The 50,688-nt window shown below is 39.5% G+C and overlaps 4 protein-coding genes across 5 annotated transcripts in view; 1 reads left to right on the top strand and 3 right to left on the bottom strand.

Annotated features, from left to right (window-relative positions):
- Window positions 1-1,295, bottom strand: part of LOC146448513 (uncharacterized) — a 9,460-nt gene extending 8,165 nt beyond the window's left edge. Inside the window, exon 1 of the mRNA XM_085102517.1 lies at window positions 1-1,295. This exon is cut by the window's left edge and continues 1,966 nt beyond it. Coding sequence (XP_084958643.1) covers window positions 1-1,218 — 1,218 coding nt within the window. The 5' untranslated portion in view covers window positions 1,219-1,295.
- Window positions 1,296-6,246: 4,951 nt separating this feature from the next.
- On the bottom strand, window positions 6,247-24,886 carry LOC146448514 (solute carrier family 35 member F5-like). 2 transcript variants are annotated; one of them, XM_085102505.1, is made up of 15 exons: window positions 24,800-24,884; window positions 24,442-24,695; window positions 22,326-22,475; window positions 20,759-20,857; window positions 19,038-19,128; window positions 18,341-18,391; window positions 17,460-17,569; window positions 16,528-16,609; window positions 15,260-15,347; window positions 14,413-14,508; window positions 13,610-13,683; window positions 12,081-12,243; window positions 11,178-11,268; window positions 8,985-9,133; window positions 6,247-8,571 (listed from the first exon to the last, which is right to left on the bottom strand). In XM_085102505.1, exons 2-15 carry the CDS (start codon window positions 24,622-24,624, stop codon window positions 8,478-8,480), a joined length of 1,521 nt encoding a protein of 506 aa, XP_084958631.1. In that variant the 5' UTR covers window positions 24,625-24,695; window positions 24,800-24,884; the 3' UTR covers window positions 6,247-8,477. The 2 variants fall into 2 exon arrangements, with proteins under 2 accessions (XP_084958631.1, XP_084958630.1); XM_085102504.1 differs by having other exon boundaries at window positions 24,442-24,886.
- Window positions 24,887-25,901: 1,015 nt separating this feature from the next.
- On the bottom strand, window positions 25,902-31,620 carry LOC146448515 (ectonucleotide pyrophosphatase/phosphodiesterase family member 5-like). Its single transcript, XM_085102512.1, has 2 exons — window positions 30,821-31,620; window positions 25,902-28,968 (listed from the first exon to the last, which is right to left on the bottom strand). The coding sequence occupies exons 1-2, from the start codon at window positions 31,529-31,531 to the stop codon at window positions 28,261-28,263; spliced, it is 1,419 nt and encodes a 472-aa protein (XP_084958638.1). The 5' UTR covers window positions 31,532-31,620; the 3' UTR covers window positions 25,902-28,260.
- A 2,658-nt stretch (window positions 31,621-34,278) lies between these two features.
- LOC146448516 (uncharacterized) lies at window positions 34,279-46,254 on the top strand. The gene is made up of 3 exons (XM_085102500.1): window positions 34,279-34,470; window positions 42,078-45,108; window positions 45,750-46,254. Exon 2 carries the CDS (start codon window positions 42,089-42,091, stop codon window positions 45,104-45,106), a length of 3,018 nt encoding a protein of 1,005 aa, XP_084958626.1. The 5' UTR covers window positions 34,279-34,470; window positions 42,078-42,088; the 3' UTR covers window positions 45,107-45,108; window positions 45,750-46,254.
- Window positions 46,255-50,688: the final 4,434 nt, after the last annotated feature.

The following is a 50,688-nucleotide window of genomic DNA, read 5'->3' on the forward strand; positions in this document are numbered from 1 at the left end:
AGTAAACGACACGGGAGGCAATACAGTAGATTTCGTTTCATCTTTTGCGCTGACACCGCTTGAAGTTTGAAGCGTTCCATTTCCGCTTGTTGATATGTCGTCAAGTACATGTATAGGCTTCGTTGTTCCTAAGTTACCGGAATCGCTTCCAGTAACTAAATCATCCGATTTGTGTTGACCCACATTCGAATTCCCTTCGTCGCCAAAACTGACCCAGTTCTTTGCTAGTTTGGCTTTTTCCTGATCAAAAGTTTCACGAGATTGTTCCCCCTCCCGTTGCGTAGCGATCGGAGTCGAATTTGGCAGGGCGCTGTTGTTTGCAACAATAGGAACAGCTGATTTCATAGAGTTCGAGCTTTCTGCGTTCGCGTTCGCAATATTAGATGCGCTCGTCGTCTGCTTGAAAGACACTGAGTTCGTTTTAACCGATTGAGGTTCGGTTAGAGCGGACAAATTGGAGATAATGTTTGTGGTCGCTGCGGCTTGTCGCGAATCAAAAGCCGCCATCTTCGAGGACACTGTTTTCAGTGGCAATGATGTGTGATTTTTGATATTTTCGTCGTTCGTTTTTGTCAAATGTTCAATTTCAACGCTTGTCGTCGCCTCGTTGTTTATCTTTGGTGAATCTTTCTCCTGGCTATCTTCAAAACTAGTCCATTTTGATGTTCGCAATGTAATCGAATTGTCGGCAATCTCCTTGCTCGTGTGACCGGCAGCTGCTAAGGTGCTTGAATGTACATGTGACTCATCCCTTGTCTCTCCGTTCACTTCGCGTTCGGTGCCATCTGCCTGCGTTGCGGATAAATTGCCTGATTGACCGTGGTCTGTGGGCCCACTTCCATTTGATTGCAAAACGGATCGGTGGACTCCCAACGCTTTATCACTGCTATTCAACGCAGCATCAGCACGATCAAAGTGCGCTTCAGAACTTACGCTCTCTTCGCTCTGTGGAAGTTCCAAATCTTTGTGTTTCTGTTCCAAATTCTCCCAAGGTCCAGTTCCTGTAACTCCACTCTCCTTGTTAAATGAAGAATTACCCTGTTGTGCGAAGGCTTTTTGTTCGCTAATTGATTCGTGTTCAGAAAATTTGTCGTTCGGAGCTTGGTGACCTTCAGAAATCTCGGCATAATGGTCGCTAATTTCACCATTTTCCTCCTCAAAATCCTCCCATTTGTCACGATTTAAGGAATCAGGTGTTACCACACCGCCGTCAGCCATTATTGACGGTGGATAGGAATTTTATATCAACATAATTTTAACTCGACCAAAGAGGACACAAGACGGGGAAAAACTTCTCGCGTCCTAACAAACAATTCGTGATATCGAGGCGGCTAAAAATGCTTCCGCCCCCTCCCCGCTGGGTAGTAATTTTTCTTACTTTCTTTCTCTTTTTCTTTCCCTTTCATTTTCGTTTGATTTATAAACAGTGATGCCATCTACAAATTTTAACATCGACTAGCCTGCAAAAGCACATCCAAGCAGACTCCTTTCTCGGAACTTGGCCGCGAAAAGAGGCTAAAAGTGTTTCTAGGTTTCTGGGCGGAGACAAAATTCGAGCTCAGAGGATGGGGGGGGGGGGGGGGGAGGGGGCTCGCGGATTTTTCTTTTCGCCCTATACCCCACTTGGGATCCTGTTCACAGGCTACTTTCGACTCGCAGGCTAAACAAACGTCCACCTGTCTCTGTCAAAAATCAGTACGACAATATTGATATAAATTAACCTTTTTTGGTGGGGGAGGGGAGGAGAGGTGTTGGTTCTAGGGAAGTTCAAAATGGGAGATTTTTTACCGAAGTTCACTCACTCATTCACTCACTCTCATACTGTTTTTATATCAATTATTCTCAGTTGTAATCTCGTTGTTTTAGTTAATTCACTCACTCACTCACTCGCTCACTCATTCCCTAATTCATTCACTCACTCACTCATTCACTCACTCACTCATCTGTTCATTCATTCATTCATTCATTCATTCATTCATTCATTCATTCATTCATTCATTCATTCATTCACTCACTCACTCATTCACTCACTCACTCATCTGTTCATTCATTCATTCATTCATTCATTCATTCATTCATTCATTCATTCTTTAATTCATTCATTCATTCATTCATTCATTCTTTAATTCATTCATTCATTCATTCATTCATTTTCCTTTCTTTCTTTCTTTCTTTCTTTCCTTCCTTCCTTCCTTCCTTTTTTCTTTCTTTCTTTCTTTCTTTCTTTCTTTCTTTTTTTCATCCCTTTTCCCCTTTATTTCGTCTTACCAACTTACTTATTTTTGATGAATTTAACTTTTCACGCGCCCGTTTAATCCACAACAATGACCTGAGCTTAATCGAAATTGCTAATAACTGGTAGACCTCGTGAAATTGAAAACTTTAATACTTCAAAATTTAAAATGCCATTTTAACGGTATAAGACCCCCCTCGCACCATAGGCGACTGGAAACAATTTTAACGACAATTATTGTACAAAAGATACTTGAAATATTGGCTGATCGAAAATGAAAAGAGACAGGCTAGCACGATAATCGCCGTCTTGCTGTCATCGCTAACGAGAATTTACAGAAGATCACTTATTCCAAACTGCCAAAAATATTAAGCTCTAACATAATTTATGCAACCGGGAGACCTGTGTGCTCTCACCTGTTTTTGTCAGTGTTTGTCAGTGATAAGGCTGAAGTTTCCCTTGAAAATTTCAATGTATTGAATGTACAACTGGTTTTAAAATTCCCTGTATTGAAAAGAAAAATGTCGAGAATTCATTACAATGTATACGTCGTTGATGTTCACATAAAACATTTTGATTTGAAATGGTTCAGTATGAGACTGGAATATTGTGGTATGGCCTTGCATGGATTTAGACCCAAATAACTTCATCTAAACTCCATTTATTTATTTTTTCTTTGATACAAACAACAAAAACCCCGGACGGGAAAATACGACTTTTTAACTTGAATGATCCTGTGTACCTGCTTGGTTCACGAGAGCCCATAAAATACAAACAGCAGATGTTCTTTCAGTTTAACTTGCTATCGGATGTCAAAGCGAGAAAACGCGCTCGCGGATGACTCGAAATAAAGTTACAGTTGTCCGGCGTTTAGTTCTTTTCAAATAACTTTTCCTTTAGCTGAGGATAAGAATTTTAAAAATCGTAGAAAACTCGGCGGCGACCGAATTTTTGCGGCAGTGAAATTGTTGCGATAATTGAACATACGCTGCTCAAACAAAGTAATATGTAACGGTACAAGAGAGGATCATCCTCTCCTGGTAAGTACGATAAAAGCCTCTAGGGCCTAAAGAGAGTCGAGTGTTATTGAGCTACTAATCCTGAATGCCCGCAGTAAGGTACATCAAAGCTTTTAAAATATCTCCGTCCGACGCGAATAGCAAAAGGCGAATGCATACGAGCTAAGGTGGAGTAGGCCTTAGATTTGTTTTATGTCAATCAAATGAGAAAAATTTCAATATTTTCTTTCCAATTATTAATTTTTGCGCATTTCATTTTTGCGAACCTTATATTCACAACTGTGTCGCATGAAAAACGAATCAAATAAAATTTAAGTTCAATGTGAAAATGGTTCTGGACTCCAAAAAATTAGAAGGTTTAAGTAAAACAAGAGTCGATGATCCGATGGCGATGCTAACATATGATAACCGAGATGGTTGAAAGGGGAAGTGCCGTGGTTTTGTCTTTTACCTCTTTTGCTATTAAAATAAGACCCTCACTTAGCTACGATATAACTCTAGAACAATGAAAGAAAAGAAATTATCTCAATTCTTGACAGGAACAACTCTTGATATGTTATAGTATTTTGGCAACAAAAGTGCACAAACTCAGTGAAAAACGTTGGCCTAACATTTTTCAAGTTTCAATCCATTCCAACCTACTCTGTCTCTGGCCAGAGGCACTAATCGAAAGTTTTATTGCACTGGGGTGATAATTTATAACAAAACTAGAAAAATATTTTTTTTGTTTCAGTTGACAGACAATATTTTTAGGTTTTGAAATGACATCAAATTGATTTCGCGTGATATTTCCCTTCAGTTAACTGATAATTAAAAAAACTGACGAAGCAACTAATATTATGCCTTTGAGGATACTTGTTATACATCATCACCTAATACATTTGGGCTAAACCGTCCTACGCAAAATAAAAGCATCATATTATAATTTAAAAACTTGAAAATCAGCTAGCTCTAACTTGATAATTCTGGGTCTTACGTTGGGGAAAAACAAATCATTTCTGATCATGTCACATGGACCGGCAGTTGGCGCGCATGTTACGAAAAGAAATTGAAAGTTTTTCATTTTGAACAAGTCGTGAAGTGGCAACCGATCGTTTCGCCTACGAGTTGCTTCTCTAACGGCCAGTTTGCTAACGTCTCATATTGATATAATACAACTGAACTGAGTTATCGCTCTCTCTTAAAAAAATTTTTTTTTATCTTGAGACTTGGGTGTCAAGTGGGACTATTCCCTTAGAATTCTCCTTACGCTTTCTTCCGAAATAATTAAACTTCAGTAAATTTCATAATGTATATTGATCGTTAAAGTCTCGAATGCCTCTTACAATAACTGGAGAAGGCTCAAATATACTTTTTAAAAGGACTTACCATACCTGACGCCAACGCACCAACCCTAGAACTAAAGTTTAAAATTTCCATGTATTGCACTTTGCGTAAAGTAATTATGATTGATTGAAGCTCCTGGCCGGTGGCTCGATTGCGTCGAGTCGCCGCCAGCGCATATAGGCACATATTAATCGCACAGGAAATCGACATGTATTTGAACTGTTTCACCGTTTTACTCTTAAGTTCCAAAAATACTTTTTCAATCCTAAAGTGAAAAAAAAAAGACAAGTTTCTGTTCATTTGATCCTAACTTAAGCCCAAGGACATGTGATAGTAATGTGATATTCCAAAATGAAGGCTTGTGGGAGGAACGCAAATATGCTATGGACATGCATACTACAGCTAGCCCAAGGCAAAGACTTCAAATAGGCTTTTAAGGATTGTAGCTAGAAAAACCAAGCGCGAGCAAAAATCACCGCCCGCGATCAAATGCGTCCACTAAAACATACGCCATCAGTACATACTATCGTATCTGTACGGAAACGACTAATTTCTTTTCTTTCGCGTGCTAAAATTAACGGCAATCTTGTTTGCAATGGCAGAACAATACAAATCAGCAGTGCTGTTTATCACAGCTCGCCTGGTCTTCAAACCGTTACTAACTATTTTAAAATGTAACTGAACTGAAATTGTTGATATGGGATCCGTTTCTCAAAGGTCGCGGTAACTTACCGAGCCCTAAAAGTGTCTTTGACATGGTGATAACTGTTTCTCTACAAAATTCAATTTTTATTAGCTTTGAATGCTAAATTTTAAAATCTTTATAATCTGTGAAAACTTTGGCCAAGTACCATGCCTGAAATCGGCGAAAAAGCATTTAAAAAATATACTAACGGGCCCGGTAAGGTAATGTTCACACTTGGTGCCCGAGCAGCGGTGCCTGGTCACCGGGCACAAAATATAAACGCGTACACACAGGGAACTGTCTACTTCAGCGCCTGAATACAAGGTCTCAACCTTGTATTCGGATACAGACACCGTGCCCGAATTCTGGCGTGGGCACTCGATAAAAGGGTGCGTTCACATTAGTGACCAGGGAAAATCTTACTCGGGTACCGTGCTCGGGAACGAAGTGTAAACATAGCCTAAGTTATCGGGAAAGTGTGAGTTTTCTGCAGTCGTTCCCTGCATTCCAAAGGAACTCAATTGATCTCGCGCTCTTTTATAAAAGCATGAAAATGCTCCCTATCCTCAATAAATTTCCTTTCAGCCGTGTGTTCCGAGAAAAGCGCTCCAGAAAAACCTTCGAAAGACAGGGAACAACTTCAGAAAAATCCCAATTTATCTTCAGATGCTTAGCTTTATGTAAGCGGCCCCTGGCCAAACATCTTTCTACGAATTTTGCGTATTTCAGTGCTACCCCGTTTACACGCTAACAGGTTAGAGGGCGACAGAAGGTTTGAAAATTCTCGATTGGATTTTTTGCAGTGAGTGTAAGTGTGCCGCCAAGTTCTCCAAGTCCGGACCCTATCTAAGACCAAATATAATTTTCCAATAGCCATTTCAAGACTTGACTGTACTATTGTAAAATCTACACTGGCTACACTAGTCAAGGTGTGGGGTACCTTTGCTATAAGAACCAGTTAAGGCTAAAATTCACAAAGCTGAGACTGCAAGATTAAGCATTTTTATTCAGTTCTGCACTTAAATCCTGGCTAGCCAGGCACGTATGTCAAAGGCATTTAATGATACTGCCCACATTGGTCTTTTTTAGGTTTCCTGGTCGGTTTTCGGAAATTCAATACCACGTCAATTAAAAGGGAAGTATCAGGGGGATTTTGAACTTTCATACTGAAAATGGAGAGATAACACCTTCACTTAGTTACAAAATAATTCTAGAACATCAAGAAAAAGAAATCAAGCGAATTCTTGAAAGGAAGAACTCATGACCTGTTCTAGGTCATTTTGGAGACGAAAACGCGAGAACTTGAAAACAGTTAACCTAACTTTTCTCAAGTTGCAGTCCATTCTAACCCAGTCCATGTGTGGCCAGAGACACTCATTGATAGTCTTAATACACTGGAGTAATTTACAATAAATTTGAGCAATACTTTTAGGTGTCTGTCGATAGACAAACGTTTTTAAATTTTCAATATAACACAAAAATTCCCGTGATACCTCCCCTTCAAGAACATGCTAAGAACGTTTCAGACTCAAAATATATTAAACTAAAATAAGAAGATTCGATTTCGGTTCAGCCTCGACCACAAACGTAACCCCCCACCACCCCCCCCCCCCCACCATATTTAAAAAAAATGTATCGCAAGATTTTCGTATCGACATACAAACGTTCCGAACGGACAAAGATACAGATTTTAAACCCAATTCTCTTTGAACTCCCCTCCTGCTTGTAATAAGCAAACAGAACGTAATTCTGAATCACTTTCAGAGAATTAAAAATTTGTTTTAAATTAATTAAATAACGATACCATAAATTGTAGTTCTTTTCAAAGAGGAGCTTTTGGCTTCATTTTAAAAGTATTTCTCATTTTCTTATATATCTATTCTGCTATTGTTCATGAAACTTGCCAACTGCTAGATGCTGATGTAGACAGGGGCACACAACAGGTCATACATTTCGGTGTATATTTTTTTGCGAAGGCTTCAATTGCCTCAGAAATTCGCAAATATTTCACATCGAACCTTTTTTCTAATATGAAATGTTCAGTGCTTTAGCTGAGGAAATATACAATCTAATCAATTTTTTTAGCGAGTTCTCCAAAAAACACGGGAAGAACTTGAAAAAAAAAAAATAATTGAGGGACGTTTTCAAGTTGCAATCCATTTACCATCTGCAGCCAACGATAATTATTGCAAGTTTCTGTGCGTTAGTAGAGTTCTTGTCAACAAAACTGAACAATTATTTTAAAGGTTTTCATCGATACAAATATATTTTTTGGCCATTTAAAGTGCCACTCCAAAGGCATGTGAGCGCACACAATTCAATTCATAATTTATACATAGTTTATACAGAATTTAATCTAAAAATGCTATACCGTTACTTAGAGCAACGGCAGCATTGCCAAAATGTTTAAATTATTGAAAGGCGCCGTCTTCGCCCAAGTTATCTAATAAACTAAACTTGCGAGTTTACGCAACAGGACGGCTGATGTGGGGGGACGGCAAATTGTGCTTGTGTGACCAACGTGACGGCCAAGTATTCATGACTCTAGATTGTAACATTCCTACCGTTCGTGGTTTGCAGGTTGTCACAGATAAGAGAACACCAGTTTAAGTCGAAAATCGCCTAAAAATGTGAAGGTACTAAGATGTCATGTTGGTCACACAACGATATTTCACCGTCCTGTTGCGTAAGCTCACAGTCCTCATCCAACAGTGACAGCATGTTGTTGTTCATTTAGAGGCAAAACCCAAGTGCCTACTGGGGTTTTTTCCCGCGTTTAGCATCCCTTGGCCATTGCATGTTTTCCCGCGCTCGCCACCAAATCAATGTTTTCCTGCGCTTGGAACCGATTGCATGTTGCTGCGTCGAGTTTTGATTGGTTCTTTGCGTTAGCTGTGATTAGGTGAAAGTGATGTCACTCTGGGTTTGTTTCGGTCACTGTAACTCAGAATCCATTACGATAAAAATAAGAATTCTTGGCTTTGTATTTCGTAAGATGCAGCCAGCTAAAACAAGTGAGTGATTATCTCTCCCAGAATTGAGCTTTAACGTTTCAGGATGCGGTACTGTTTAATACAATCTGTGTAACGTCGCTCTAGTTTTTCAAACCGTTTCAGAGTATGAACATTCAAATGAAAGCTACTGAGCAATATCTACTACGTTGCTTTATCGTGTTTAAGATTTTACGTGAGGATTCTTTATCGAGAGTAGCATATCACGCGTCTATTTTATCCCTGCTGCTTTCCTGGTCACTTTCTTCCTCTGGAACTTGATTTATCAGACTTTCCGTTTGCTCAGCGTCTAGCCTCCTGAAAATTGAAACAAAGAAATAAAATGCTACACAGTCCTCCCTCCCTCCCTCCCTCCCTCCCTCCCTCCCTCCCTCCCTCCCTCCCTCCTTCCTTCCTTCCTTCCTTCCTTCCTTCCTTCCTTCCTTCCTTCCTTCCTTCCTTCCTTCCTTCCTTCCTCCCTCCCTCCCTCCCTCCCTCCCTCCCTCCCTCCCTCCCTCCCTCCCTTCCTTCCTGACTGACTGATTGACTGCCTTCCTGACCGACCGACCAACCGACTGATTGAAGTCTGGTTTGGCATAAGCAACAAGGTGACATTTTAACCCAGTTGTTGCATCTGGTCTCCCAACGGCCCATATCCCTCTAATTTACGCTACTGTGTAACAATAAGGATATTCACTCAGAGAAACTGGAAAACCTGTGGTTTTACGTACCCGACAATCAGCTGCCGTTTGCTGTTCACAAGTTTCTTTAGTCCAATCAAGATTGGGTCCCAGTTTCCATAATGTGTTAGCAGGCTCACGGCAAAAAATGACGCAAACGCTGGAATGGTACCGACCAAAAACATCCATGAAAAATGAACCTGCAATATAAGATACAAAAAAAAAAAAAAAAAAAAATTGGTATCTAGCACCTCACTGTGTGGCTACTACAAAGCTTGTTCTTCAAAATCCTCCCTGTAGAGGTTAGCTATGACAGCGCATACTGGGCTACCCATGGCTGCTCCCTCTTGTTGCTCATAAATTAATCCATTATACTGGAAGTATGTGGATCTTAGAACAAAATCCAAGAGGTCCGCAATCTGTGCAGGTGTTAAAGTCGTGCGGTTAGCAACACACGGGTCAGCCTCTAGTTTCCGTAACGCGGCTTGTACGGCGCCTTCGATAGGTACGTTTGTGAACAGTGATTCTACGTCAAAAGACACCATGATCTCGCTCTCTAGTACCCTCTCACCGTTGATAGTGTACACGAAATGAGCTGAGTTGTTAACTGTATACTCTGATTTCCCTGTTAAGGGAGATAACACATCGGCTAGGTAGGAAGACAGATCATAAGCAAAAGTGTTCACACAAGAAACTATAGGTCCCAGTGGTGTATTTACCTTGTGTATCTTAGGAAGGCCATAGATTCTAGGTGGTTGCTTTGACTTCTACGCCTTGTATGCCTAAGATTTGGAAACGCTATGTGGATGACACCTTTACCATCTTGAGTCGAGACAAAGTTGACATTTTCTTGCAACACCTCAATAGTCAACAACCAACGATCCGCTTCACTATGGAAACTGAGACCAACAACACGATACCCTTTCTTGACACGTTGGTAACTAGAGATTCGGATGGCTACCTCTCTACCAGTGTTTACAGAAAGCCTACACACACTGACCAATACCTAGCGTATGATTCACACCACCCGCAATCTGTAAAACGCGGTATTGTCAAGTGACTGTACGATAGATGGAAACACCTCATAACTAAACCATCAGTTATCTCGCAAGAAAAGAAACATCTCTCATCAGTTCTTGTTTCTAACGGTTATCCGTCTTCGTTTGTGAAAAGCATTACGAAAACAAAGAAACAAACAGCCACAAAAGAACCTGCGCCTGAAATTAAATTTACTGCGGTGCTACCATACGTCAAAGGGTTATCAGAGGCTCTTCGCCGTTGCCTACAACAGCAAGGCATACGGACAGTTTTCAGATCTGACACAACACTTAGATCACACCTAGTGCGACCTAAGGACACTGTCGACCTGCAAAACAAGACGGAGTAGTCTACAAGATTCCCTGTGAGTGTGGCAAGGTCTACATTGGAGAGACGGGAAGATCTATGCATGAAAGGATTAAGGAACACGATAGAGACATACGGCTTGCCCGAACCCAATCCTCCACCGTTTCAGAACACAGCAATGCGACGGGCCACTATCCACTCTGGGATGAGGTTAAGTTTATTGACCGAGACCCACATTGGTACACCCGTAGGGTTAAAGAGGCTATTCACATTAGACTTCACCCTGACAACATCAATAGGGATAATGGAATTGAAATTCCGGAAGCGTGGATGCCCAAGATCAAACAACACAGCAGCCGATCGGTACCAAGGCGGAAGGCCGAGGGAACAATTTCTAGTCTGAACGACGAGGATCGAAATCCTCCAATCAACAACAGCCTAAGAGAGGATCGAAACGCACCAATCAACACAAACCAAGGTGCTTCTTATACTGTCACGCAATCAGTCGACACCATCGCCTGATGAAGACCAGCAGTATAGCGGTCGAAACGTCGCGATCCACATCTTTGTGACTCAATCGTGAGACAAACGATTAACTCATCTATCATTTTAAACCACGATGACAAACACCTTTCATTATATAAGAGTGTACATGTTTCTAATAAGACGTCTAAAAACTGAAAAATTGGAAATGTTCCTAATGCCGTCTGGGAGAGCGTTCCAGTCATCTACCGTATGACTAAGTCACAAAAGTCACAATTTCAAAGTCACAAAAATGAAAATGTGGGAGATAAGGAATCCAAATTGCTAAAATATTAAACCAAATTCAAAACTGACGCTATTCCTGGGTTAGTTTAACCCTGCTGGCTTTCAAGAACCAAGAACTGAGCGCTCACTTACTCTTTTCATGAACACATCAACTACCATGGTCAGCGGTATAACCAGGCTCAGAGAAAGTGTGGCAGTTAATGATGACGTCAAATAGCAACCCCTGCAAAAAATAAAACAAGAAAAGCCTGTTACCGCGAGTGTTAAGAAACTCTCAAACCACAGACCTACTAACTAGAAATCTAACCTAGCTCAGTAGCTAATCTAACTCAGTACCCTCTTTTCGCCCTTGCTGCACCAAATCGCAAAGTTCTCAAGGATCCTTTACACTGAAATTCTCAACACCCCGTAAGAGATCAGTTTGAATATCAAGAAAATCAGAGTAGTCCAGAATCCTCGCAGTCATGCTAAAAGTTTGATAGCTTAACTAGCAGCCGTTTAGACTATAAGACGCTAATTTAGGATTAGGATTTAATAATGTCTCTGTTTACTTGCAAATTACGAACAGCACTTCCTCCCGCAAAATGCACGTTCGAGCGAGAAGAACACGCTAACACTCGCGAAAACCGCCCGCGAGTGTAAACACGACACGCGCGTTGGGAGATGTCATCGCACCAGGGCGTCGCGTTTCAACGCAGGAGGTACCTTCAGATCGGAGTACGGGTACAACTTTCAAATTTCAAATCAGTCACGTTCCCAAAACTCTCGCTCTTTCCCGTTGTTTATCAGCAGATAAGGAGACCCAAGAAACAAGATTGATTTGACAGGCGGTTATCTAAACCATGCACATACGCAAACTAGATTTGAAAAGTTGTATTCGAACTCAATCTCGTTCTCGTAGTCAAATCTTAAGGTCACAATTCGCTAACTCACTCTGAACGAGAGAAGAGAGTCCTCTAATGATCAATAGGCTGACGACTATATTGTGTTTCAAATAAAACTACGTCCATTAAACAAAACAACGACAAAACTCACCAAAGCCATAAAAACTCTGACAGAACTGTTCCGAGGAGAGCATTGAGGACAATATAGGCCCAAACTGTCCAGTCTGGAGGAAGCTTAAACACTTCCCATCCGAAGTAATTAAGAAATAAAAATCCTGGCCAAAGCAGAACCAAATTGAAAGCTCCAACGAGACCTGAAAATATGAGGAAACGGAGCACAGGAAATGAAACACTCGCAAAAATCAACCTAATCACTTAATACTTTGTCAGTCAGCGAAAGAAATGTGATTTTTGAAGGAATAAATCTTCGTAAAGTGTAAAAACAACAGCAAAAAGAAAACAAAACGAAAAAGTAAAACAAAAAGAAGAAAAAATGTACATGCATTGTTTATTGTGGATGCGAACTAACTCAATCTACTTCACTTGCACTCTAGCTCTACACAAATCAGAAACAAGTAATCCGAATTAAACATAGCACGTTTGACATCCTTAATAGCAGGACTAGGCAGGCAACTGCCTATTCAAAAGAGCGCTTGGGGTATAGGCCATTTCTGAGTTGTGAACTTCATTATGAAAGCGAGGCTATGTGCAAAGCTTTTCATATGGAAATTAGTTTTGCTTACATACGAAACTTACTAACTTTCATAATAAAAACTTTGCACTTAGCTTCGCTTCCATAATGAGGTTCAAAGCAACTCGGAAATGGCCTATTGAACTCGGATCAATTGTGTGAAACTCCAGCTAAGTGTTCACATGGGGATCTGAGCCCAGGCCCTCTGGATTTGAAGTCCAACCATCCTGTTTCCCTCAGTGTCGTAGCCAGAGTCCTCAGGCTCTTTGGTCAGCGGTTGGTATCCAGGAGAGACTCTGAAACTCCAGTTCCCCAGAGTCTCTCCTGGTGACCAACTGCTGGCCAAAGTGCCTGAGGACTCTGGCTACGAGACTGGTTCCCCCTTAAAAATTGAACAAACGCAAGTACAAGAGAAACCCTTTTCAATGGACCATATCACGGACCATTCATCCGTTCCATAGAGGCCACAATTCATATGAGCTCAGTATCTAAGGGTAGTACAGCGGAGTATACAGCGGTTTCCTTTGGTTTTGCTTCACTACGCTCTCTGATTGTTTAGCAAACTCGCCTCACTCTTTCAACCAATAAGAAACAAACCCAAAACCAGTCGTGACTCATGGCGCATTTTTTGGGGGGGACAAATTCCGGATATTCCAAAATCAGAACACCTCGAAAAATTTAATACATTCTTCTTCTAAAACATTAATAAAAATTTGATTCTTTTACTTTGGCCAATTGGACATTTTTCGTTACTGGGCAACAGAAACAACATTAATTTTTCAGTGTATTCCTTTTTCAGAAGACACAGAATATGTCCCAAAAAACGCGCCCTAAGTTACACGCGTTTTCCCGCGCTTAGCGACGGTTACATGGATATATTTCGAGTTCTGATTGGTTCATTGCGTTATCTACGTCTGTTTTGATTAATGACAGTAATTACTAGGATTGAAAACCACTCTAAAAGATAGAATAAATTTTAGTTTACTCACCGAAAAACATCGGAATGTCCATCTGTTTCTCGTCGGGAACTTTGTGTCTTAGCATGATTAAGTAACAAGAATATCTAAAAAACAAAATGAGAATTAATTACTACGTCCCCTACCCTTTTCAAACAGTGTGTGGGTTCTTTAACGTTCCACAGATTGTTAGGAACAAGTGTTGTAAGACGGGACCTACGGTTTATCGTCCTTATCCGAGAAGACTAGAAAGTCTAACCGTTTGTAGATGACATTACCAAGGCAGCACTTTCTCCTCAGTTATTTAAAGACGCTGAGTGTTGGTCCGGCCGGGGTTTGAACCCACGACCTCCCGCCCAGTAGTCCGATACTCTACCAACTGAGCTAGCAGGTGGGCACTTGGGGCGAGGTGGAGCCAACGAGGCCGAAAAACAAAAAATTTAGACGGCCCAGAACGTAACCCCAGAAAGATAATTCATCTCTGCATAAGATGCTAAAAAAAGGTCCTTGTCAAAATCCTTCCACCCACAAAAAGTCCAACACAAAATTTCTAATCTCTCAAAAGTCCATGGGCACTTATTTAAAGCCCCCAAAAGGTCTTCGCACCTTCCCGAAACTAATACACTGAGTAACTCCCTCCCCCCGCCGCTGGTTGTGCAAGGATGGCTATATGTGCGATTTTCACCGCGCACTGGCGAAGCCACATTCGAAAATAGCGTCGTCTGAGAAAGCAAAAAATCACTAGTGTAGCCAATGCTTTGACAATGTGTACCTGTGTGAACAGGAACTAAATTCGTTTTCCTAAACTACAATTAGTTTAGTTGTATCAAACTCACAGAAACGCACTGGCCAGCGCCCACAATGCTCCGACACTAATGCCACCAGCTTTGTTCTTTGAGTCAGAGAGAGTCACTAGCACTATTCCAGTGATGCTGCAATGGTGAAAATAAAATGTTTCCAAAAAGGATTTGAGGTTTCTTCGTGCGCGCGTTATGTTTCAACACGCGCGGGCGTCCGCGCGAGCCAATCTCGTTCCCAGAGAGGTCACACGTCTTGCTTCCTTGGCGCTGACCAAAAGGAACGCAGCCTCAGGGAACGAGATTGCGCGCGAGCTGTTTCTGATGGTGACCTGACTTGTCCTCACTGAGGAATCGGTTGCTCCACACCCTGGGTAGCTGAGACTTGTTAAGATAGCCTGCCAGAAGACTTACCTTATAGCACCTTATCAATATATATCTTTTGGGTGGCGGGGAGGGGAATAGCGCCTCATGAATATTTTTAACCCTTTCAATCCCAGGAGTGATCAATATGTAACTTCTCTTTACATTATCAATACATTCACAACCGGACAGGTGATGAGAATAAAGAAAATAATCAACTAGGTGATATTGTTTGATGTAATGTTTAGCGGTGATCACATCGTCGATACAACCACCTGTCGTGCGCTTCTCAAATTTCTACGACCCAGTGTTGACCATATTTTATTTAATAGAGTCCCTCTGTACCATGGGAAGGCGACCGGGAAGGAAGGAAATACGAGGGAGGGGAGGGTAGGGAATTTTTAAGAAAGGGTTATTCTAGGAACGATTATTTATTAAAGTGTAATTTTCACGTACTGGAATAATAAAGCGGCATCTCCTTTTTATATGACTATGAAAATGTACACAAAGCGCGCCAACTCACTTTATGAGAACTGCAAAGAGCTTCGTGATGGAAAATTTGTCAGCTGTTGAACTCTGGAAAACAGACGCTAATATAAGCGTAAACAGCCCTGTAGACAAGGAGAGATAGAAATACTTCATTAGAGAGCTTTCCATTTGTCAGTACTGGCCAGCCAGATCACTCAGTTCGTAAACGACGTAAACGGAATGTAAAAATTTTGAGGATAAGTTTTCTCCTAGTCCTTCAAATTTCTTCAACATAGCGTGTACCATTTTCGGAGTGATTATTTTTCAAGATTTTCCAGCACCATTCGTTCAAAATGACGCATTCGATTTACAGACTGGCCAGTTCAGGAAAATGGAAAGATTTGACGTTTTACACATACAGCCACATACATACTTTTATGATCGTAAACAAATGTTTATATTTGTTTACTAGGCCTTCTCTCCACACAATTTTGATGAAACCAGTCATCGTCAGCGCATATTTATGAAATTTTTAGAAAACGCTTTCTCTAAAGCGTATATTTTTCAAACATGCCGTTCACTCGTTTGAGCGTACAGGGGTAACATTTTCGTAAACGCATCCTGCGTCGCAGGGGGGGGGGGGGGGTACTCCCCTATATAAGCTATATAGGTATGTGCTGTGCCAAAGGGTGTGGTTTTAGAGCCGCTTTGGTCTGAAATAGGGTATAGATTATAAACATTATTTTGTTTCCCAATGTTCTCAATTTAATCATATTTTAACATACCTCTATACCTTAGAGGATTTTCTGATAGTTAATTTTTTCCTTCTTCTTTTTGTTTTTTTAGATTTTGGAGAGCTTAACTTCTTTGGCTATTCTGTAAATTCGAAGTAGAGTAAGCTTTAAATGTAGGTACACAGTATATAAAAGATTTAGTTGAACCCGGTCATTAGAAGAAAACCGTTGTCAGTTTGCATCCTGTATGACAGCTTTGACTTGAAAGTAAATCATTGTCGAAACATGAAAAAATTACAAATTTGAAAAAAAAAAGTAGTGGCAAAGTATTTCTCTTTTGATAAATAACATTATTTACTTTATTGCTTTTTTCATTATCTTTATAAGATTCAAAAGAACGAACAACAGAACACAGTGAGAACAATGCTCCCAACCCTAAAAAACAATACAGCTGCAGGTTAGCAGGGTCCAGTGAAAATAGAGATTTTGAAAGGTGCAGGTCTACTGATCAATAAATAAATAAATAAATAAATAAATAAATAAATAAATAAAATAAGAAATAGGAAATAAGAAATAAAACGAACGTTACCTGACGAAGATGACAAGATATTAACTGCCGCTGGTGATGTGTTCGCAATGGCTTCCTGATAGCTGCAGCTTGCACAAAACCACTGCGTGTTGGAAATAAAACACACTTATTAAGTAATGTGGGGCTCTTGTTGGGGCAGTTTGGCTGAAGTCATTGTGAATCGATTTAAGCCTGCATTGGTGCTTAAATTACTGGTGTACTAACTTTTTTCTTTAATCCAATCTTATCGCAAAGCAAACTTTATTGTGAATCGTTTTTCAATACTTCCTTAGCGAAAGCGTAAGTTTTTCAATCTTGTCACAGGGTAGCGGACAGTGATGTTTTCCAGATTTTCCTTCAAATCCAGCAACCAAAAACCATTCCCCAAGGTTGATACCTTGCGGCTAGCAAAGCGTTTCTTTCTGGTAAGTCTTAGCATGTACGAAGTCGTTTACGTCTCTGATATTTCGCGTAGTTGGCTTGTTTAGCGTTCCCGAAATACCAGAGATGCAAACGTAAGAAACGCTCTGCTAGTAAGGTGCAAGGTTAACCTTTTGGGCACAATTCTAAGTCCCGTAATAATACAGATTTGACGAAATTTACTGCAGCATTCACTATCCTTTAGATATATTAGTAAACTAGATGTTAATGACATACAAAGAGTTTTGTTTACAAGTGAGCAATTGGCTTCTCTTTCTTTCAAAAAGCTATATGTATAGACTGAGCAGTCTCTCTTTTGCTCGAAAATCCGAAGGGAAAAACTAAAAAAAAAGTTTAGTCGCCCGCGCAAGAAGTGAAGCCGCGGGTTTCCCGCGCGTGCTACTTGCGACTCGAACTCGGTGTTTTTTTCGTTTTTCCCCGCGGATCTTCGAGCTAAAGAGAGACTACCTCGCAGTCTACTGTATGTACAGGCAGCATTGATACTCACTCAATTCTTGTGTAATTAAACTCACCAGCACACAAAATATCAAAGCCACTTTGGCCACTTGCCGGAGAGGTAGTTTTTGTCCGTCACCAGCCTCATATGGAAGCCTGGCTATCCTTGCTTGCTCAGCATCATGCTCTGAAAAGGTGTATGCAAGGCATTTATGAATCACATTAGAGCAAGGAGTAAGGACCTGTCTGGTGGAGGGGAGAGAGAGAGAGAGAGAGGGGATAGGGGAGGGGTTGGGTACTCCGCTATTTAAGTTATTTATCTGCATCAAAGGCTATGATTCCTGAGCCAATGGTTTTGGTTGGAGATTGTGAATGGCTGGAGATGCCTCGATGTAATCTTACATTGCTTTGGCTGGCTTAGCATGAAACAAGTTTCTCATAATAAAAAAACTTACTCTGATACAGCTGAAGAGAAGAAGACCTAGAGTCTGCCATATTGAAATGTCACTACTTAGTCAGGTGACAAGTATGCAGACCTCTTAGCCTCAGTGACCAGAGAGCCCCAGTCCTCCAAACATGGCAGTCTCCTCACTACTATTCAAGTGTAATGCCGTATTCTTCTGCTTCACAATTGAAGGGGTGCACGGAATAAGGCCCTAAGTGACTTTTGATGTAAGGTCATATTCTCCTTTTGTTTCACAAACAAATACAAGGCAATTTATCAGAAGTTAGGGCTTTTTTCTAGGCAGCGTCCTCCAGTTATGCTCAAAATGATGGTGACATAATGTGTAAAACCCTACTCTGCACTGTCAGTTGAAGTCCTGTAACATTTGTGAAATTGCATTCAGTTTACCATCTTTGTTGTCTTCCAGTTCAGCCTCTCCACACTCCACTAATTAAAAGTACTGAACATTGCCCACACATGATCATCCAAACAGTTTTAGCAAGAGATGCTCACCTGATAATTGCCGCACTTCTTTAACACTGCTAAATGTCACTCGCCTTGGTTCTAATGATGAGAAAATTCAGTTCAATTTTTTTTGCTTAACTTATACTAAATGTACGTACATAGTTGTAAGTAAACAATGTGACCCATTCACCCTTTAACCCCCAATATAAAAAAAAAAAAAACCAAATTCTCCTATCTTGTCCCCATCCTTTTTCTTAAAAAACTAGTGAAGAGAAGTTATTAAAATATCAAGAAAATACACCTTGGGTGATCATATCCTTAATTCTCATGACCTCAGGGTTTGAATAAGGACTGATATTTGCATTCAATGTAGAAGAACGCACTCCTAATACAGATTGGAGTCAAGATTATATGAGAGATCATACAATGTTGATTGAATGAAAAGATTTTGGGATGCGTATCTGGCATCCTCCACAGATTTTGCAAGTGCGGATGACATCATCATCAACTTGGCAAAGGAGAGACCCTGGGATTGAGATAATCAAACGCAACTCCCTAACCTTTGATTATTACTAGTACAAGGAGAAATTTGATACTGATCACTGTTAGGGCTTAAAGGGTTAACAGTGAAAAGACTGACTTCCTAGATACACTTTAGAACAAGACATTACATCATTGGCTGTTACTTAATAAACAGCTTAATAATTAAGGACAGAAACTTGATTTAACTCTGCTGTTAACATACTTGGAATTATTTCAAAGGAGCTGGTTACATCATGAACTGGTCGGTTACTTGTTGTCTCATCATCTGTAATTTCCTCAAAAGTGGACTCATTCTGAAAAGTAAATACAAGTATTTTCAAAGATTGACCACCAAGAAAGACCACCATCAACAGTTACATGCACATGTACATACAAGCTGTCATGAATCATATTAGACTTTCAAAAAAGTCCTTTATCCGATTTATATGGTGTGGGACCTATCGCCAAACTTGTGAGGTCGACTTGTAGCAAGTCTACAATCATATCTGCATGTAAAAATTCGGAATTGATTGGCTGATCACCAGTAGATATTTTGTCACTGAAGGACTTGGTGGGGAAACAGCATATATGTAAGCATGGATTAGCCAGGTTGAAATCCAAATTTATCCAAATTAGCCCTGGCTAGTTTAACTGCATAGAGATTTGAAATGGTACATTTACAGTGTACCATGCATAACCTTAGTTCCACATTTATTTTGTTTACAACATTAATTAAGGCTTGAATTTCACAAACTCATATTAATACCTTTTGGCTCAAAACTGAATCCCATTCAACTCATAATTATTTAAGAAAAGTACAAATAGATAATATCTTCTGTTCGTTGTTCAAACTGAAAATTAACAAGAGGAATTCTACCATAACATCAGTCCAAGTCACTACAGAGTAACTTGAGAAGAATCAGTCATGGTGAGTAGTCAATTTGCAGCAAAATTTGATTGTCAGATTTGACTGGAACAAAACTTGAATGGCAGTCTTGCTTAGCATCACATTCTGACTACAGTACAGATGTGAACACTAAATTTTTGCATGCTGCTACTCACGTAATGGATCAGTAAATTCCAGCTGTGCCCATTCCCTCCCCCCCTGGGCAATAGTAGGGCATTTTCCCACACTGTATATCCCAGGGCTCGGGCAAATAGCCTTCCACCCAATTTTGCTTTTTAAGCATATTTGCCACTTCTTTTAACGACCAATTTTTCATAGGCAAATTGCAGTAAGTTTCTTATTGAATACGTCTATAGTAGGTATTAGGCATGAATGGGATACAAGAGCTGCAGAATGGCCTAATTTTACAATACTACAAGAAATAAGGCCAAGATAGGACTAAATTTGGCCTGAATTAGGTTAATAGGTTTTATTGAAAGTAAGACGAGAAACACAGAAAATAAAACATTTTTGAGCCACTACCCTGGGGCATTTGACATTCCAATCCTAGCAGTGTGCAGGATGTTTGTCCCATGAACCTAGTTTAATGGCCTTAGCTCCCACGAGTCTCCTGTAGCTCAGTGGTAGAGCATCCAAACTTGTAATTGGAAGGTCTTAGGTTCGACTCCTGATATGAGCACTCGGAACTTCTTTTTCTGAGTTTGCCTGTGTCATTACCGAATAATACATTATTCTCATTTGTTCACCAGGCTAAAAAATATTACATCACATTTCCTTTCATTGTGCAATCAACACTGTCTCACACTATTTTTCCCAGCCTACAACTTCAATTTGATTATTTTTAATTAATCTTTAAATTGAAATTTTCACAAGGGAGGTTTCCGCTATAAATAACAGAGGTAGCTGAAGTTACTGATCAACTCCATTTTGAATAAAGAATTTTAAAATTATTTTCAATTAATCCTCAATAGTGATTAGTCAGTGTAAAAGACTCACTGAGGTTGAATAGATCGCTATAGGTACAAACGAAAGCCTACCATGAGCGCTCTATGAGTTGGCGATGTTTGTCTTGATGAAGGAGGGGAGTGCAAAAGAGACGAGTCTTCCCCAGCTTGATTTTCCACCAACACAGATACCTACAATGTACATACATGAATTTGTCGCCAATTATATTCAACCATACTGTACTACATTAGTGGATATGTTATTTTTTTTCCAGCAAAATATTTCAACTTATTTTAAATTACAGCGGTCAACAATCACACACGACCTATCGCCTTCAAAATACTCCGATAAAGTTGCGTTTTGGTGGATGTCAATCAAAGAAAAGCCATTGAAATTGTTTTGAATTCCGAGAACATTTCAAGACAACAGAATGAAGAAATTGACAGTTTTATCCGTTGACAGATGGTAAACTTTATGAAAGTTGATTTCCAAGACAGGCTATCTAAAAAATGCGCATTGTTTAGATAAAGTCGTATTTTTTTTATTAAACATTTGAAATTGCTACACCTGACAATTAAATCAGCGATGCGTGCAAGTGATCATGAGCAAATTATCATGTGCAGTGGAAAATCGAAATTTTTAATTCAAAAAATACCTTTTATTTATGCTTGATCTGGCTGGAGAATCAATTTAAATAAAGTTTACCTTCTCTTAGCGAGGTAAAATTCTTAGTTTCTTGAAGGGTTACCTTGGAATCTTGTCAGAATTCAAAATTATTTCCACGGCTTTTCTTTGATTGATGTCCACCAAAATGCAACTTTATCCAAATCTTTTGAATGCTGAAGGTTGCGTGCTATTGGTAACCGCTGTAATGTTACTACGTACTAGCATGTACCAGTTCATCGATACCATCGGATCTAGCCTGGGAGAAACCTAGGCAGAGGTCTGTCCCACCCTTTTCTATTAATGAAAACTAAGGCCATTGAAGGGTCAAAGTGCCCTGATATTTCATTACACAAAAAGAAACAGGTCAAGCGTTCGAAAGCACCCACCCCCCCCCCCCCCTCTAACTGATTTTCTAGATCCATCACTGTATACCTAAATGATTGTTGTATTTCTACTAACAGTGTTTGAAACTAGACCATGGGCCTGAATATATGGCCTGAGCACCTAGTTTTGATTTCCTATTTCCACAGCATCATTTCTAGCATACAGAAGGTAGTTACAGGATTTGGTAGGCCTGTGCAACAAAATCTGGGCTGCCTTTTGTAGTCTGTCAAGAGCCAATTGAAGGTTCTGGTTTCCCATTGATGGGACTGCATGAAAATACAATCATGTGACGGAGAACTAAAAGGTGATTCCAATGAATTGTACTGGGGATCCCTACTGCATGTAATTTCTTGCATCCCACAAGTATGTTCCAAGCATGGACACATATCGTAATATTAGCTGAATCGCTGCTTTACTGCAAGGCTATAAAATGTAAGCTCAGTGGAGAAATCATTGGTCATTTTGCCTCAAAATGAGCAATTGGTGACCCCAATATTTATTTCATGTATTGTATCTTTATTTAAAAAAATAAAACTTCCTAGAATATTTGTACAAGTAAATTGTAATATTACTAATACCCTTCCATTGAAAACCCCAATGGCAGTTTACCTTTGAAGATGTATCTTTGTTTAAACAAAACATGCACTGAATTCTCCAAGGTTCATAGAAGAGAAATCCAGTCAAATAAATCATGAATGATGAGGTCTTGAAGTATGTGGTGAAAAAAGGTTTGTCAAATCCTTTATCTTTGAAGATAAACTGGAATTTAAAAAAAAGAAAAAATATTTATTTATAATTTATCACGGCATAATCTTGATCAGGAAAAACCTCATTTGCATTAATTTTACTTTCAACACACAACTAACACATGCAACCACAAAACGAGTTTTGTCAGAAGACCTCGTCAGTTGGTTGCCATGTTCATATTTTTGAATTAATTTTTTGGGGTTTCAAAATTTGGCCTCATTCGCACCTCCCCGTAACTAATATACCCGAGTACCCCCCCCAGCTGGGCACTGAATCAATGTTGACTCATACAATCTCGACTCCAGTCTGTATTAGGAGTGCGTTCTTCCTAAGTCGAACACAACAAGATGCCTGCTACACTGGCATTACGCGTGATGCTGGGGCTGATTCATTTATTCCAACTGTATGCTTTGCCGATTGATAAGACTATCCTTGCTAGTGGAATAGTTTAAGTCACGACGATCGCGTTACGTTGTTTCCTTTGTGTTACGTGACTCAGAGTATCACCGGAAATTTTAGCCTCCCACGCAGACGTTCTTAGGGCAGGAACGCGTGACGAACCCCCAAGAACGTCTGCGTGGGAGGCTACGGAAAATTTGTGAAATTCCATTACGATAACGTAAGCTTCTCAATGACCTCTTTTCAGTCTCGCGTCGTGGTCTAAGACTGTCAAACAAAGCACGATTCCTTCGCCAGGAACTCACCAATTTCCACCGTTTTACGTGTCGGGTGCTTCTTAGAAGTTATTCTTTCGATTTACCGCTTCAAAATGGTGAAATTTCAGTTTGAAAACGGCACACTTGAGTCCAGAACATGTTAAAACAATATGGCGCAACTATTTAATCCGTCATTAATAAATATATCAAATGATGCATTGACGTCACACAGGTAGGGGTGAGTGGGTCCCCTCCCTCACGATATAAGCGACAAGAATTGATTTTGATTGGCCTGCTGTCGTTGAAGACAATCAGAACAATACATCCCGAGTAGGAGAGGGGAGAGTTTAATGAACAAGATGCCTGCTATACTGGCATTACGCGAGATGCTGGGGCTGATTCATTTATTCCAACTGTATGCTTCGCCGATTGATAAAACTATCCTTGCTAATGGAATAGTTTGAGTCACGACGATCGCGTTACGTTGTTTTCCGTGTGTTACGCGACTCAGACTATCAGCGGAAATTTGTCAAATTCCATTACGATAACGTAAGCTTCTCAATGACCTCTTTTCAGTCTCGCGTCGTGGTCTAAGACTGTCAAACAAAGCACGATTCCTTCACTAAGAACTCACCAATTTCCACCGTTTTACGTGTCGGGTGCTTCTTAGAAGTTATTCTTTCGATTTGCCGCTTCAAAATGGTGAAATTTCCCTTTGAAAACGGCACACTTGAGTCCAGAACATGTTAAAACAATATGGCGCGACTTAATCCGTCTTTAATAAATATATCAAATGATGCATTGACGTCACACAGGTAGGGGTGAGTGGGTCCCCTCCCTCACGATATAAGCGACAAGAATGGATTTTGATTGGCCTGCTTTTGTTGAAGACAATCAGAACAATACATCCCGAGTAGGAGAGGGGAGAGTTTAATGAATAAATTAATGTACCGATTTGTGTATACGACGAAGAAAAAAAAAAAGAAATCGACCCGTTTTAAGACACGGTATGCCCCCTCAGGGCATCCCGCGTAATAAATTAATGTACCGATTTGTAGCTACTACGAAGAAAAAAAAAAAGAAATCGACCCGTTTTAAGACACGGTATGCCCCCTCGGGGCATCCCGCGTAATAAGTTTATGCACAAATGTATCTATATTTTGTAGAGGTTTCTTGTGGTGTTTCTTTTTAAGTTTGTAAGTGGAATTTGCGAATTAAAACAATCAAAAGTAGGTAAATCGTGATCATCATCAAGATTTAACTCCATCAAATACTTAAATTATATAACACTTAGGGTTAATTAAGCTTAAAACTCTACTTACATCTGTCAGTTCAGATGAGCCAACCCAGAGCACATCGACCAACAGTAAAACAACGATCCCGAGCACCAAGCGACGCTTTTGTTTGATTCTTTCCTCCCGTGACACGATAAAACGCACTGCTGCTGCCCAAAGTGAGCGAAGACAACTACAAACGCGGCAGTTATTTGTCGAGCTCGAATCCATCAGCTTTGGTTATAGCTGGTCTAGTGCGTTAATGTCTTGCCTGAAGAGAAGAAATCTCTTCTGTGGTGACACTATCAAGGCAAACGTAGGTTGCTTTAACTTGTTATCTCACTAACAGGTCCTCAAAGTTCCTCACATTTGCGGTAAACATCAAAAAATTGAATCATTCGCGAACCAGATCACTGTTGTTATCGTGTCGTGACTTCTCCTGCTTCATCTCCTGTTCTCCTCCATTTTGGATTTTAGGTACGTACCGCTGACCAGGTACCATCATGTGATGCTCGCGGGATCATATCTGCTCGCGGGTAAATGACCATAAATGGGCCGGGAGCATATTTCATGGTTAAAAATAAAGGAACACTTACCTTCATCGAAGGAAGAAGATTAAATTCTATTTAGCAAGAAAACAAACACATCCGGAGATTGGTTTGAGGGAAAAAGTACTTTTGATGCAGTAACGTTGCCAGCACCGTTTTCGAAACTGATCAAAATCCCGTGCTTCACAAGAAGTGACGTCACGATGGCCGGGATCATCCGCATAGCCAAGCCTGAGGAGTTGACCCTTCCCTCCTGATTTTTACATTGATTACTTCCTTCCTTGATGCTGATGAAAAGCAACGCAGCCGTTAGGAACGAGATCGTCCTGACACATGAAAACGAATTTGAACTGTTTGGACAAAGCCCTATGAGGCTGCTTTGGCAATATCTTTAATATAACAGGAAGAAAAGACGATAAAATATAGGAAGGGAAAGGGAAGGTGAATTTTCTGAACTCCCTGTCGAGTCCAATACATTAAGTACCATGCAGGGGCCATTTTATGACAGCAACAAACCATGAATCTTTATGCTAAAAGGTATGATTTGCATGTCAGGCATCATTATTGAATGGGTGCCAGCCAGGGCCAGAGAGGGGCTGTCGCACGTTTTGCTTTGGTACAGATGGGCACCAGGTTTTAAGCTTTTAAAAATCTGCTCTAAGGAAGTGATTCTTCACATGCACATGTGCACCCGCATTGGATCAAGAATGCCATCTTGCACATGTTAAAACGGCCGTTCCACTTTATTTTTTTGGCCTGGTAACTCTGAGATTTTTGCGTGGCCAAGACTGAACCTTCAATCTTTTCTCTACAGCAAAAATGAAAAAGCATTGTTTCAATACACATTTTCAGTCTTAAATATATGAAATATACTCATTCAAAGGAAGAAACCGACTTGATAGCTAGGTTATACTAGATGGTGCTCTTGCCAGCCTCAAATCAACATAAAGAACAACAAAATTAATATAATTTTGAAGTCTTTTTATTTAAATCTTCTAATTTTTTTAAAAAATCCCTAATGTAAAGAAACACAAGTTAGAAAAACAGAGAGGGCCACAGATCACCACTCAAATTAAACAGAGGATGGTAAGCCTGTGCTATCTCAATGGCAGCATGTGTTTGACACTATCCGTAGTCCTTTATCACACGGCAGCCATGTTGAGTCTCAGGGAAATAAAAACCTTTGTTTTTGCATGGCAAGCCTCGCACTGAGTTCGCGTCTGGCTGAGGCTTACCGTGCGAAAACAAAGCTTTTTATTCCCCCAAGACTCAACATGGCCACTGAGTGATAAGGGTCCAGTGCAGATGACAAAAAAAAAACTGCCCAAAAAACGTCCACTCCACAATAGCTCCAGTTTGCATCACAGCCATAATCTGGGTTGTAACTCAACACTTCTCAGTGGTTGATCTAAAAGAGAGGCCTGCCTGACCCAAATTTTGAGATTCTGAAGCATTTCCTATCCATGTCTAGCCTGATTCTCAGACAGTCCAGGTCGCTCACGGCCACACACTCTAAGGGGGAGAGTGTGTGGCTACAAGCGACCTGGACCATCTGAGAATCAGGCTAAACCATGTCTAGCCCCTTTTGATTGCCCTTAGGCACCTGCGGACTTTCTTTCATGAAAATCCTGGTTCCACCACTGCAAGGAGGATATCAATAACAACTCAGAAAACCATCTTACAAAAGCCAATTTACAGTAGGTGGTACAACGTCATTGTATGTGAAATGCTGAAGACAAGCCTATAATACAAATTGATTCACGAACCTATAACATATTTATCATTGCTTGTCATTGTCATGCATGATGCACTGTAAAATATTGTAGGATTTTGAGAGTTAACATTTTATAGACTTAGCCTGAATAATTATCATGTTGAAAGATGAGAGTTGTATCTAATACAATATTTTGCATGGCATAAATAATTTTATGATAATCCCTTGAGCAAAAGTCACACCACCGAAACATATGAGAGAGCTAATTTGGAGCAATTTGATTTAACAGCCAAAATTCCACAAGTGTGGGTTTTGATCAAGCGCCTTAATTTCCCATGCAAAACATTTTCTTAACTAATAAGCACAAATTTAAAAAAAATTCTTAAAAAAATATGCCAGAAGATATGCTGACTATGGATATGCTTCCATTCATTTTTGTTCAGGTAAGACCAAACAACAATAGTTAAACAAAAATATTAGCTTAGGACAAAAACGGATTCTCAAGTGATTTCTGAAATATCACAAGTCTTAATGATTAGTGCAGTCACACCATGACTGCCATGAAATCAGTGTAAAAATAAGAAAAGTGTTTTAAAGTCAAGCTTTTTACTTTTCAAGAAAGCTCAAAGAAGATAAGTTTTTTGAGAGTCTATGAGTTACAGTGCGACACACCTTACCATGGCCACCCAACAAACTTTTTTTACAAGTTAGCCAATCAGGATATCTTCCTCCTTATAATTTTATTCGTTGTTGCGACACTTGCCTGTTGGATTTTGCGAGGAGGCGTGACTGCTAATCAAATTCACGTATCCTGATTGGCTAACTTGTAGAAAAAGTTTGTTGGGTGGTCATGGTAAGGCGTGCCACACTGTAACTGAATCATTTCAAGATTACTAAAAAAACTTTCAGTCTTTTTCAAGGTGAAGACTATGTGGAGACTGGTTGGCACTAAATGTATTATTTTGTTTTCTGTTTGAATGTGAGACACTCCAAAAACCAGCTCACCTTTTGTTTCCTGAAACTTTCTTAGTTTATTGTACAATGATAAAATAATAATTTTTATTAATAAACTCACAGACTCGCAAAAAACGTATCAGCTTTGAGCTCTCCACGCAAAAACCAGGTATCTTTTACAGACTTCTCTTACTTTCTGTTCTTTCACTCCCAGGAGTGATCAATATATAATTTCTCCTTACATTATCAATACATTGTCAATCAGACAGGTGATGAGATTAAAGAAAATCACCAACAAAGTGATATTGTTTGATGTACATGTAACACCAAATTCTGTGAAGTAACTTTAAAAGAAAATGTATGGCAGTTGGTTAGGAGAACTAACATTCAGATCATGGAAATGAAAGGGTTGAGGTCACACTAAACTCCTTTAACTTTACCTTCATCAGCCCCCTACAAGTCAACCATTCCAATAAGCGAAAATTCTAAAACATTTAGTGAAAAGCATTATTGTACAAGTGTTCAATATAAAAAAATAATGTTAATGAAATTATTTTCCCTGTCTAATTTGAATATTAGATAATTATTTTTAAATAATTATTTTTAAATAATTATAGTTTGTTTAGTTAACAAATATTTGAATTTTAGTTTTTACAAGTCATACAAGTCTGATGTTCCTAGATCATAGATGTGACCATATTGTCTCATTCGACAACGATTCCTTACACAGAACGAGACAATACCATAACTCATTAACATAAAAGCTAAAAAGGATATGACGCAGAGCACTATTAACATTGTAAAATCCTGCTTTTGCTCTGGTGAAATTTTTAACAGCTGTTCAACAGCTTGTAATGAGCCATTGTTTGGTGCAGGCCCTATGCCGAGTATATGGCACATCAGGGGATAAATATTAACATTCTCAAATGGCTCAGAGAGGTAGTTCTCCTTGAAGGCAGGTCCGTGTGCAAGGAAAAAAGGATGCATATCAGGATATTTGTTACTGTAACCATGGTTACCAAGAAGATTCATCTGCGATGCATTTCTAGTGATAGACCACTGATCATCTGCCACGATAAAAATTGGCATGACACGCCGGTTACGCTTGTAATGAAATTCCTCTGGAATGTCATCTTTTAGATAAACATGAAGGTGTGGAATTCCTTTGAGCTTTTGGTAGGTCTTGTTTAGCATTCCTTCCTTGGGTAGGATATGAAAGAATGGCTGAGATTCATGGCCTGTGCTATGAGGATCCACAATAAGAGTGTACCAGGATGGAGGAACATAGTTATCCAAGATAATAATGCGAGAGTTGTTGACTGCTGCCATACCATGATCACTAGTGATGATCAAATTCACCTACAAGACAAAATTGATTAATTATTATTTTGTAACAGCTACACCTCCTTTAAGACTGCCCACCCAAAATGTCAAGTCTACAATCATGGACAAAACTTGTTAATTAAACTACAAATTTTGTGCATATCTTTCAATCTCCCTTAACGAAAGCACCACCTGGAGATTAACAAACCTTCACTTCCCCTCCCCCTAACTCAATGTTGCTTTGAAGACTGGATTTTACCAGCAGAAGACCAACATTGATGAGGGGAGGGGGCTGTGTTGTTGATGTATCACTGTAGCAGTCAAATTTGGAGATCAACTAAAAGTTTTTTTATAAACAGTTTTGTCCACAATATTATTGTAGCAAGTCTAGGGGGTCACTTATGGGAGGTGATTGCTTACAAGAGGTTTGAGCACAAGGGATACAATTTTTGAGTCATCAGGCCTTTGGAAGTTTCAGGGGCACAAATACATATATAACCAGGACGTCAAACTAAGAGCCTCCAAACTGGCCCACATGGCCATCTTGGTTACATGATACTAGTACTGCAGTGTTCCAGATAACTTTCAAAATCAGAGAGTCAATGAAGAATTTTGAGGGGTTAATAGCTCTGGTTCTCTCTAAATTTCCTTAAGTTTGCCATTTATTTTGTTGGGTCAGGAAGCCAGGCTTCTCAGGTTTTTGACCTGAGACCCCTCTCTTATCTGGAACACTGGTACTGGTGGGATTTTCATTCCAGTTCAAATTCACTCCAGTTCCCTCTCTTGGCTCTGTATTCGTTTGCATGATATCAGCACAAAATCTCTACCGGAGTGAGTCATGCCGGTGCGAAAACTTTCATCTCGGTCACTGTACTGGAGCAAGATTCTCATTCCAGTATGGAAACTCATTCCAATGTCACATAAACGCCGTATGTACAACTGTTAGTTCCAAAATTAAATCCCTCTCCCTGGAGTCGGGTATGGGTAGCGCAAGCGTACTCTTTAACATCCTAAAAAACCCCCTAACAATTACACAGCAGAGCTAAACAATTTCCAGTATAGCGTATCAGATTCAAATATGCATGAGATTTCTGAATGACTATTACCTTCTGTTAAAGGATAACTTGTTTGTGTGTATCACGTGATTTTATCACACTGTTTTAGGTTTCAAAATTCTATTTTCGGTAATAGCATTTCAATATATAGTTGTCGGTGTTCAACACTTAGTGTACAGTCGACTCCCGATAACTCGAACCTTCAAGGGAAATTGAAAAAGGTTCGAGTTATCGGGAGTTCGAGTTATCAAGGGTAAAATTATATAGAAAATGACCTGAAGGGAAAGGAAAATTGGTTCGAGTTAGCGCGGGGTTCGAGTTGGTGAGGGTTCGAGTTATCAGGAGTCGACCATACTTGTTTTATTATTCAAATTAAAAGGAGGAAATTAATGTAAGTTTTTTTTCACTTTTCTGAGTATTTTCTGGTTTGCCAATTTTCTTTAGAATTTATTCTTATACTTGAGTGTGTTTTAGTCAAATCATCACTATCATCAAGCATATTTGTCTTTAACTGTCATTCTGTGATTAGGTACTGCTCATAGTCCAGTTGACTTGTCATAGCATAATTCAGTTTTTTTTATAGTAGATTATATTGGAGCACGTTATTCAAGACTAAACCGTAAATGAAGGAGCTGTTCTTTCGACACTGAGTATCAGGTTTTGGTGTCGCCTGTTTAACACCTCTTGTTTACAGACGTAATTTAATAAGGCGCTCGCTAAACATAGAAAATAGCGGCTACGTGTACAGCGGATCGCGCTATTGTGTAGGTTAACATTGAACACAAAAGTGTTCAGAAATAACATTTACTGTAAAAACCACAGCTAACTTATACCTGATTCAGCAGTCCCCGACTTCGTAAATTTCCCAGCAGATAACTAGTTACGTTGTCCATTCTCCGAATAACACTGCTTACTTCTGGAGAATCCGGACCAAACTTATGTCCGCTGTGATCAGGCTCATTAAAATAGGCGGCAAGGAAGCTAGGAGGATCATCTTCTTCCAACATAGTGATGAGATAATCGATTCTTTTCTCAAAAGACAGCGAGCCATCGTAGTTAAGATAATGTGTGGGATAATGCCCATTTATTTTCACTTCAGAACCGGGCCAGAAAACGACGGCGCTCTTTTTCCAAGCTCTTTGATTCGTTATCCAAATTGGCTCCCCGTTCCACCACTTTGATTCAAGATAACGTTTCGAAGCTACATCGATGTAGAACGTTTCGTTGAAAACGGGATCAAAAAAAGTATTTGCAACAATTCCATGGTTTTCTTCGTAAAGCCCCGTCACCAGTGTGAAATGATTCGGGAATGTCTTGGTCACAAAAGTGTTTATGAGATGCTTAGCTTTCACTCCATTTCGTGCGATGAAATCCAAATTTGGTGTAGGAACTTTATCCATATAGTCCCACCGGAAACCATCATAGGAAATCAGTATTACGGTCGGCTGTGCTAGCGTGATTTTCTCGTTCACGGACGCGAAGGTACCACTATTAGGCAGAAATAAGAATAAAATAGTCAAAACATGAAATCTTTCAATTTTCATGGTGGAAGAAAAGCGAAAAACTTTCGGAATAGAACCATTTGATCGCCTGGAGCAAGTTTCTTCCGGAGTTTGGATACCAGCTGCGCGACAGCTCGCTTAGAACCCTGGGTAAATAACGGCGAGAGACCGCTGACTAGCAACTGTTCAGCTTTCCAACAACTGCGAGTGAGAAAATCGTTTCATTAAAGACAGTAAAAACAACCACAAAATATTGTTAGGTTTTGTTGATCTCATTTTGCAAGGAAGGTGGTCGCTTTCCATTAAGCCGAGATTTTCAGTTTAAATAAATGTAAATGTATGAAACATATATTTTGAACTGCGGATGAAAGATCAAATAGAAGAAAGATCCTCGCAGTTACTACGCAACTTAAGTAGTTGCGAAAAGAAGGCCTGAAAAAAATTCAGGCTTGAACGGGATTCGAACCCATGACCTCTGCGATGCCGCTGCAGTGCTCTACCAACAGAGCTATCAAGCCAACTGGGAACAGGCCATATTGTGAGTTCGTAATATATATACCCGTGAAGGATGAATCAGTTCAACCAGTCATGCAAATTAATTAAATGGTACGCACGGTTCAATGCAAACGGTCGGAACTGATTTTTCGGAACAAACGGACACGGAAAATCAGTTTCCGGAATTTCCAACTGAAAACTTTTGGCTAAATAGAAAGTGCCCCACCCACCCCCTCCCCCACCCTCCCCCTGCCAAAACAGGACAATTGCAAAACTTCTCCAGTCTCAGGATTTTGCCGTGACGCTCACGGTTTTCAGTTCAGTCTCACGGTCTCACGACGAGACACAAAAATCTCACGATAAGCAGAGTCACAAGCTGAAAGGATACAATTTCCTTCTATAATTTCATTTTTGGCTTGCTTACTTGACTTTCAATAAGTGTAAATATATGAAACATATATTTTAAACTGCGGATAAAAGATCAAACAGAACAAAGATCCTCGCAGTTACTACGCAACTTAAGCAGTTGCGAAAAGAAAGTCTAAATAAAAAAGTTGCGTAGCAACTGCAAGGATCTTACTTCTGTTTGATTTTTCATCCGCAGTTCAAAATATATGTTTCATATATTTACACTTATTTATTCATCCTTCACGGGTATATTGCGAACTCACAATATAATCAGCTCCCAGTTGGCTTCATTGCTTAGCTGGTAGAGCACTGCACCGGCTTCGCAGAGGTCATGGGTTCGAATCCTGTTCAAGCCTGAATGTTTTTTTTTTTTTTTTTCAGGCTTTCTTTTCATAACTGCTTAAGTTGCGTAACTTTAGGTCTAGTGTTTTGGGATTGATAAAAATGTCGTTTCGAGTGCGGAAAAAAGGTCAGTTAAGATTTTCGGAAAGGAAATAAGGCCTAAGGTTTTCGGGAAATGGACAAAGAAGCCCTAGCAATTTCGAAAAGACTGAATTTGCCCTAGAATGACCGAACAGATAAAAATATTATAGCGCGGCCTGAAATGAACCTACAAAGCTTTAAAGGCACTCCAGATAGCCTAAAATAGCGTTTCAAAGGATCTGAGAGAAAACTGTCTTTGGATGCCCCTGAGCACTGCATCGGCATCGCAGAGGTCATGGGTTCGAATCCTGTTCAAGCCTAAATGTGTTATTATTTTTTTTTTTCAGGCTTTCTTTTCGCGACTGTTTAAGTTGCGTAGCAACTGCGAGGATCCTTCTTCTGTTTGATCTTTTATCTGCAGTTCAAAACGTGTGTTCCATATATTTACACTTATTTATTCATCCTTCACGGGTATATTACGAACTCACAATATGACCAGCTCCCAGTTGGCTTCATAGCCCAGTTGGTAGTGCACTGCACCGGCATCGTAGAGGTCATGGGTTCGAATCCCGTTCAAGCCTTTATTTTTTTTTCAGGCTTTCTTTTCGCAACTGCTTAAGTTGCGTAGCAACTGCGAGGATCTTTCTTCTGTTTGATTTTTACTTGACTTTCTTCTTTGCAAGTCTCTCCTGGCGATAAACCGCTGTCCAAAGAGCCTGAAGACTCTGGGTACGAGATTGTCTGTTCGCTTGAAACACAGTTCATAACCATATTTAGTATAAATCTACTAGCATTCTATCACAAATGCTGTTCTCTTATTGGCTACCCTACTCACTATCTATTTTGTTGTAGATAGTGAGTAGCCTAACAGTGTTCGGATGTCAACAAAATGGCGGCCGCTTCTTCGCGTTTTCGAAGTGTCTGTGAAGAGGATTTTGGATACTTATACTAGCCGAGGTGTTTCCAGAGAAGACAAAAATTGCAACGAAATGTGGAATGAAGATTTTTCACTGTACGAAAAGGAGTCGAATCAAGAGTTAAATGATTTTATTCTTCATTCACATTTTTAAAGGTCAGCAAATTTTATAATAAGTTGCGTTTCACTGACGCATTTTTTTAAAAACCTGGCTTCCAATACAATACAAAAGGCCCTTTGACGTCAGTATATCTTTGATTGTCATTTTAAAATAAAAAACTCGGCTCCTCAGTTTAGTTTCGAGTGAATGATGGTTTAATATAAAAGGCTTAAATGAAATGCAAAGACGCGCACACAGAAAGCGAAACGGTAAAGTGCACGTGTATGCCCGAAGTCAAACCGGACGCGCCGAGAATTAAAAATCGAAACTACTATAACCAAGAGGGTGTAAGTTGAGCAATTAATCCGTCTGGGCACGTGCTTGCCCAAACAGGGTAAATTATCAATCACGTCCCTAAACTGTATTTCGATCTGACGGATGTATTCAACATCCCAAATAACAAACGAACGTTTCATTTTCCAGTCTTGAGTGTTTCGCATTTGAGCTTTTGTTGTTCCTTTTCAAATTTTTGGTTCTTTTGTTTTCGATCGTTAGGTACTACCAAAAAACTTTGTTATTCCCGCTACTGTGTTGGATATTCCCAATTGTGACGATTTGTGAAGTGTCAGAGGCATTTTGGTAAGTAGAAATATTTCCATGGCCAAAGCTTGTTCTCTTGTACGGCCTTTGTATAGATTAGCGTTGACTTATGCATATGTGAAGAGCAAATTAAAGAAATAAATTAAGATGTCTTTTGTTGACTGACAAGCAAAAAATTTACATGAGCTTCGAAATCAAAGAATGAAGAAATACGGCTGGGATATAGAATAGTCTCTGTAATGAAACTCTGATGGCGTTAGAATACAACTTTAGTGATAGAAAGAGGGCATCGTATGTTCTGTAACATATAATTTCTTCTAATTCGTTAAAAGGGGTGATTTTAGAAAAGAAGCTAAGGCATTTTAGCTGCGCTTTCGACCGAAATTGAATAAAAGTGTTTACAATTGATTCTGGGTTTTTGGTTAACCTTTCAACTGCTGAAATTTAAGCAAAACCCCTCAGATTTACACCCCTAAAGTAAAATTTTTGAACAATTTTAACACCTGCAAATTGCAACCGGTCTACCTAAAATATTGTTTGAAATTGTGGTTTAAACACTAAGTTCCTTTATATTGGAAGAGAACGTTGAAAGTTCTTAGTCGAGCATGCACAGAAAGCAGTAAATTTCCCTACGCGGTCGCCTTTTTCTTTACTTTAATTTATTCCCCTCTTTGTCTCTCCTTTGTCCGCTGGTCCGTGGAATTAAATTTTGAGCTAAATAGATTTTTTTTTACCAGATAGGAGTATTTGGTAGTAGGCCGAATTTTCTTACCATTTTGTGGCGAAAAATCTCCTTGGTTTTCGGCCCACTTTAACGATGAAATTTGATCCGATTTTACGCATTTAATTGTACATTTTCGGCTTCACTAGCTTATTGTCGAAAACAGTTCACATGACCAAAACTAATGATGTCGCAGCGGTACAAGTGGCTTATCACCAAAGTACGCAGAGATCCGCGCTTAGCAGTTTAAAAGTTAACATTGTTTGTTATCCTTTTTCCGTGTTTGCGTTCAATTTAAATACGTGAAATTTGCCCCACAAGTGACCTTAATTTTTTTTATATATAAAAAACACTGACATCAGTTCACGACAGTCGCAATTTCAGTTTCAATCTTATCCATGCAGGCAAATAAGTGGCTGTTTTTAACATGAATTCTGTGGAGATTTTTGTTGTTGTTGTTGTTGTTGTTGTTATTTTATGTTCACGCTATGTACTCAAAGACCATAGCAAAAGCTTGTTATGATTATGATTATAAAATTAGTCTTAAAAGCTCTAAATTATTCAGTTGCTTTATTTTGGAGTTGAACGGTTGACTTTCTTATTTCCTGATTTGTATTTCAACGTAACAACAGTCCGTATTTTCGCGTTGTTCCGTGTATAGCTTGCCTCGTTATTAAGACATTTGGGTGCTTTGTTGACCAACAATTCGTAAGGAAAGCATCGAGCCACTTAAAACTAAATAATCCTATATCTCAAAGACGAAGCACATGGCAGTCACGTGGACAGGAAACAACAGAAAACAAATCATCGGCTTGTTTACAAAATCAAAGAAAAGAGCACTCGACTGACACAAAAAACGAACCACTCAGACTTATAAACAAAACACCTAAACTCGACTGAGAGTCGGTGATTTCCAGTAACGGATCAAAATGTTAGTGTTGACTGAAAGACCCAATCAATACCCAGAACTTGACATACAAAGAATAGCCTCCATTTGGCGCGAAAATATGCTCAGATATTTGTCCGCAGACATTATCTGTTCCGAGAAGCGAACAGTTTTCCGAGAGCGAAGCTCGAGGAAAACTGTGAGCTTCGAGGAGCAGCTAATGTCCAAGGACAAATATCTGAGCATATTTTTAAAGTCTAATGGAAGCTATTGTGGTTATTATCCTTCTAATATCTTTCGCAACATGTAGCAGCGAGCTTGAGTATGAACATTTTGTTTAAGAACAGTTTACCATCAAAAACGGTTTAGCGCGTATGTTGTTTCCTGATACTGCTTTATCGACCACCAGGTTTATCTCTCCTTCTGTCTCAAAAGCAAACCGTTCCCCCATCTTGACATTAATTTTAATTGCAATTTTGACGCGCCTTGAAGTTTTTGAAATTGGGGAATATCACTTGGGGAATATCATCGGATATTCCCCAGTTTTAGCTGGGGTATATTCGGTCACGTGAGGCGTTTAGACCAATCGCGCGCGAGTGAAAATATTTGATGGATTATAACATCATATATTCAACACTCCGTATTACCAATGGACGTTTCATTTCTGAGTCTTGGCTCTTTCGTATTTCAACTTTTGTTGTTCCTTTTCAAATTTTTAGTGCTTTTGTTTTCGATCGTTGGGTGATATCAGAAAACTTCGTCTATCTCGCTACTGTGTTGGATTCTGGCCATTCCCGATTGTGACGATTTGTGAAGTGCTTAAGCATTGTGTTAACGGTAGAAACATTTTCAAAGCTTGTTCTCTTGTCCGGCCTTTTAATATATCACCTTTGCGTTGACTTATGCATATGTGAAGAGCAAAGAGATAAGATATCTTTTGTTGACTAACATGCAAATTTTACTTGAGCTTCTGAATATCATGAACCTGGAAAAAAAACAGGGAATACAATTAATCCCCCTGTAACGAAACTCTAATGGCGTTAGAATACAACTTTAGTGATAGAAAGAGGACATCGTATTTCCTGTAATAAGTACTTTCGTTAAAATGTGTGATTTTAAAAGGAGACGTTTTAGCTGCGCTTCCGACTGAAATTGAATAAGAGTGTTTTCAATTGATTCTGGGTTTTTGGTTAACCCGGTTTCAACTACTGAAATTCGAGTAAAACCCCTCAGTAAGGAATCGATCCTTCACATCCGTACGCTTTACAAGCCTACTGAAACTTTTCAGTATACACATTAAACCTCAAGCCATCCACTGGGTGTGAAGCACTCACTTCAGACCACTGAAAACAAACTCTTCTGAGACAACGCTCGAAGAAAGAATCTCCAATTTTAACTCGCGCCTCATAACGCCCGGATACCCTCACAAGATGATACAGACAACGTTATCAGAAGTCAACTTCGCCGAAATACAGTTGGCTCTACAACAAAACAAAAAATTCGTAAACAAATCTTGCCTTTTGTTAAAACATACCACCCATCGGTGCGTAACCTCAAAATACATTGACGCAAAACTGGAACTTAATACAAAATCAGCCTTTGCTGAAAAGCATATTCAAAAATCCGCCAATTATATCCTACAAGAGAGGACAATCTCTTAAAGACAAGCTCGTAAGGGTAATAATATAAGGTAGCGTTCATAAAAACGTTTACAACATAAAGCTGTGAGTCGTGCAGGCCTGTCATTTCTATTATTATCGAATACCGAGCACCGCATACAGTATAGTATTCGTGGCATCTCAGACAAGTATATTTAGTTGTTACGAAACAAGAAGAACAAGCACATTCCTTTTTTCCCGCCATCTTGTTCAGAATGAAGTCCTTTTGCGCATGCCAAGTCGATGGAACGTGCAGACCTCTGGGATGGTTCGGCACATGTAAAAGTTCGACGTCTGAATCGAAGTCGAACTTTTGCCGTTCTATTCGACTGGCGCAGTCGAATAGAACGGCGGGTCAAACCAAATACAAATCTGTCGATCCTAACTTATCCATACGTCGATATTAACATGCACCGAACCAAATGATTAGGTTCGGCTCATGTAAAGTTCGACGTATGAGCCGGGCCTAACAAAACCGCGTTCTAAGCCATTTTCAATTTTGCCAACAGTCATGTCTAAGTATTGTCCACTTCGGACGGTAGCAAAAAGGCTTGCATCTCAGACTAGAAAACTATTTATCTACTTAAAATAACCCACTTATAAACAGATGTGGAGGCCCACTGATTGTCTTAAGCCGCGGCCTAAGTAAGACTCTGTTTAAATAACTGGCCCTAACTTTTTCTTTAATTTGGAAAACGATTTTGAAAGTTCTTGTTCGGGCATGCGCAGAAAGAAGAAAACTTCTCTAAGCTGTCGCCTTTTTCGTTATTTGGTTTTCCCTTTTTCGATGACTTGAATTTTACATTAAGATTCAGGTCAGATCAGACTGTGTTAGCTCACTACAGAAATATGACTTCAGAAAGACTTCTAAGTTCGCGCAGTGCCCGTACTATAATTGGCGATTGATCCAATGAAGGGAGAGCATACACTAACCGTGACGAATGATTCCGACAATTAATAGGCGATCGAAATATTCATGAAAACGCTTTTTTATGACCTGAAAATTTTATTCAACACGTTATGCTGTCGGTGTTTTAGTAGTGATTGAACTCTTGAGTTACGAACTTCTTGGGGATTCGGCAAACACTCATTAAATTTACGTTTGAGAGCTCATTGTTTCAAAAACGATATTTTTGACATGTAATTCTGAATTAAACACTTTTTTCTAGGGCCTGTTTATATGGAGGCCGGCCATCCCGCTTACTGGGCTGCCCCTGTAAGTTGGGATAAAATTTTTCTTGTGTTTATATGGGAAAAAAATCACCCCGCCAGCCTGGCTAGAGTTGGTCATGTGATAATTTTGGCGCCAAATGTCAAAATTCGCACGCGAACAATGTTTTCAGCACTTTGGTAGGCGGGCTAACTTTGAAGCCTAGCTTGCCGAGAGCCTTGCAGCTCGTTAGCAAAATCTCGACAAGCTGGCTAGCCCGCCTACCATATAAACTTAACGAGATTTTTTATGACAAAATGGTGTCCGGGCTGGTCTGCCTCCATATAAACCGGACCCGTTTGGGGCTGTTTCATGGAGGGAGGAAGATCCTAGAAGGTGAAACAACTTTTCGTTTAGTTTACATGCAGAAATTTCGGTCGGGGTGGTTACCAAGTGGAGAAGGAAAAGAGGAAAAATTGTCTGCCTTTAGCAGCTGAACATCCGGCTGCCGCCATGTTTGTTCTTTTTTGTTCCTCGTACTAGGATCTTTCAAGTGAAGGTAATTTACATGGTGCTAGGATCTTCCTATGTCTCAGCTAAGTACAACATTTTGCATGAAATAAATGTGATGGTATATTTCAAGCCTGGTGAATGAATGAGAATGATGTATTATTCTAGAAAATGATATAGGCATACTAGGAAAAGAGAAATCCGAGTGCTCCTATGAGGAATCGAACCTAAGACCTTCCGATTACTAGTTCGGAAGCTCTACCACTGAGCTACAGGAGACTCGTGGGAACTAAGGCCATTAAACTAGGTTCGTGCTAGCAGTATGCAGGATATTTGTCCCATAAAGTACTCGGATTTCTTTTTTCCGAGTATGCCGGTGTCACTTTCTAGAATAAAGTAATACATCATTCTCATTTTGCATGTATAGTAACTACAGAAAACATATGGCGGTAGAGGATCTTTCCCCCTCCAAGTAAACAGCCCCTTAAAATCAATTTTTGTACATTGTGCATACTCGTCTCAGTGATAATTTTTCTTAGTCGTCTCGCAGTGACGTTTGAGCAATAAAAAGTCAGTCTTACAACTGAAAACTGGAACATAATTGAAAGACAATCTGTCATACTCTTGAAACAGAGTAAAAACACGCCCTGCAGACCCTCCACGATGGTTGGTTGTTAGGGCTTTTCCTCCCGCAACTCTCAAAACTGAGAGTTATAGGCTATAGACAAAAGTAGAATGCATTGAATGTAACGAGACTTGGAAGGGAAGTAGGTGGATGAATTAATGAATGAATGAATTATTAATTAATTATTAATTTGGCATCAGAATTACAGTCGAACCAGGTCAAGCGTACCCCCCTAGATTCTATTAATGAATCTATTATTTGAAAATTGAACGCGTTAGTCGTTTCAAGTATTCAAATCAAAATTCGATTTTTGATTGGATAATACGAACAAGCATGAAACCAGAAAACCAGAAAGCCCGCCGGAAAACCCCCCTCAACATATTCAAAGCGGAAATTCTTGATTTATATAATAGTATTTTCCAAAAACCAGATTTCTCGTGACTTGCAGCAGTCATCGCGTACTGTCAGAAAGAAAATTCGCCATTTTCAACCGGGCATGGTGTAAGTGGGTCCTGTCGGGTAAGTTTAAACTCACTAATGATCACTAAATAGACATTTTACGTTTATGCACTGGCGTTTATTCCGTTAGTTTTTCAAAAAAAAAAAAGGATTGGAAGCGTTTTATCGTAATAAGCGGTTCTCTTTTTGAGGTATATGCAAATTAATTTAGCGAAAAGTATGCGAACTCACAGTGAAAGATGTTCATTTCAGTTGACCCTCGACAATGGCTATGACCTACGGCACATGTGTTTCGCTATTCTTCGCGGTATAATGGACAGTCTGGTAAAATATATACCATACTTTTTCATGCTACAAGGTGGGTAATGCTATACATGAAAGATAAATTGGAATTTTTCAGCCCGACTCAGTTGCAAGCGCTTGACTTTGTGCTCTTGCCATGACCGAATTTGCATAATGAAAGTGTCAACAACATGCGGGAACAGTTTGAACGAACGAGCTGTTTCAAATGTACTGTAGTTTGAATTTTACAGGCTATTGCTTTTACTGTTAGCGCGGATCAATGTTCAAATTAAAAGCCAATAAAAATCGAATTTTAATTTGAACTTGATCCGCGCTAACAATGAATGAATGAATGCATTCTTTGAAACGACTAATGGATTCAATTTTCAAATAATCGATCCATTAATAGAGTCTAGGGGGGTACGCTTGACCTGGTTTGACTGTAAAATTCAGGAAAATAATGTGAAAAATGCTGTATTGGTTTTCGGTATAGAATTTTATGATTTCTGGTGAAAACCCCACCTCAATCGGATAAAAAGGCGTGAAGCTACAGCTAATTAAAGAAATTCAAATTTCCCGCCACATGACCATATATGGTCAAACTTTAGGGGTATTTAAACGTGAAAACAATAAAAAATATCGTAACGGAGAAAAGACAAAGTTGCGTAAAATCAAAATTGTAGTTTTTTTGTTTTATCACCTGATAAAACACAGCATACTAATAAGGATATAAAGTCACTGCACGTGATGTATTATCGACCATTTGAAAGGTCAATGGGCTTATGTCTTATTAATGATTTTTAAAGGAAGCGACAAAATGCCGGTGTCAAATGCAATCTCTGGTTTCGCCAGGCATACTCGGAGATTAATCCAAGTGCTCCTATTAGGAGTCGAACCTAAGACCTTCCGATTACTAGTTCTGATGGCTAGTTATCGGAAGGTCTTAGGTTCGACTCCTGATAGGAGCACTCGGATTTTTTTCCGGGTATGCCTGTCATTTACTGAATAATACATCATTCTCATTTATTCCCCAGGCTTAAAATATTTCATCATATTTATTTCCATTGCGTATAATGATATTGTTGGCAGTTTAGCAGTTTGGCAGTTACAGCTTAAAATTAAAATAAACCACTCCCCAAGCTCAACAAAGGACACAGCAATCGTGAAAGGAGGCGGCAGTTTCATACACTGTCTTTTTTAATAGTTTGTAGCATCCTAGTGACTGTTACGTTCTATAAAACTGTTTTCGCCTTACTGGCCGCTTTCAAAAAACAGGGTGGACACTCAACACTGTTTTGGCAACATAAAATGGCTTCAAACTACTCTTGCTTCTATTTTCTTTTTCTGTTTTCTAGTTACGACAGTTATGGACAACAAAGACAAAATTTTCTGGACCATCTCTGTTGGTATGCTCGTAGCTGGTATTCTTCTCAACACAAGTCGAGTTCTGCATGCTATTGATTTATGCAGGGAATGTTTAATTCTCTTAAACAACAAAGCCCTAGCAAAGGAAAAGAAACTTGTCGAATCAACCAACGGGGGGATATACTTATTATTATTTAAGGCGCACTGCTTTCTTAACGATCACACAAGGGGGCTAGAATACGGAAGAAAACTACTGGACTTTCTTCGAGGCGTTGGCTTAAGAGCCAAAGAAGGTGAGGTAACCTTTCAAATGGCAAAATTATATAAATTTCAAAGCGAATATAAAGAAGCAAAAAGGCTTTACCAGAAAGCACTGACGATCATGATAGAAAATGGCGACAAGAAAGGAGAGGCCATATGTTATGGAAACCTTGGAAGTGTGTCTCAATGTCTTGGTGAATATGGAAAAGCTGAAGAATATCAAAGGAAAGCACTTGCGATAAGAAAAGAAACTGGCGACAAAAAAGAAGAGGCTACGTGTTGTGGAAACCTTGGAACTGTGTATCTTTCTGTTAGTGAATATGCAAAGGCTGAAGAATATCTAAAGAACGCACTTGCGATGAAAAAAGAAGTTGGCGACAAGAAAGGAGAAGCCGCGTGTTATGGAAACCTGGGAAATGTGTATCTTTCCCTCGGTGATTATGCAAAGGCTGAAGAACATCAAAAGAAAGCACTTGCTATAATAAAAGAAATGGGTGACAGGGAAGGAGAAGCCACGTGTTATGTAAACCTGGGATGTTTGTCTGAATCTTATGGTGAATATGGAAAAGCTGAAGAATATCAAAGGAAAGCACTTGCGATAGAAAAAGAGATTGGCGACAAACAAGGAGAATCCTCGTGTTATTTAAACCTGGGAAATATGTATATTTCCCTCGGTGAATATGCAAAGGCTGAAGAACATCAAAAGAAAGCACTTGCTATGATAAAAGAAATTGGTGACAGAGAAGGAGAAGCCACGTGTTATTTAAACCTGGGATGTCTGTCTGAGTCTCTTGGTGAATATGAAAAAGCTGAAGAATATCCGAGGAAAGCGCTTGCGATAACAAAAGAGATTGGCGACAAAAAAGGAGAATCCATGTGTTATTTAAACCTGGGAAATGTGGATATTGCCCTCGGTGAACTTGCAAAGGCTGAAGAACATCAAAAGAAAGCACTTGCTATAATAAAAGAAATTGGTGACAGGGAAGGAGAAGCCACGTGTTATGTAAACCTGGGAAATGTGTCTCTATGTTGCGGTGACTATGGAAAAGCTGAAGAATATCAAAGGAAAGCACTTGCGATAAAAAAAGAAATTGGCGACAAAAATGGAGAGGCCGCATGTTATGGGCACCTAGGAACTTTGTTTCGTTCTCTTGGTAAACATCCTGAGGCGAGAAGGTATCATGAGAAGGCACTTGCTATGAGCAAAGAGATCAGAGACATCCGTGCAGAGGCTAACTGGCACTTTCAACTTGCATTAGATGCGACGGCAGACAAAAATGCAGGTCATCAATTATTTTCGAATCTCTTTGCAAGCATTGGCAAGAGCGAGAAAATGCGAAGTTTTCTTGGACGCAATGACCAATTTAAGATATCACTTTTTGAAACGCATAGTCATTCCTATCATTTACTCAGCACGCTGCTTTGCGCTAGAGGAAATCAGAAAGAAGCTGTTTGTGCTCTAGAACTTGGACGAGCCAGAGCACTGGCAGACTTGATCTCAGGCCAGCATTCTGCTCAACAGCAAATATCAGTCAGTCCACCGTCATGGGCTGACATTGAAAGGATCGCGAAGAAAGAAAATAACAGTAGTTGTCTATACATTTCATATTTTCATCATCATATGTTCTTGTGGGTCCTTAAAGGAAACAAACCAATACATTTTCGTAAGAAAGACGTCAACGAATGTTTTGTTAACAAGGGATTGGAAAGAAATGTCGATCAAGTTTTTAGCGAGGAATGCTTTAGAAGGTTTATTGTCCCCCCTCAAGAGCGCTGCGAAGATCGATCACTGTCGTTTTTAAAAGCCAGCGACTCAACACGTGAAAAAGCCGAGGAAGGAAGCTTGAAAGTTTACCGCCCAGTAGAGGAAGAAGAAGAGGAAAACCTAGAACCCGTTCCCACTCTGACCGAGCGTTACAGAATGATCATCGCTCCTGTGGCTGACTTCCTTGACCAACCTGAACTCGTGATTGTTCCTGATCGCGCCTTGTACAAAGTTCCATTTGCAGCATTAAAGGATGAAAATGGGAAATACCTGTCACAGACTTACAGAATCCGCATTGTTCCTTCTTTGACGACTCTCGGGCTCATTCAGGACAGTCCAGCAGATTATCACAGTAGAACCGGAGCACTGATAGTGGGCGATCCAGACGTCAGGGACGTGTATTATAAGGGATGCTTTGGGGTCCTTTCTAAATTGCCCTCTGCAAGAGAGGAAACAGAGATGATCGGAAAACTGATCAGAGCTGAGCCTTTGTTAGGGAAGCAGGCAACTAAGGAAGCAGTTCTTCGAAGCATACAGTCTGTAAGTCTGATTCATTTTGCTGCTCATGGTGATGCTGAAAGAGGAGAAATTGCGCTTGCTCCGCAACACCCAATGAACGGACCTGCCACCGAGAAAGACTACCTGTTGACAATGGCGGACATTTCACAAGTTCAACTGCGTGCAAAACTTGTAGTACTCAGCTGTTGCCACAGCGCACAAGGACAGGTTAGAGCTGAGGGAGTTGTTGGAATAGCTCGAGCTTTCTTAGGATCCGGTGCACGCTCAGTGTTGGTGGCCCTGTGGGCCATACCAGACGAAGCAACAAAGAAACTGATGAGTCGTTTCTATGAGCACCTTGTTCGTGGGGAAAGTGCCAGTGAGTCTCTTTACCAGGCCATGGAGTGGATGAGAAATAACGGCTATTCTGATGTGGGAGACTGGGCGCCTTTCATGCTGATTGGAGATAACGTGACGTTTGATTTTGGACAGTAAAGGTTAGTTTTACCATTGAATTACATTATTACGGGTGCTGAATGAATTATTTAAGAAAACGTTCCTATACTTGGACTATTCTTATTTGATTTATGTTTATCGTATAAGATGAACGGCAATTGAAAAAAATGAAAAAATTCCGTCCAGTCTGCTTCTGAGAGCAAAACGAAAAAACATAAAATACTGATTCAGTTTATACCAACAACGGTATAGGTAACAAAAGAACACTATTAGTGGACATACCTAAAACGCGTTTTTCAGAGTTGTTATAACGCCATTTTGTGCTGAAATATGTGTGTGGGAGACCCAGAATTTAAGCTTCAGACTTCCCAATCCAGTTGTTCACTTCCCTGTTCATCTTTCTCATCTCTAGTCCTACATAATCTGATCTGTCAGCTGGGTTCTATGTTTTTATGTATTCCGAGAAGAATTAGTATTGATTTGTTAGAACATGAAAGTCGACTAATGGATCCGTTCAATACGTTTATGCTGTTCCTATCAGACCAACTGTACATTAAGAAAGCAACCTGATCCCTCCAATAAATCTTATGCCTTCCTCTTTGTCAGTTATCAACAAAGGTGTAGAGGTATGTTCATAAAAGCAGAATATAACACTGACTCCAAAATCTAATTTTTTTATCAGTTGCAGGTGTCTCACATTGGCCGAGGAATGCCTGACAAATTGGAACTTTCCTTAGAAAGAAGACGTCTGTACATTTAACAGTAAACTACAGTAAACGTTTTCAAAGAACACTCAATCACTTCGACTGAAGGCGTCATTAATTTATCAGACTCTTATTACTCAGATTCATCTAAGTTCACTGATTCCGTTGTTTGTTTGTAAAGTGATCTGCTTCAAAAGCTAGTCATTAAGCAGCTTCTGCTTGACCAGCGTGAATTAGATAACGGTCTCTTTAGATTCAAAAACAGACTGTTTTATATAATGCCACAATGCGTCTATGCAAATTCTAAGGCAAACCTGGACGGAGATACTGTTAACAAATTCTCCTGGAAGTGAGACCCTCTATAGAAAATGAATACAGGTTATCATCCTACCTTTTAGAGATCTACAATGCCGTTTTCATTTGGTACCTCTAGCTCTCAAAATTTACGCAGGAAAAGTTGTTGCGGTTGTATTTTACAACGCCTACTGTAGTGAGGTGAAAGCACTTGGTCGTCGTGACTGATTTCAGTTTCTGAGGGGCTAAACTTGTAAATGTCAATCCGATCCCAGTTTTTAGCTTTGACACAAAATATTTTTTTTGCTGTTTCTCGTAGAGACACGAAAACTTAACGTTTAGGAATTTTCTTTCTAGCTGCAGCACTTGATTTCCATGTATTTGTGGTACAAACAACTCGGCTTAAACAGTCGAACTCCAAAGAACTTTAAAGATCTCGTTGTTTTTTGACACAAAATGAAGAAACCAACAAAATGTAGAACTGGAGTGCTCAGTCAATCTGGAGCGAGTATTTTCGCCGCTCGACCAATCAGGAGCTGAAGTATGCCCTCGGGGAAAGGAAAATTAAGAAAAATTGCCCTCTGTTACAACAAATCAGCATTCAAAAAATTTTTGCCCCCTGTATTACATTGTTATTGTTATTGTCGATGGGCAGTTTGCTGCATATGCAATAAAAATATATTTAACTGCAGAAAGGATGAGGAACTGGTAAGATTATTACTATCATACGATAAGCTATAAATGCTATGAAAAAAAATTGGAGCTCCCCTTTTAGGCTTGGCTATTCGTGCATGTCATAGCGCGTGACTACGAGTTTTGCTTTTCTCATTTAACTTATTGCGACAGCGACATGATATTTCAGTTCTTTTGTTCATTGTTCGTAGTCACGCGCTATGACGTGGACGTGCATTTAGTAGACCACTCGACCCACGTTGGTTGTTCTACTTTTTGCTTTCCTACACTGTGCCGCTGACGAGTGCCAACCAGCTCGAAACAGCTGTCCACGGTTGCCGCATTCTGTTTGATTCTCGGTTTGGTGCCTATCATCTGTCGTGTTACGTTTTCTACGCGTCAGTGATTTTCTTTTCAATGCATACAATGTATTTTTAAAAAAATGGCACCAGAAAAAGTATACCTAGAAAGCTGTCATTAAAATGGTCTCACTGTAGAAACAACTTGCAGTCGTCTCATGGTGATATACTTCAGCTAACACACTAACAGATTGCGTTCCAACAGCTGTAAAGCGAGAAGAAGAATTTGTTTGAATGATCTGTGTGGGTATTAAACTAATGGTGATTTCTTAATATTTTTGCAAATCTTCATGCAAAAAAGTCATTATAGAAATATAAAAACAAATGCACTCAAACTCCTCTCATTAGCAAAATAATGTTCAGTTCAGATTTACTGAAAACTAAAATGAAATAAAATTATTGTAGCTAACAGAGCTTGTTGTTTAAGGTTTATTTCGTAGCTAAACATATCTGTCAGTTGCATGGATTCTATAGAGCTAGAACCAGCCAACTCTGCCTGAACTGATCATGGATGAAGTAGAATCACTTCAGTTAGGTTTAAAATGCAAAGCCAAGAAACAACAGCAGTTTTCTCCCATAGACCACAGCCAAGGCCTCCTTAAGCACCCTTTCCTATGGTAACATCAAGCGGAGTAAGGTGTGCAGATTAATACTTTGATTAATTACCCGTTTGTGACGGCACCAAGAACGATTTTCGAAACTTCAACAACTACTTGCAACAGTCCTAATTCTGTCCTGAACAGCTAGGGTCCTGAAACTCGAATTTGAGATTTGTGGGAAGTCGGTTTGTTAGTAGTAACCAGGCCTCTCTGCTGTAAAATTTTATCATTGGTCTGATAACATGAGCCATTTTCGGTGAAGCAATACTCCAAGATTTTAAACCGTAAAGGAAGAATGACTCAATACTCTTGGCCTGGTCAACTTTGAATGTTATAAACTCGTCTTTGACTAAGCATTTCTTAAATAACGTTTCCTTTGATGAGTGTTGTTATAAATACTTTTTGTTCGTAAATGGAACAACCTACCCAGTGCCGAGGTTGTCGAAGTCGTAACCTCAGATCTAGACGTCTTAAAACCGCGCTCTGAAAATCGCTTCTCTGCATTTTATAACCGAATTTTTAGCTTTTTCTTCAGCTTGTAGGTTTTCTAGAGAAACCTGACAGGGATCGAGTCAGAAATATCCATGATTACTTTTTGTTTTTATTTGCTACACTGTATGTCTGTACTGTACAACGAGCATTACTTGTTCTACTTCTTGTACTTAATTTCCCTTTCTTTCCTCTCACATAACAATTTTTAAACGGGGACCAAACGTGTGATTTATAATGGTTCCCCTAATAGGACTCAGTTGAGTCCGATTCGGGCTGTAATCATTGGAGTGACTAAGAAAATCGCACGATCACGTAGCGGGAGTCCGATTTTGTTAATCACTCGTTTTATCACAGACCGAATCGGACAAGACAAAGTCCTGTTACCAAATAATCATAACCATTAATGCAATTTCCGAGAACAAATGGATGTGAGACAAACACAAACAGTCGGATATAGGGAGGAAAACTTTTAGACGAACGTATCATCAGTCAAAACCATAACAATAAGATTTCCGGAAAAAAAAAAAACCTTTTGAAAACGTTTTTTGAGAAAAGAAAAAAGCTGAAGAAAATTGTTGAATGAATCCAAATATTTAAAGAGAATAAGACTGACATAGAAAAGCTTGTGAGAAAAGTCTGTTGCTATAGAAATTGTAATCATAATTGTCATTGGTGGATTTAGTGCAGAACGTTTAGTGTGATTGGCTCATTGAACTGTCCATTACAGCTTTGCGGAATACTTAATGCCAAAAAAAAAAGAGTAGTTGCTGAACCCCGAGTAACATTCGAGGAAATTGTAATGGTTGTGATTAATATGCATATATACTAGCCGAATTTTTTAAACAAGATGGATATGGGCGACATAAACTTGGAAAGAAATAAACAACCAGTAAAAAAAACATCCGCACTGCACTCTTCGTTTTCAAAATTCAGGTAGATATGTAAGCAAAAAAAAAAAAAAAAAATAGTAATAATAATAATAATAATAATAATAATGATTTTTTTGTAATAGGTGCTAATTTTGCAATTAGTGTTAGTGACAGGTTTTGATGCTATTGGTAATTGCTTAGTGTTTTAGATAAAACTTTGTAATTTTTGTGCCTGATAAATAAATGAAAAATGGAACAAAAACAACAAAAAACGGATGTCTTCAAAAATAACAAAATTTGTTTAGTACCCAGGCTTTCTCTAACATGACGTCACAACCAGTTAATTATCCGTGTTGCCATAACGACAGAATCACAAGTTACTAAAAAGTCTGGAATTATTTTTATTATCTTGGGGATCTTGCGTTAAAACATTGTCAATGGATAATTCACCAAATCCTCGTGGCGGCGATAATTGCCATAACGTCCTGTATAAAAAATCTTCAGGCGAGAATGGCAGAACAAGAACGTCGATCTCGCGTTTTCTCCTTTGAACTGGAGAGGAGATCAGAACAGCAGATGCTCGCACAAATGACAGGGTAGGCGTGTCCCTTTCATTTTAGATAATAGTTGATTTTAGGAACCTTTCAGTGAACAATAGGGAACTTAAGCAACGACGACGGCAACGGCAACGAAAACGTCACTTGAAAATATAACTTCGCGTTACTTCTATTACTTCGCGATTGTTCCAATTGATTCAACTTCTACAATGTTGGCGAAGTATCCGGGAACTAAATTGATAGGAACAGCGTTCAAGTAAGGAAGGAAAATAAAAAATTCACCGTCGTGTGCTCACGTTCTCCACAAAGCCTTGAATTTGGTCATTTCACGTAATTAATCCGGATTCATCGGCCATATGGAACTGTGTAGCTCAAGCTAAGCCTAGCTGATGTTACAAAGGGCATTGAAAATGTTGTCCTTCTAAAGGACATTTGTTTGTCTTTTAGCATGTCACTGGCACATCCGTTCATCGCAAACAGCCTTACATGAAAAAGATTCAGTCACTTTGTCTAGGCTGCATCTGCCAACAATTCGGGCTCTTATCTGCTTTTTGCTTTAAGTATGTTCTTAATTGGCCTTACAAGCTGAGTGCTAAAAGCATTGGTGGCATTTATACCACTGTTAGGCTAACCTTCAGGCGACACTTACACCACCGGCCCGTGTTACACTACCCGCCTTGAATAGCTTTCGATAAACGCGGGAAGTGTACATCTGAATAATGTAAAAGATGATTTTAATAAATGGTTGATTTATTTGAGCGTAGCTTACATAAAGCGCGAACTTTCTTGTCGTAAAGAAGTAATTGTAATTGCTTTTAAATGCGGTTCTCTTTTGTTGTTTTAGTCTCGTCGATAAAGTCAGGCAACCCCCCCCCCCCCCAGTGGTACCATTCTGTCCACTGCACGTGCACGATGTACAAAGCATCTGCTTGTAAAACATTTGTACTAAAAAATCCCATCCTAAAAGATAAAAAGCTGGTAACAGATTTAGTACCATGTCAGCTAGGGGATTTTAAGCTTAAAGTCGGACGCAGACAAACTGCCGCGGAAAAATTATAATCTGGTTGTTAATTTT

Source organism: Pavona decussata, unplaced genomic scaffold (genome assembly GCF_977016875.1).
Source record: "Pavona decussata unplaced genomic scaffold, jaPavDecu1.1 SCAFFOLD_912, whole genome shotgun sequence".
Classification (NCBI taxonomy): domain Eukaryota; kingdom Metazoa; phylum Cnidaria; class Anthozoa; order Scleractinia; family Agariciidae; genus Pavona; species Pavona decussata.

Excerpts from the sequence above, each read along its gene's own strand:
- LOC146448514 (XM_085102504.1), bottom strand. The coding sequence starts at position 24,624 with ATGGATTCGAGCTCGACAAATAACTGCCGCGTTTGTAGTTGTCTTCGC. Across the intron at positions 20,858-22,325 it reads ACAAAGATACATCTTCAAAG|GTATCTGTGTTGGTGGAAAA; the intron begins GTAAACTGCCAT and ends TGTACATTGTAG. Across the intron at positions 19,129-20,758 it reads CAACTCATAGAGCGCTCATG|AATGAGTCCACTTTTGAGGA; the intron begins GTAGGCTTTCGT and ends TTTACTTTTCAG.
- LOC146448515 (XM_085102512.1), bottom strand. The coding sequence starts at position 31,531 with ATGAAAATTGAAAGATTTCATGTTTTGACTATTTTATTCTTATTTCTG. Across the intron at positions 28,969-30,820 it reads GTCGGGGACTGCTGAATCAG|GTGAATTTGATCATCACTAG; the intron begins GTATAAGTTAGC and ends TTTGTCTTGTAG.
- LOC146448516 (XM_085102500.1), top strand. The coding sequence starts at position 42,089 with ATGGACAACAAAGACAAAATTTTCTGGACCATCTCTGTTGGTATGCTC.